This window comes from Eleutherodactylus coqui, chromosome 2 (assembly GCF_035609145.1).
Source record: "Eleutherodactylus coqui strain aEleCoq1 chromosome 2, aEleCoq1.hap1, whole genome shotgun sequence".
NCBI classification, from domain to species: Eukaryota; Metazoa; Chordata; class Amphibia; order Anura; family Eleutherodactylidae; genus Eleutherodactylus; species Eleutherodactylus coqui.
This window is the reverse complement of record NC_089838.1, coordinates 217,006,098-217,078,186: the sequence shown is the minus strand read 5'-3', so window position 1 is coordinate 217,078,186 and position 72,089 is coordinate 217,006,098. Positions and strand designations below refer to the sequence as shown.

General features: G+C 41.6%; 1 protein-coding gene and 1 pseudogene across 1 annotated transcript; one reads left to right on the top strand and one right to left on the bottom strand.

Annotated features, from left to right (window-relative positions):
• The first annotated feature begins 11,433 nt into the window (after positions 1-11,433).
• FOXB1 (forkhead box B1) lies at positions 11,434-13,243 on the top strand. Its single transcript, XM_066589955.1, has 2 exons — positions 11,434-11,833; positions 12,049-13,243. Exon 2 carries the CDS (start codon positions 12,071-12,073, stop codon positions 13,037-13,039), a length of 969 nt encoding a protein of 322 aa, XP_066446052.1. The 5' UTR covers positions 11,434-11,833; positions 12,049-12,070; the 3' UTR covers positions 13,040-13,243.
• Positions 13,244-28,118: 14,875 nt separating this feature from the next.
• LOC136610100 (ras-related protein Rab-7L1 pseudogene) lies at positions 28,119-66,083 on the bottom strand (annotated as a pseudogene).
• Between the last annotated feature and the right edge of the window lie 6,006 nt (positions 66,084-72,089).

The window sequence follows — 72,089 nt, the reverse complement described above, 5'->3', positions numbered from 1 at the left end:
TTGGCTCGGTAGTGTGAACTCACTGGAAACCACAGGGCCTCCATCAAAGGGGACCTACCACAGCCCTCCACCACTTTTGTAAGTAGTTTATCACTCTCAGGGTGCGAAAGATCCCACCAGTATCTAAGATGGGAAGCGCAATAATAATCATAGAGATTAGGGAGGTCTATACCTCCCTCAGTGCGCCTTCTGATCATTAAGCTGTGCGCCAGCCTTGGTCTCCTCTGCCTCCACACGAAAGCCGAAAAGACCGACCGTATCATTTTGAAGAACTTGGTAGGGAGGTGAATGGGAAGCATTCTGATCTTATACAATATAATAGGTAGGATATATGTTTTTATAATGTTTTTCCTCCCAAACCAAGACACACAAGGGATGTCGTATGATTTGAGAAGACGTTTGACCTGGTCGATGAGCGGAATGAAGTTAGAATTATATAAATCTTCGGCCTTTTTGGTTAGTCTAATACCGAGGTACTCCAGGTAGGAGGATGACCATGAGAAGGGTGAGTTGTTTCTCAATATGTCATATTGTTTTGAGGGTATGGAGATGTTCAGAGCCGTTGACTTTGCAAAGTTAATCTTGAAATTAGAGATCGCGCCAAACTCCTCAAGTAACTCTGAGAGTCTGGGTAGGCTCTTCTGGGGTTCGGTAATTAGGAATGCGATATCGTCCGCAAAAGCTGCGGCTGATAGCTGCTGGTCTCCAATACAGAGACCCCTCACTCCCGGGTCCTGCCTGACCCTCAGAAGCAGGGGCTCCAAGGACAAGATGAAGAGGGAGGGAGATAGGGGACACCCCTGCCGAGTGCCATTTCTTATGAGGAAGGGAGGAGAGAGGATCTCGTTTATTTTAAGTCTTGCATGGGGGCATGCGTAGAGAGAGAAAATTGCCTTCGTAAACTGCGCTGGTAGGTTAAAGTGGTGCAGTACTCTCTCCATGTAGAGCCAATTAACCCTATCAAAAGCCTTTTCGGCATCCGTACCTATTAAGGCAAGGGGTATCCTATGATTTTGTGCATACCTAGCCGCAAGGAGGAGTCTGAGGCAATTATCTCTCCCCTCCCTCCCTCTGATAAAGCCGGCCTGCTCCACATCAATCAAAGTGGGCATAAAGGGTTCTAATCTTTTCGCTAGCAGCTTGGCCCACAATTTCATATCTAGATTGATAAGAGATATAGGGCGGTAGCTCCCACACAATTCCGGATCCTTGTTATCCTTATGGATCAAGGTGATGTGGGCTTCCTGGGATTGCCTCGGCAGGGATGCCCCCCCCCATTAAGTCGTTAAACAAGGCTGTTAATTTAGGTTGTAGTATTGGGAGAAAGGCTTTATAATACTGTACCGGTAGACCATCTGGGCCCGGACTTTTGTTGGGGGGACTGGAGACTATCAGCGCCTCGACCTCATCTTGTGTGACCTGTGCGACCAGGGAGGAAGCCTCACTCGGGCCCAGGCGCGGCATATCAATCCGCCTGAGGAACTCGTCAATTTGCGCTGTGGGATTCCCCAAAGGGGACGGCTTCTGGGCGTTATGGAGGTTGTATAAGCCTGTATAAAACCTCTGAAACTCCTCCGCAATATCTTTCGAGGTGGTCAGAGTCTCACCCGTGGGGGATTTGATAGCCCTAATCTGTTTTTTTGCCTGAGCTTTTTTAATCAGTGCGGACATAAGCTTGCTGCCCCTGTTGCCCTGGGCGTATATCTTGTGCTTAAAATGGAGCTGTTTTTTTATTAAATCTAGAGTTGAGCAACAGCTTCAGCTCTGCTCTAGCTGATGAGAGTTTGGCAATGTTTTATTTTGCTTGTAAGAGTTTCACTGTTAGCTCTAATTTGGCAATCAGTGAAAGCTTCTCATCGATAGCTTTTTGTGTGCGTTTTTTAATGCGTGAACCCAGGGCTATCAGTAGGCCGCGCATAAATTTTTTTTTAGAATTCTAAGGCCATGATCACACAGGACGGATTTGCCATGGATTTCTGCACAAAATTTCTGCACAGAAAATCCACAGCATTTACAATAGCAACAATGTGGACAAGAATTTCAAAATCTCATGCACATGCTGCTAAAAAAATTCTGCACTAAGTCAGAGCAGAAGTTGACTTGTGGTGTGGCATTTAAATCCGCAGTAGATCAATTTTAGGACTTCGAGGGACGAATGTTTGCGCAAAAACGCTTACAGCAACAGAGCTTATTTGCACATAAACAAGGTTTGGAGATGGCAATTTTCAGGCAATTGCAATGCCAGTTCACACATGCATGATACTCCCTTTCCGTGGAATAGAATGGCTATTTAAAGTCAAATAAAATAGACTTCTATGATGGCTTTCTGCATAAAATGCAGAAAGATAGGGCAAGTCCTGTCTTTTCCCACACGCCAAGATTGCTAATGAGAAATGTGCTCATGAGAACTAATCAATTGAAATCAATGGGTTCTATTCGCCATTTTTTGAAAAAAACCTGCGCAAAGACATTCATCTGCTCAAAAGCTTAATAGCAGATTTGGTGTAGAAACGAGCAGATTTTTCCAAAAATTTCAATTGAGAGGTTGAAATCTGTACCAAAATCTGCAGCAAATCCACAACAGTAACGAATTTGGGGAAAGCAAATTACTGCAGCAGATTTTCCATACAGAAAATATGTAAATAATTTGCAGCAAAATATACAACAAATCTACCACAGTAGCCATGTATTTTTTACACAAGGAAATGCTACAAATTTTCGGCATGGAAAATCCACATAAAATGCACGGCAAATCCACCCTTTGTGAACATGGCCTAACACTATACCATAGCTTGTACTCTAGGGTGAGCTGGGGTTTGTAATGCAATACGTTCTTGCTGTGTGAAAGCTATTCTCTAATCTAGAATGTCTTTAATGTCTTGTATTTTTCCATTATTTCCTTAGAAATCATAAAAATAAGGCCTTTCATTTATCACCAACAAATATTACCTACCTACATTGAAAGATTGAAAGGAAAAGCTGGGGAAGCAACAAAGATTGTCCCTGGTAGTGTGACAAGTAATAATTCCATATACCAGTGCAGCTGCATGCAGTGGAAGGTACAGAATCATCTTTTCACTCTGTGTTGGTAATAATATTTATTATATCTTAAAAAAACATAAAATATGTGGGTGAATATGCAAGAATGTGTCAACGTGCAGAATGTTATAGCACAAAGCAAAATCTCTCATTTTAAATGAAAAATAAAATATAATAGGAGATACAATAAACAACATTTTGTCTCATTGAGGGTGCATTCACATGACCGTATATCGGCTGGGTTTTCACTCCCAGCCGATATATGGCGTCTTTCTCTGCAGGGGGATGAGGCTGGAAGAACCGGGAGCAGTGCTCTGAGCTCCCGCCCCCTCTCTGCCTCCTCTCCACCCCCCTGCACTATTTTCAATGAGGAGAGGTGGGACGAGGGTGGGGCTAATTCCCAGAATTTGGCCCCACTCCCGTTCCGCCTCTTCTCATTGCAAATAGTGCAGAGGGGCGGAGAGGGCATGGAGAGGAGGCAGAGAGGGGGCAGGAGCTCAGAGCACTGCTCCTGGCTCTTCCAGCCTCCTCCCCCTGCAGAGAGAGACGCCAAATATCGGCTGGGCGTGAAAACCCAGCCGATATACGGTCGTGTGAATGCACCCTTAGGGCTCATTCAGACGAGCGTGTTTTGGTGCGTGCATACGCACGCACCAAAACACGCTTGTATTTACAACACTGCATTCCCTATGGTGTGTGCACATGTCCGTACTTTGCAGGTGCGTGCCTGCAAAGATTGGACATGCGTGCACCATAGGGAATGCACACATTGTTTTCAATGGAGCCGCGGCTGTTGCCAGCGGATCCATTGAAAACAATGACCTGCTGGCTCCCTGCATTCCTTTTCAGGGAAGGACTTTACATATAAGCCCTTCCCTGAAAAAGAAAGATTTTAGTGTAAAAAAAAATAAAAATGCAGCCATTCTTTTCAATGGAGCCGCTTCTGCTGCCGGCGGCTCCATTGAAGACAATGGTCTGCTGGCACCACCAAATTGTTTTTCAGGGAAGAGCTTAACATATAGGCTCTTAACTGAAAAGGAAAAATTTTGGCGAAAAAAAAAAAATGCAGCCATTCACTTCAATGGAGCCGCTGCTGCTGGCGGCGGCTCCATTGAAGACAATGGTCTGTGGCACACCTGAATTGTTTTTCAGGGAAGGGCTTTACATATAACCCGTTCCCTGGAAATCAATTAAAAGTGATTTAAAAAACAAAAAAAATAGATACTCACCTCCCTTCAGCTGCCGGGGCACAGCCGCGTCTTCTCCCGCTGTCCCCTGCACTGTGGTGCTGAACCGCTGATCTATCTTTTTCACTATTTTAAAAGGCTTTTCAGGGAAGGGCTTATGAAGCCCTTCCCTGCAAAGCCACTAACAGCTGCCGGGGCTCAGCGGTGACTTCTGCCGCTGTCCCCGGCTCTGTAGCGCTGCTGAGGTATCAGCAGCTGGGGATTTAAAATCCCCTCCTGCTGGTAGCTCTGATTGTGATTGGCTGAAGCAATTCAGCCAACCACAATCAGAGCTACCAGCAGGCGGGGATTTTAAATCCCCGGCTGCTGATAGCTCAGAACTACAGAGCCGGGGACAGCGCTAGAAGTCGCGGCTGAGCCCCGGCAGCTGAAGGGAGGTGAGAATTGTTTTTCTTTTTCTTTTTTGCACTATTTTAAATGGCTTTTCAGGGAAGGGCTTATGAAGCCCTTACCTGAAAAGCCATTGACAGGATGCCAACAGCAGGATTCTCTACCGCAGTTGTCATGTGTGACAGCTGCGGTTGAGAATTGAAGAATTCCTTTTGCTACATCTGCCACAGATGTGGCAGATGTAGCAGAAGGGAATTCTTTTAACTAGCGGGGGTGAAGGATACATCTGCCGCATGCGGCAGATGTGTTCTTCATGCCCGCGGGGGTCACAGCAGCGGCGGAGAGGTAAGTTTTTTTTATTCTTTTTTTGTTTTGCACTAAAATGTTTCTTTTTCAGGGAAGGGCTAATATGTAAAGCCCTTCCCTGGAAAAGAATGCAGGGGACCGGCAGAGCATTGTTTTCAATGGAGCCGCCGGCAGCAGACGCGGCTCCACTGACAACAAGCACGCAGCTGTGTTCACGCGTGCTTTTGCTCGTACCTAGGTGCGGACATATGTACGCACCTAAGTACGCACCAAAACACGCTCGTCTGAATGAGCCCTTAGGCTTACAATGACATGGACCTTAAAGGGGTTGTTTTCTTATCTCCAAACATTGCTGCTATAGATCCAACTGTCTTAAAATAACAAATACAACAGTAATTACCTGTCCTCTGCCTCAGAGATCCAGCGCTGTTGCCCCCACTCCCGGTGATTGTTTTGGAAGATGATGTCAGCGGAAGTCACCTGACCACTGCAGCCAATCACAGGCTCCAGCATCACCATTCTGAACTCCTGGCATCATGGTACCCAGGATGCAAGCACTGACGCCAGGACAACATGCGGTGTTACTGCAGCTTCTGATTGGCTGCAGTTATCAGGTGACTTCCTCCAATGTCACCTTTCAAAACAATCCCCAGGAGGACAGCAGGGCAACTGCAGAAGATAGATAAATACTGCATTTTTTGGTACTTTAAGACAGTTGAAGCTATAGCAGCAATGTTATTCTGTAACTAGACAACCCTTTTAATGAGTAAAGCAGCACATTCCATTATGAAAAATGATACAAAAGAACATAAAATATACACATAAATGTTCATAAAATAATTGGTACGCACATTATGTATATTATATACAAATTGTTACTATGTATCTCTAGCAAGATATAACTTAATATAAATAAGCACAATCTACCCCAAAGTGATGTCTCTATCTATTCTTCAAGAAAAACTACGTTCATGAATACTTGCTGTTTTCCCTTAAATCTACTGTATTTACCTCACACAAGTACATTTCAAGAAATTTGCAGTATGGAAGAAACACTGGTCATTGATGGGACGTAGAGATTATGCTAAACAGCAAAGCTCCATTTAAATGAAAGATAAGTAGCTTCTCACAGCAGTGTGGTATATTTGTTAAATAGTGTTCTGCAACAAAGGGTTTGGTCCATGCTCTTAGTTCCCATAGGCAGTGAAATCACTTCGGTAAACTCAAAAACCTTCAAGTACAACAAAAGAAACCAGTCCCCAAACCCAATTCTATCAGCTCCCTTTTCAGTGTCAATAAGTAAACAGAGGGAGCACAAGTAAGTTCATAAAATATAATCTAGGACTTAACTGGAAATGCATGGGGGATACTTTCAAGTTGAGAAATCTGGTTTGGATCTGTGTATTGTTTGAAGCCTAGGAGACCCTAAGAAGCTGCTTAACATCTCCCCATTTCTATATTGTAAATATTAACATGTGTTTGAAAAGGATGGCTAGTCTATTTTAGTTTTCGCTGAAGTTAAAGGATAGATCCTGGGCTCACAATATGCTCACACCTGCATTGAAAACATACAGGATGAAAACCAATATTGTGTTAGCCACTTTTATGCCCCTCTCCCTTGGCCATCTGAACAGGCTGCATGCTACTGAAACAAATTGTGGATTTATTGAAGGGAAATTAGCATAAATTATTACCAAACCTGTAAACGTGTGGGGTCCTGCTTTTGGGGAAAACAGGAGTCTATTGCAGTCCTTTCAAGCAGAAAGCTGAGCTTTACACATCGTGATGGAAAGGCTGAATAGCTTTGGTTTGAAGAAGATTCCCATTTGCTTTGCACATTGATATAATTGACTTATGTGTATTTTATTCCATTTTCCCAACAACAGTTGGATCTCCTTATTTAAATGAGTCTCTAGAAAGCCCTTTTTTTTATTTGTGTTGCATTTCTTTACAAGGAGATAAGTTCACTTTTAAAAGACACCCAGTACACACATTTCACATCCTATTCATTCTATTATGGAGAGCAACGAGTTGCACTGAATTGTGGTTCCCAATGCACAGCCAGGCTTATATCATTAAAAGAATGAAATTAAAAGCTTAATATGTGCCTATTTACTATAGCATTTTAGATAGATATCCCATTATTATGTCTTATTCAAGAAAAAGGTTATAATTCTGCATTACTTTCAGCTGAAAACATTCCATGTAATTATTGTTATCGAATGAGACTTTTGAAAAAATGTTCATTATTGGATGTTAGTCATTACGGTATCACTGTCAACTTATAACTACTGTAAAGTGAATTTGTCACTTACCATATAAGTTAATTTTTTTGAAATTGCTAGGGATTTTATTTTCGTGCTTTAAGTAAACGTGCATGAGAAACGAAAACTGAATTATCTGTACTAGAGTGTTTGTGAAAAAAAAAGTAGATTCATCGATAATACTGAAATATTGCAACATATTTACAAATACAAAAATATACACATGCAATTTGCATTAGTTTTCTGTTTTTAGAAATATATAAAATATATTAAAACAACTTAAATCAGAAATAAAAAATATAAACGTGTTGAAAAGTCAATAAAAATCCCCTTAATTTATTATTAACAAGTATTAATAATATAAATAAATTAAAACATTCAATTAAACCCTCCCAGATGAAAAGTGATTGTAATTCTACGGCGAGTTAATATATTTTAATCCTTTAGTCTTATGATCTCCTTTTATCCATAGACATGGTAGTCACTGATCATTTCTGCGTATGTAATGCATTAACCCATTTCTACTAGAGGGTCTGCAGTGCAATTATATATATATATATATACCTGCTTGGGATTTTACTAGTTAATAACGTAAAGGGGAATTATTATTTTATAAAAATATAGGCTAGGCTTTCTGTAAATGAATTCTTTTTTAACTGAATTTAGAAGGTCATATTGTGTTAGTGCTCAAGTGCTTCTGTTAATATTGGGAAACGTGATTCTGCATTCCAAGTAACTAATCTGAATCACAGCAGCTATTTCAATATTAATGAAATTGTTTAATCTCCTAAATTCATCGTGTTTAAGTAACGATTTGGTGATTTATTGGTCAGCAAGGAAAACTGTCATTAATGTTTTGCTTGTCCCAACATATCTTTTGTTGAACTACATCTAATTGCGCAAAGCCCTCTGGGCTTAAAGATACCACATTTGAAAGATAATTTACACCCAGCAAACACACTAAAATGTTGCAAAAGGAAAAAAATAAGATGTGCAAAATGTTTAACGCTAATAATATAGTCCTATAAACCAGAAACAGTCCTGCTCCTAAGGAGGTATTGCGATAAAATACTATTATTGATGAGATTGTAGAGAGTTTATTCCAATGATAATCATATATGTACAACTCTGTCTTAAAACTTCTCGAAAAGTAGAGCGATGGCAAGAAGAAGCTTAGGAATTAAAATCATATAGGTATATTTTCCCGCAGAATCAATAATAATTCAGGGGAACAGGATTTTTTAAAATTGATATTCTAAATAATTACGAATGTTAGACTTTTGTAAATTACACAATTGTACTATAGATGGAAATGTAAAAAAATATTTTTTTTTTATGTATCAAATTTCATAGACTAGTATATGGCTTTATATTATAAGAGAAAAAAATATGGAATTCAATAATTCTGCTTAAAGTGCGCAATTTATTAATGTTATATGTTATGAATTAGACCACAGTTTTGTCATCTCATTGAGCACACTTAGCATTATTTACTTTTAATATTTAAGAAATTTTTGTTTGAGATGTCAACAATTTGCTATTTAAAACTTAATGAGTTGATTTTTTATCAATAATAGAAAAAATGTACTTGCTACTTTGTGTTACCAATATTCTAACATATAAAGTGTATAATGTATAAAACTGAAGAGTACTCATATAGTGAGCATGTGTGTATGTCTGTGTACATATATATCTATATCTATATATATCTATATATCTATATATATATAGATGGATATAGATGGATATATATATATATATATATATATATCTCTAGATATAGATATGTGTGTGTGTGTGTGTATATATGCATACATATGTATATATATGAGAACTCTTTTCAGTTGTGAAGAATATACATTTATACATTGTATATATTATATGTAGTATTGTATGCATAATATATATGTACATGTATATAAAACACATACATATATATAAAATTGAGGTGCGGATACTACAGGTTGGTTGTTTTTGTACTTTTCCCTAAATTTGCTATTTTTTAAATGAAAGAAAATTGCCTTAACAGATTATTAAATAACAAAATGAAGACCTGCAGATTACGTCGGATCAGGTTTGTCATTTTGCACTTTGTGATCCATATTTTCAACAAACAAAAAAGTGACCATAATTGTGTTAGCTATTACTTTACATAGGACTGCAGGCAAACCTACTACATTATAACCCCCCACAAAGTGTTAGTGATGCCTTAACAACGTAGTGTTGATATTTCAAAGTAATACAAAAAACATACTTATAAGGTAAAATGCGTTGTTGTTAATATTATTATCAATATTGGCCATTATTGCTGTTCATCATGTTCTTTCCTGGAGAATAGGGACAAATCACCTCCAACTGAAGTTCCTCAAGGCGGCCACAGACTAAACAATTTTCTTTGCATTCATCTAACTGTTAAAAACCACTTGTTACATCTATGGTATTAAAGTGAATGCTAATGATTGATCAAAGTCCTTTACATTCTTATATTACGTGCTGTTTCAGTTTGACAGATATTTTTGTGCTTTTGCCTTGAAGATAAGTAATGGTTTTTTAATGTAGGGAACATACTGTTCGTCAATGCTGCATGAACAGTTAAAAATTGAATGAAATATAATGAAAAATTATATAGTTTTTTTTGGACAATTGTTAGTTTATTGTTACAAAGTCTGAGCAATATTTCATATCTGATCTATTTTGAAACAAAATGATTATGTCTATTGTAAGTATTTCAACAAGCAACTCTTTTCAGCTGGAATAGCCAGAATGACAAGATACTTGTGATTAATATCATAGTAATCACCCTTTCTATCTCCGAGAAGCAGGAGATTCACAGAGTGTCACACTGTAAGGAGAGGGAGGGTGACACGAAGCAAGCAGCGGAGATGAAGCAGAGACAGTGATGAATTCTTCCCACACACATGCAGAAGCGTACAGGCACACACATACGAGGATTATCATTCTGTGATGTAATTGTTTTATGAAGATGTATATATATATATATATATTGTTGCTGTGGATATTTTTCTCTTTCAATGCATTTTCTCTTATGCTATCTTATCTATGACACTGAGTAACTAGATACATTCTTGCATTTGCATTAGAGATGTCATTAACACGTCTGTTGTTGTTAAGTTGTAATGTGTGTCTTAAAGCCCTCACATCTGGCTGCTTAGCAGCTGTTTAGTGTACAATGTTGTTATGAGCTTGAATGATTAGGGACTATCAATGGCATTCCTTGGGATTTAGAACGGGATTGCAGAGAAATCTAATCAATTGCTCTTACACCCCTCATAGACCACTGCTTTCTGTCTAACTGTCCTGTTTTATAACATATTAGCTTATGTTACATTAAATGCTACACTAGTATTAGAGCTGGATTTTGATCATTTGCATTACCATTCATTTCATATTAGTACACTATGTGTCTGCTATATGACTACCATAATTTGCATACATTTGGGTTAATACACACTTGTTGAAGTTTGACATGACATTTGAATTAACTAGTTAAAACAGTGTAACGAGTCATAAAAAAATTATTCTAACAAACTCACACGTGTTCCAAAAAGTTTATTTATCCAAATGTTCGATAATATTCATAATCCAATTTACACAGCTAGATATTATGCAAACAAACGGACAAAGATAAATGCAAAGTTCGCAACAATATTTGTCAATTTCATAGTTAAGAAAAAAATACAGCACATAATGCACATGAGAGCGATAATAACAACAAGATAATACTTACATATCAATGTCTCTGATTTTCCTATGGATGTATATCTATACGTTTTCTATAATAACACAAACACAACATCTAAAAAGTAAAATTAAGTAAAACTCAGTGAATTACTTTAGTTGGCCTCAGAATAAGTGCCCTCCCCCTCTTGTTAAAAAGTAAAAGCGCTGCCTTAAGTTAGCTAACAATACAAATCAGATAACAATATAGAACAAACAGAATACCACAGCCAAGCAATTTCCATGTCAAACATCCCACTGCTCAGTAGCTCCATTTGTAAGTGTGAATTGCAGACTAAGCTCCCTGCAATGCACACAGGAAGGTTTGTGCATACCTTCACACACACTGTTACTGGGTACCATCACACTTCAATTCCGGTTGCTGAGCCTTTTCACCCCTTGCCTTGTCTTCAAATGGAAATGATTTCTATTGGCCCAAGGTGTCCATGTAAATAGGTGTAAATGAAACCAGATTATTCCTTTCTCTCCCCCACGCCCCCTCCTCTCTACTCTCCCTCTCCTCTGCTCCCTCCCTCCTCCTCCTCCCAAGGCGATTGTCATATGATAGCAAAGAAGTGGCACATTAATGAAGCGCCTCTACAGGGGTCTTTTCTGTTCATGTCACCACATAAAACTATCAGATGGTTTGAGGAAGGACATGGACACAACTACTTAGCTTATCTCCCACCCAGCAAAGGAGAAATACTTTCCCGGCTTCCATTCAACTGCTGTTCAGAAAAGGAGCTTATTCCTGATGCTAAGAAGAGGATCAGAGTTTATCCAAGAAGGGTCCAGGCTGGATAGAAATTGAATTAAGACCTGAAATACTAGAAAGTCTTGTGGATTTTGTTTTTGTTTTGCTGCTACTTTCCGGATGCAGAGTGTCAACTTATAACAAGAAAGTTGAAGGTATGATGTTGATATTATATTTTCTCTGCTCTTTATAATGTATAGAAAAGTGATGTAAAGACTTACTAAACTCAACCTAAGGTAGAATATAGTCATGATTTAATACTGATAATGAATTATAGTTGCTTCAGTCATGTATATGATAATGGTTTACATCTGTAGTTGTTATATTATCTGAAAATCTGACTTGGTCACTTCTCCTTAATTACATATAGATTACCTGTGACCATACTGAAGATGCCTCGACCAGGAAGAAACACATACAGTGATCAAAAACCCCCCTACTCCTATATCTCCTTGACGGCTATGGCTATTCAAAGTTCCCAGGAGAAGATGCTGCCCCTGAGTGAAATCTACAAATTCATCATGGACAGATTTCCTTACTACAGAGAAAACACTCAAAGATGGCAGAACTCTCTGAGACATAACTTGTCCTTCAATGACTGTTTCATCAAGATCCCAAGGAGACCAGATCAGCCTGGCAAGGGGAGTTTCTGGGCACTTCATCCAAGTTGTGGTGACATGTTTGAAAATGGTAGTTTCCTAAGGCGTAGGAAGAGGTTCAAGGTAATGAAATCGGACCATCTTGCACCTACTAAGCCATCAGATGCTGCACAGTACCTGCAGCAACAAGCAAAGCTTAGGCTTAGTGCTTTGGCTGCCTCTGGTACCCATTTGCCACAGATGTCCACATATAACCTGGGGGTCTCACAAACATCCAGCTTTAAACATCCCTTTGCTATTGAGAATATTATTGCCAGAGAATATAAAATGCCAGGAGGACTTGCCTTTTCCACAATGCCACCAATGTCAGCTGCCTATCCTCTCCACAACCAATTGACTACAGTTGGCAGCTCTATTGGCACTGGTTGGCCTCACATGTACAGTTCTAGTATGATAGACACTACTACACCTATATCAATGGCTAACAGTGATTACAGTGTGAGTGCTTATGGAGTGCCCATCAAGCCACTTTGCCACGGAGGACAGACTTTGCCCGCTATCCCAGTTCCTATCAAACCTACACCAGCAGCTGTGCCAACACTTCCAGCACTCCCAACACATATCCCAGCAATTTTGTCGAACTCTTCTCCATCATTGAGTCCAACATCTCCCCAAACAGGAACCAGCCAAAGTAGCCCTGCAACACCTAGTGAAACTCTCACCAGCCCACCCACTGCCCTACTTTCAGTGGCTGTGCACTAGCTTGACAGACTTTGCAGCGCAAGTCATTTCTCCAAAGTTTACTCACTTTACCTTTCTTCTTCTCAAAGAAAAAGACTCATTCCAGCAAGGAGGTTAAAACTTTTTGTGAGCTTTGTTAGCTGTTCATCCAATATGATATTTTGTATTCTTGTTCATGAGTTCACACATTTGAAAATGTTTTTTCTGTATAGCAATGCCATTCTTAAAGACACTTTTGCACATCTTTTATTCAATGTATTTCAAAACTAAAGGGCAGGCATTTTCAGGTAACATATTTTAAGAGCACATGTCTATATTAGCAAAAATTATGAAAACAGACAAACGCATTTAAAGCATCTCGTAATGACTATAAGATGCCTAAAACATTACGAACCTGCATTGCAGTATTAGCCAGTCTTCTTTATTTAGAGACAAACTGCATGATTGTTTTGACCAGATTTAACATCTTGACATAGTTTGCTTACATTTGCTATGTATATGCACAGGTATGATATTAAATAATGCTAATTAGTTTCAACCGTAACTAACACTGAAAGCAAGCATACTATATTTAATCATGCAACCTGATAAGAAACAAAATGTTTACACTTATGCTGCCCTAATGTACATATAGAATTTAGGAAGCAAACCATTCACTGTACTTGTTGGCTGTCAATTGTGAGTATTAATCTCAAGGCACTAGAAAATGATCAGTTGATGTCACTGAATTGAAAATTGCTTATATATTTATTTTCAAGGGTAGAGGTCATATCCCTAGTTATGTTGGAAACACAGATTTTTCACCCCCACCCAAATCAGAGAAGTATTGTAAATGTTTGTGAATACGGATGAACATAAAATGTGTTTGATGCACTTTTATTTGACCTACTTTTAGTTATAATTTAGGCGATTTGCTAAAAAAAAAAATTATTTTTAAAAAAATCCAAAAAATGTACTGTTGCTGTGTGGTGAATTTCAGTTAATTACAAATGACCCTACTGTCATCTGAGCTGTAAAGAAATGACCACTCAGTCTCCTTGTTGTACAGAAGGCATGGCATTTGCTTATTGATGTTATTATTCACAGCATGTGTGTATGTCAGACTACAAAAAATAAGTGTCACTGTTAAATTATGAACCTAGTCGTCCAAATAATATTTTCTCATTAAAATGTTATTTCAAAATGATGGTCTGTGTTTATATTAGTTTTTTATAGGATAGGTTGAGTCGGTTTGTTTCCTCCTAGTTGTGTATGTGTGAGTACGTATCAATGTGTGCAATCTTTCGTTAGTTATTTTATCTAATTTGTGCTTATAGGTAGATAAGTGGCCACAAGTTGTACATTTCATCACCTTAATTAAATCAAATGTAGATAGCTATTGAGCTCAGAGTATTTGCATATTTAATAACTCAAGGGAGGATTGTACAGGGCAGAACTGAATGCAGTATAACTTGCTAGAGTCTTAACAGGTGTGTCTAGTAATACACTTCGTTAAGAACCAGTTCATGGCTATAAAACTCTTCTAGCTAGGCTTAATGGCCATAATTAAGTTAATAGAAGAGAACATTTACTGAGCAATACATCACTATAAATTGTATACAACTGTCTATAATTCCAAATGGATGTAAAATATGTTATTGTGTCAATGTCATCACAAAACAAGAAACAAATCAATGCAAACAACACTGCAAAGAATACACATATGCAAGTATGATGAAAGCATGAGACTGACACATATCCATTTTCAGTAAATAGAACACAGTTATATGACTGTCGATAACCGTATATCTCCAGAAATAAGTATCTGCTTCTTTTCAGTCACTTTCTTCTGAGGCAAATAAGAATTAGTGCACTTTTAATTCCCCCTTCATCTCTCTCATTAAGTTCAACCATAGATCAGTGAGATATAACATGAAACTATGTAACAGTAATAAGTATGACATCCTAAAGCGTCACTTGCGACACGTTGACAGAGTGCTCTATTGTAATACATAAGGTGTGGTTGTTTTTCTTTCACATAAGAATGTTTAGTTTCACTACGGGCTGAAACGGATAATTTTGGTCATTTTTAAAATCTAAAATATAGAAAAAAGTATTTAAAAAAAATATGTTTTGCACCTTTCTGGAAGTTTCTGTAACACGCTTGAGCTTTTACAACACATGTTATTGGATAAGCAATATACAAAACATGCTCGATGTACTTAATTGTAAAAGTAAGTGAAAACGTGAAAAAAATCAGTAACAAAACTGTTGTTCTGTTTAAAAAGACTTTCATTTCAAGCTTATCAACAAGTAAGTAGCTTGACGGTTGAATGAATCAACAGCTTTGTTTTTTTTTAATCCTCATCAGTGGCTCACGGCCAAAGTCAATAAACACTTTTAGGGTTTGTAAGAAAAAGATCCCAAACTTAGTAGGAGATAAATAATTACCATAAATAAAATAATCTTATAGTGCAAATGTAAAAGATATATTTAATGTTAACAGCTGTAAAAGTTTGCATGGGAGCAGTTTAACCATTTGATGGTATGAGAAACAGTAAATGGGCCTTATAATGCAATAATAAATCAAACAGCAAGAATAAAAAAGAAAAATCCCAGAACACCCCATGTCAGTCTTTTCTGAGTCCATTATTTGTTTTCACCCAACTAACAACAAATTACCTAATTAATATGTTTCAATTACAGCATGGAAAATAGACCCTCAGGACCTCCTGCAGTGCACTTACAATAGACTCAGATCTCACTATAGGAATTCACACTAACTTCACATCTGTTTCTTTATATCCAACTTTTGATTTGAAAAACCTTCTTAAATTCTGCTGAAAACAGTGGCAGTGTTATATGAAATATGTCCCTGTGCCAAGAGTAGATAACACATTCGAAGATCTGCGCTTTATTTGCAAGTTAGAAAGTGAAATCCTATTGAAGAGCATTAAACAAATATATTAGAATTCTGTCACTTTATGCAATTGAGTAGATCAAATAAAAGGTCCAGGCCACTTCATTCACATCAATAGAAACCCTAAAGAATGGCAAACCTAGACTGGGCCACCGATGTAGATTTAGCTTTTTCCCCCTCTTACAGACAAAAAGACTGAATTCCCACAAACACATTACTGACTGGTGCACTAGGAAACCAGCACAGGGACCCCTTTGGAATTTAAATTCATGTTATCTCGCCTTCTTTTAGGATTTGTTTGCACTACAGTGCAAGTTATATTGGCATCCTCTGTTAAAAAAGACAGTGTAAAGCTTTTACAGCCACCAATTGCCTGACAGATCCGTAAAGTTTTTCAGGAAAGAAAAAAACAATAAAAACTCTTTTTAATGTTCACATTTATACTATTCAGATCGGTCGAGTTCTAAATTATACTGTTTTTTTATTTGTTTTATTTACAAGTGTGTTCCTGGAATGAAAAATATGTATTTGCATTCGGTTAGCGTTGGCTAAAGATTAAAGAGCATCGCAAGTGCAGAATTAAATAAATGATAGAATGGAGGTACACTATTCTAAAATATAAACGATTATCTATCTCCTATCTATCTATCTATCTATCTATCTATCTATCTATCTATCTATCTATCTATCTATCTATCTATCTATCTATCTATCTATCTATCTTATCTATCTATCTTATCTATCTATTAGTAAATTGACTGACATACAACACTAAAAACACAGCATTTTGTCCAAAGTTCTTGCACTGACTTTGCATGTTCACGTCGGTCAACTGCATTGTATGTATGTATGTGTATATATATATATATATATATATATATATATAGTGTGTGTGTGTGTATGTATATATATATATATATATATATATATATCTATATCTATATCTATATATATATATATATAGTTTATTTATGTAGACTATTTACTCCAAATGCATTCATTTAATGCTTACATTGTATCAGGGTTAGTATGGTAGTAGAGGGAATAGTTTATAGTCACTTCCTGTTATTTATCAGAATGATATCTAGTGTAATATGTGCTTTTTCAAATTTAATTTAACCTCTTTCCTATGAAATGTAAAAGCTTGATATAAACAGGCGAGACACCATTATGTACACTTTGCAGTGTATCCTACAGAAATAATCACACCTACGGAACTTATAATTAATTTGTTTTTTCCCCTTACACAAACACTGGGACAATAACCTGTGTGACACATGAAATTGTTTAAATGGGAAAATAGAGAACATGGGAGAAATGACTGCATTTCCCTGATGTAGTTGGTGTCTGATTACATGACCGTGGATCTAGAACAGGCTGGAATGATTTTCGTCTTATATATAAAGGTGATTGTGCGGTGTGGCTTCTTTGTCAATTCTCTAATTAGTCTAGACTTGAACCAGTGCATTCTCCAGTTCATCATGAGCTGCAATAAATAGACTTACTACTATTTATGTTACTATTAGACCTATTCTCAAATACACAATATTTAACAACTATTTCCAAAAGTACATGTTATTTGGTAAACGTCTCCCCCTTGAAGTAACAATATCAGATGTGTAACTGGATCATTATTCTAACCCTTTATAGCCTGATAATCACACAGGTCTATGGTTGCTAGAGCATGCAGAATAAAGCAGCTGCGACGTGAATTTGCTCGTTTTGTGTAGAGACTAGTCTATGTATATAACCATGAGGATGATCCTGTAATGTTCTCAGTAACAAACACAAATAGGTCACTAAGCTGCTATAGCTTCTATGGAAGGATCATTGTTATAATCACATAGGAGGTGCTGCTTGAAAGTAGACATGCATGAATTAAACTTGTGGATGAAAATAGTAAAAATATGAAGTGCTGTGGTCAGAGAGAAATGTATCCAAAACAATAGAAAAGGATGAAGTACTGCGGTTGGGATGTGTTTCTGAAATTTCATGGAGCTTAGCAGCATTCATACTGGGAACTCTGGTATTTGCTATAATGAATACCAGTACACGGAATTCTGTATTCACAGGGAATTTGGCAAAAATCCTCCACAAAAAACGAAATAACCACCTGTGCATAGTATACAAGCTTAAGGCTACCTTCACACGAGAGTCTATACGCAGCTATTTACCTGCGTAAATACGCCGGGCATCAGAAAGAATGCATTGGATTCAATGCATTCATTCAGCTGGCTCGGTGTATTTACACGGATAATTGGCTGCATATAGACGCTCGTGTGAAGGTAGCCTTAATAATAAGGGGTGCTGCTGGTATTCATTGGACATATTACCTGCATCACATGGAAACTGCTAATGTGGATGAATATTGCCCCCAGCTGTGGTACCCATGTACATCATATTGGACCAAAAAGAAATGTTTTAGGGTAGTTTCATATGAGCGTAATTGCAATACACACACAATAGCGCATTGATTTTGAACATTACGCTATTGCACGTATATATGTGCATTTTACTGTACTTTTTGCACAGACCACGATCGTTGACATGGGTGTGGGACACAGCCAAGCCCCGTCTTAAAAGACTATTAGGCCAAATTGCCATTGTGTTGCGTCCCAGCAAAATTTATAGCGTATTGCGCAATTATGCAGGTATCGTGTGCGCTTTTGCATCTTCCCTAGAGGCTCCTATGGGACCTTTGGTGCGCAAATGTACACTAAGGTCTTATTTACACGAGCGTATATCGGCCGGCGTTTTCACGGCCGGCGAATATACGCTTCCATCTAAGCTCTTCCCTCCCCCTCACTGACTCTCTGCCTCTCTCCTCCACTCTGGAGCTTGCAATTGGAGGGAGCAGGGCTAAGATCCACTCTGTCCCGCCCACTCCCATTGCTGGCTATGGACAGGGGGCGGGGAGGGAGCTTAGCTCCCCCCCTGCCCCACCCACTCCCACTGCAAACCACTCAGAGGGGAGGAGAGAGGTGGTAAGGGGGAGGGAAGGGAAGCACTGCTCAGATGGAAGTGTATATCGTCCGGACGTGAAAACACTGGTCGATATACACGCTCATGTAAATAAGCCCTAAAGCAGAGCATGCTGTGTTTTCCTTTTTGTGAATGCAATAGTGAGAACGAACCCATTGCAAACAATGGTCTCTATTCTCTGTGTTTGCGTGCACAAATGCTAATACAAAGACGCCTGTGTGAAGCCGCCCCTAGGCTGTATTTACACAAGTGATCTTCACGTGTGAGTTCCGTGTGTTGTCCAGATGCACAGAACTTGCACGTCAATAGAACCCATTATTTGCAATGGATTAATTTACATGAGCGATTTTTTTGCTTACACCGATTGCGAGATTGAAAAATCGCAGTATGTCCTATTGTGGGTCTTGTACTGTAAGAAGCGCCCATTATTTCCTGTGGGAGCCCCCCAAAATTTACCGCACTTGCATGTGAATGTAATTTGCATGCGAGTGCAATGCATTTTTTTGCTTATTTTAACTATTGGAAGCACATACATTTTTTCACGTGCATGAAAAACGCATGTACAATGATGCAATGCTGAAACACGTCACAATCACATTAAAATGTCCGGATTATGAGTGCGATATCACACTCAACTGTATAAATACAGCCTTATAGTAAGAGATCAGAAGATACAAATGAAAAGACCTATAGCAGACTTTTTGGAGGTTGCATTAGGCCGTTTGGCAATCAAATCTCAACTATGGTTATAATTAACATCAGTAAATTTTTTGGTACAAGAAAAGACTTTTTTTATTTTCCTGAAAGTATTTTTTCTTAGCTAGTTCAATCTTAATTTGCAGTACTTAAACTAGACTTTTCACTATTTTGCCATTTAATAGATACATAGATTTTAGTCACATGGATGGAGAATCTTAGGCTTAGTTCTCATATATACGGAAGTCTGATTTTTTTCCCTCTGGTGTTGTAGTGAAGCACTGGGGGAAACTGATTCCAGAACTGATCCTATAGTTTTCTGTTCATGGCATTAGGCACATCAGTTTCAATGCTGGATGCTTCCCTTTGCCGAATGGAAAAACATTGCATGCCTAATTTTTCTATCAGGCTATGAACACTGTGCTGGTTTACAAAGTGCTCCAAAAGAAGTGTCCGGACACAGGTGATATATGGGAACCCAGCCTGGGATATTGCATCTTAGTTTACAAAGACATTGCTTAATATTTTCTGGATTTCACTCCTAGCCTGTGAAATGGATCACAGATATAAAATGCTTTTCAGTTTATCAAGCCTGTTCAGCTCTGGCCTGACAAGTCGGTATCTTGCATAGTACATAATTGGTTCGAAGCAAATAATATATCTTAGGGCTTAAACACATTGACGTGTCCCCCCCCCCCTTTTACGGCCATGATAATCACGCTTGTATAAGGGGACAAAACAAAACCACTGATTTCAATATGAGTTCAGTGGTTTAGTTTTCATTGCTGGGCTTTCTCGGCCATGAATACCACGGCCGAGAAAAGATAGGACCTGCCCCATGAATATATTATGTAGGGAAGATGGGGCAGCAGCTATCTTTCTGCTGTTATTTTCAAACTGTTGCTCTTTGACGTCGAGGGAGAAGAAATTTCTCTCATTCAGGCGCAACTACACTCTCTATTGCCTATCTTAACTGATAGAATAACTTTAAGATCTTTAACTCTTACAGAAAAAATGTAAAAAAGGCAGAATCTCATAATATGTTATAGAGAATACAATATACACAAAATGCAAATAGCTGAGATGTAACAATAAGGGTTAAAATAGACAGGCACATGCACAAAAATGTTTGCCGCTAAGGAGCGTATGAACCAGTCAATTTTTTTACCGTTCAAATTTTGCACTATTGCATGCGGGTAAAAAAAAATAGCAGGATCTTTTCTTGTAGGTAGAAAAACTAAGTGTGAGAAGGATAGGGCAAGTCCTATCTTTTCTAATGCGTAGTATTAACGTGTGACAATCCCGCTAGTCAAAATCAAACCATTGAAATCAATGGTTTCGTTTCGTCACACTTTCTGGCAATGATTTTCACTGCTGCAAAACGCTGCAAAATCATGGCCATCTGTAGAAGCCCTATGGCTCATACATATGCCAAAATGGTGTGCGTTGTATGGTGTCTCCTTCAAAATCCTGACAGCTGATGGAGCATACCATAATTACCATGTTTTCCCAAAAATAAGACCCTGTCTTATATAAATTTTTTGCCCCAAAAGAGGCACTAGGTCTTATTTTTGGGGGGAGGTCTTATAATACTTACCTAGCAGGCTCAGCCCAGGCCCCTTCCACTGCTCTCCACAGCTCTGACACGCTTCCTGCAGTCCTCAGCCACTAATAAAACATCACTTCCTGGTTAAGGGATTCATAAATCCTGCCTCCAGGATGTGATGGCTGTGATTGGTTCTTCGACCGTTGCTCAGCCAATCAATGCAGCGCTGGATGATCGAATGCAATGGCTGCGATTGGTTTATCCAGTGCTGCATTGATTGGCTGTGCAGCGGTGCAAGAACCAATCAACAGCTATCGTATTGTAGAGGCGTATTTATGAAGTGGCTGAGCCGCGGCCAATCACAGCCATTGTATTGGTTCATCCAGCGCTGCATTGACTGGTTGAGCAGCCGTCGAAGAACCAATCACAGCCATCACTTCCTGGAGGTAGGATTTATGAATCCTGTAACCAGGATTGATGTTGCACGAGTGGCTGAGGACTGCGGGAACTGTGTCGAACCTCTAGAGAGCAGTGGGAGGGACCTGGACAGTGCCTGCTAGGTAATGTATCCTTTTTTTTTCTTTTTTTCTTTTTCAATGTAGTTTAACTAGGGTTTATTTTCAGGGTATGGGTTATTTCTGAGGAAACGGTATTTTCTTTGAATGTCATATTGAAAAACTTCTGTATTCCTTCATATAAAATTGAAGACATACACGGGCACAACAGGGCAGCACAGACTTCCTTTATAACCTGAGAAAGAATTTTGCAATGTAAATGTTGAGAGATTTTTTGATTTTCTTTTTTTGCTTTTTTGTCCCAGTCTTACAAAAGCCACAAGAGTCCTAACTTTTTTATTTTTCCGTTGACATAACTTGCTTTGTACGGGGGCTTGTTTTTTGCAGGAAGATTTGTATACTTTAATGGTACCATTAAGTGCACCATGTGATGTACCGAAAAAAGTTTAGACTTTTTTAAAGTGGGATAAAGTGAAAAAAATGCAATTGTTTCCATTTGCTGGGGGGGGGGGGGGAATGTTAGTTTTTATGGTGTTCATTGTGCAGTAAAAATGGCATGTGCACTTTATGCTGCGGTCAGTACCGTTATGAAAATGGCAAATGTATGTGGTTTTTATGTTATCTAACCAAATGCACTTTAGCCACCCGGCCATACACTCAGTTGATGCTGCTGTCATATCTGTGTAGTTCTGTTATCGTGTCTATGTAGTAAGCTCAATTCTGGTACTGTATCTATGCAGTAAGCTTGCTTCTGCTATCATAATAATACTCTACTGCTCATTAACTTTACCCTCAGATTGGTTGATTTCTCCGTATTTTGCACAGAAATAAGTCCTCCTGCTGGTTTAATCACTTTCAGCACTTCTATACATCATATTTATGTAGTATTTATATAAATATCCATGAAAACTGTAGTTTTTGAAGAAACAGGGCTATGAAACCTGTATAAAAGAGAAACTGTTTTCGAGGCTCATAGCAACGAATCACAGCCCAGCTTTTATTCTTCATGAGCAGAACGTGAACGAAAGCTGTGCTGTGATTGGTTGCTATGGACAACAAAGACAGTTTCTCTTTTATACCGGTTTCTATTCACCACTGTACACAGTGAAAGAACTCTGGTGTTTGCCTTGTATTATGATACATGTAAAGTGGTCTTAAAAATGGCTCCAAAGAGGGGGTTATCGATCAAAAAGCAACCTACCATAGTCGCTCTGAGAAGTGCAAGCCTAGTTTGTGTGAAATAGCTTACCTAGAGAAGGTTTCTCTTGGTTACAGTGTAGCATCAAGATATATGCCAAACACAAGAGTGTATGTGATCAACCACAACCTGGACAACCTCAAGTGACCACAAAACAGAAAAACTAATTGGTACAGATTCAAATCAGTTTGTCAGATCTGTGCTATTTGATAGAAAGAAGGAAGAAAGGTGTGTCAGTTGCAATAGTCAAATACAGCCTTGTAGCCACTGGCTTGAATGGATGTGCTGCAGCCTGAAAGTCAAAGCTTAGACCCATTAACCCCTTAAGGACATGGCCTATTTTGGGCTTAAGGACGCAATGATTTTTGGCGGATTTTCATCTCCATTTTTCAAAAGCCATAACTTTTTTATTTTTCCGTCGACGCGGCCGTATGAGGGCTTGTTTTTTGCATGGCGAACTGTAGTTTTTGTTGGTGCCATTTTTGGGTACATAGACTATATTGTAAAACTTTTATTATTTATTTTATGATCGCTGGTAGAGAAAATGCATCAATTCTGCCATAGATTTTTTTTTTACAGAGTTAATCATGCAGCATAAATTACACAATCCTTTTTTTCTGTGGGCCGGTACGGTTACAACAATACCAAAATTCTTATTTTTTTTTTAGGTTTTTCCCCTTTTGTGCAATAAAACTCCTTTTTTGGAATTTTTTTTTTTTTTAAATCGCTGCATTCAAAGTCCTGTAACTTTTCTATTTTTCCATGGATGGAGCTCTGTAAGGGCTTACTTTTTGCGAGACGAGCTGTAGTTTTTATTGGTACCATCTTGGGGTACATACGGCTTTTTTAATCACTTTTATTGCGTTTTTAGGGAGGCAAAATGTTAAAAATTAGTATTTTGCCTCAGCTTTTTAGCGTTTTTTAAAACGCTTTTTTCCATCCAGAGGCAAAAGCATGTGCTACATATTGAACACATTATTATGGACGCGACAATGCCAAATATGTGGGATTTAATTTTTTTTTACCTTTTTTTATCCTAATATGACAAAAAGCACAAAAAAGGTTTTTTTTTACTTTTTTTTTTTACATTTTTCTTATTTGTACATTTTTTTTACACTGTTTGTGTCCCTCTGAGGGGAATTAAGGCACAGCACTGATGATCGCTGTGATAAGGCATGGCAAGACTTCTGTCCTGCCATGCCTTATCGCTTATACAGCGATCACAGGCTATGGCAATACAGGGCGCCGGTATCTTACATCCTGTTGCCATAGCAACCAGCCGGGCTCTCTGCGATTATATCTCGAGAGCCTGGCAACTTCACAGAGGGAGCTCGCTCCCTCTGTGAACCCCTTCCCTGCCACGATCTACGTAGATTGCGGCAGGGAAGGGGTTAACAGCGAGGGGCGTTGACAGCCGGCTCCCGCTGCAGGATAGCGCGAGATCTGCTATGATCTCGCACTATCCCTATGACGTAAGGGTACGTCATTTTGCGGGAAGTACCCCGCTCCTATGACGTACGCTTACGTCATGGGGAGGGAAGGGGTTAATACGAAGAGGAAGGTATTGTAGGCTGACTGTCTCAAGAGCTGGAATATTAGTCAGTGGGAGAAGGTGATTTTCATAGATGAATCAAAGTTTCAGGTCTTAGAGTCCAAGAGGCGAAAGTTCATTTGGCATGTGACAGCTGAGCACATGCTTCCTGCTTGCATTCAGGCTGTAGTCAGGAGGAGGTTTTATTATGGTCTGGGGATGTTGTGCGGTTGGTGACTTGCTTAAAATCTAAGTAATTATGTACACCAGAGGAACCATGCCATCCTTTCCGGCACCTGTTGTATTGGTCATGGTTTCAGACTACAGTAAGTTAAGGACTCAAAACATGCCTCCTGTCTTTGCAAAAGGTATGTTCAGTCTAAGCCAGCCTGCACACGAACAGATTTGAATTGCGGAATCTGCGATCAGCACCCGTGTGGACGATCCACTGTAATATTCGCCCATTGGAAGGCATTAAGTTCCACAGCTTCAATCAGACGTGCGGATGCGAATTGTGAATTGCGAATTTTCTAGTGGAAAAAAAGGTGCAGCATGCTCTATATTTTGAGCGGATTCCACGCGGATGGACTCCTTTGTTCACTTTGGGAACTATCGAATTGCAGTGCACCCGCAATTACATTGCAGATGGGTGCAGATTAGTAGGATAGTTCACAGGTTGCTAGGAGTCCACATAACAAAATGAATAAAAGGAAACATGAATGCAGGGAAAAGACAGAGAACACACCATTGTCCATTGCAGTAGCGGAGTATTCGATATGGGCAGATTCATTGCTCTCTCAAGCCAAGAGAGCACTATGCCGTTCTGAAGGCAGTTCTAAGCTCTCACCGCCACAAAAGCACAAGAGAATGTCGTCTGAGCATTAAACTTTTGTATAGAAGGGTTTTCCCAGGGGGTTGGGCAACTATCTGATGTAATCACCCGCTTGCGACCTTTTTTCCGCATTGATGATATGCTGTGCATCCGCGTACATCTGCACGGAAAAACGATTGCATCCACGATCGCAAACAATCACAATTCCGTGATGAATCAGAGGTCTTCCGCGGCGGAAATCTGTCTGCGGAATCCAATCCGTTCGTGTGCAGGTGGCCTTAAAATGACAACAGATGCTGAAGAACATGGGTTAGGCACCCAAGAGTTACAACTGAAATCCAATTGAATTCCTTCGGGATCATCTGGACAGGCGTGTTGGAATGTGTAAATTACAGTTGCTAATAGAGAAGTGGGCTACAATTGGAGCTGTAACTTTAGACAAGGTGACTGACAGAATGCCCTGCATTTGCATTGTTTCGATCACTGCTAAGGGCTTAGTCAGACGGGCGTTTTTTGCCGCGATTTGCGCATGCGCATGCGTCCGGCGATTTTTTAAAACCATTGCTTCGCAATGGTATCGGACACATGAGCGCTTTTTATGCGCTCGTCCGAAAAATTATAGAACAAAAAATCGCAGATCGCACCTATCTGCGATCTGCGATTCCTGTTTGCTTCTGTATATGCGCTCAATGGGGCCGGCGGCAGCAGCGCCGACCCCATTGAGAACATATAGAAGACAAATCATTCTTCTCTGCCACAGCTGTAACAGCTGTGGCAGAGAAGAACGATGTTTGCCCATTGAATTCAATGGAGCGGCAATACAGCTGCTCCATTGAAAGCAATGGGCTGCCGGCGTGCGCGGGGTTAATTGTCGGGAAGGGGTTAAATATATAAACCCTTCCCTGCAATTCATGCTAAAATGTGTTAAAATTAAAAAAAAATGTATACTCACCTTTCCGCTGCAGCCGGAGTCCAGCCGCGGCCGCTGTCAGTTCTCCTGAACTGCTTCTCGGCACTATTCAGCCGGCGGGGCTTTAAAATCCCCGCCTGCTGAATGATCTGCTCTGATTGGTCACAGCCTGACCAATCAGAGGCCGGTTTCACTCACACACCCATTCATGAATTCATGAATGGGTGAGTGACTGCTGCCTCTCAGCGCTGAGCCAATCAGGGGCAGGTCTGACTCACATCCATTCATGAATTCATGAATGGGTGTGAGTGAGGCATGCCTCTGATTGGCTCAGCGCTGAGCCAATCAGGGGGCAGGTCTGACTCACACCCCCTTCACACCCACTGCAGGACGGCTGCCCGGAGCTGCAGGCAGAAGGTGAGAATGCAATTTTTTTTTATTTTAACACATTTTAGGATGGATTGCAGGTAAGGGCTTATATATTTAAGCCCTTACCGACAATTCATCCCGGGCTCGCCCGCAGCGCATTGCTTTCAATGGAGACGGCTGTATTGCCGTCTCCATTGAATGCAATGCGCTGGACAGCTCCGGCCCGTTTCTAATGAAACGCGGCTAGGAGCAGATTTTCGGGCGATTTGCGGGCGACTTGCGCGCACCGGTCACGCGATTTGCGGATGCGCATCCGTCATGCGATCCGCAAATCGCGGCAAAAAACGCCCGTCTGACTAAGGCCTAAGGGTGTATACTTTGATGAGAAAAAAACTTAAAGCAAGACTCATTTGTAATCAGTGTGTATAGTACAAAACCTATTTATTTGCCTAAATAAATCCATATTCATCACAAACTACAATAGCTAATAATTTCTGTTCCATAATGGAACTGTTGATAATAGCATATAGTAAGCTTGGCTCTGGTTTTGCATCTATGCAGTAGGCTTGGTTTTGGTATCTTATCTATGTGGTAAGCTTGGCTCTGGTTTTGTATCTATGTAGTAGGCTTGGTTTTGGTATCTTATCTATATGGTAAGCTTGGCTCTGGTTTTGTATCTATGCAGTAGGCTTGGTTTTGGTATCATATCTATATGGTAAGCTTGGCTCTGGTTTTGTATCTATGTAGTAGGCTTGGTTTTGGTATCATATCTATATGGTAAGCTTGGTTCTTGTATTCCATCTTTATTTTAAAAATACAACTTTAAAAGAATTGTAATAGATCTAGTCCTTCTTACTACACAATATACGTATCCAATAGATAATTACTCGTTTCGAGTAATTACTCGGTCGAGCACCGCGATTTTCGAGTACTTCCGTACTCGGGTGAAAAGATTCGGGGGGTGCAGGGGGGCGGGGGGAGGCGTGGCAGAGCGGGGAGTAGCAGCAGGGAACAGGGGGAAGCCCTCTCTCTCTCCCTCTCCCCCCCACTCCCCGCTGCAACCCCCCACTCACCCACGGCACCCCCTGAATCTTTTCGCCCGAGTACGGAAGTACTCAAAAATCGCGGCGCTTGATCGAGTAATTACTCTGCTGCCGCCGTCCCCATTGAGCGCATATAGAGAAGAGAACAGGAATCGCAGATCGCAGATAGGTGCGATCTGCGATTTCTGTTCAATAATTTATCGGACGAGCACATAAAAAGCGCTCATGTGTCCGATACCATTGCAAAGCAATGGTTTTATAAAATCGGCCGACGCATGCGCAAGCGCAAATCGCGGCAAAAAACGCCCATGTGACTAAGGCCCAAGAGTGAAGACGCCTTCCAACACAACCACCACATCTTCAGTTCATCCAATACGCATACATTATTAAGGTTGAAATACAGAATACAAAAAAGGCTGTAAATTAACACCAGATTCCAACTGCAAGGAAGCAGCTGATTAATACCGAGGAACGAATGTAGAAGGCCACATCCAACGGACCAAGGATTCTGAGAACTAGGTTTGATCCAATTGGCAGATATCTTCCTGTAGTAGATCAGTCCAGTCCTGAGTGATCATATCAGCAGCAGCCCGATCCGGGCATGGAGATGTCATTTATGTTGATGTGTTCCCCCTGCGTTTGGTCAGAGGAATTGCCAGATTCTCTAGTCTCCATCATTCTCTCAATTAGCACTCTCATGGATTCATTGATGTTTTTATTTTCTTTAACCGAAGTCTCTGTCCAACCAATGAAATTATTTTCCTTACTGAATTTGTCTATCTGCTCTCTGACACTACCCATGGTCCCACTTGTTGGCCAATAGTATACATAGCACAAGATCACCATTTGGTAGGGTCACTTTATTGTCCAATACTTTTCCACATTTGACAATTCCTGAACAAGTCAGGACAGGTGAGGTCAAACTTAATTATACAAGCAGAAGCCTGTATATAATAGAGTCTGGTCATAGAAGTAAACCGCTCCTGACCTGCAATATCCCATGACTGAAGCCTGACCAGTTCTGTATCTGACCACTGCACGACCGTCAGTGCAAAATCCACTCCCATCGTCATTTTGTACTTCTTGCGAAACACGTCATCGATGTACCTATTTAACAGTGAGGTTTTCCCGACTCCTAGGTTCTTGTAATGTATCTATAAACCTTGTTCTGTAATCATATTTGTACAGTATCCTTGGTTCTGTTGTTATGTCTATGTTGTAAGGATCAGATTAAAACTTTAGACTGGTAGATGGTCCACAATCTCCATACAGCAAGGATTCATAGATATATATTAACAGATGTCTGTTCCTGCAGAGTAACAAAGAAGGCATGCAGAAATATACCTGCCAATGTTCATATATATATTTTATGTAGCTACTGTATATAAAATATGCCCATTATGGAACTGTGTTTAGTAGGCGTTGCAAACTGGCAGCAGTCTTTTAGCGTTGAAACTCTTTCCTCCAAAAATTGCCACCTGAGGTTATACGGGGGAAAAGAGAGACTTGGTTTTGGGGCCATGCCTTCATATGAGGTCTAGAGTATTAACTCCTTCCAGGGCGTAAGTTTATGTCCTGGCAGCGGGGTACTTCCCACAACAGTGTGTAAACTTCCGTCCTGGGGATAGCGCGAGATCACTTATGATCTCGCGCTATCCCACAGCGGGAGCCGGCCCCCTGCTGTTAACCCCTTCCCTGCCGCGATCTATGTAGATCGCGGCATCGAAGGGGGTTCACGCTAAAAAACTGAAGCAAAATGCTAATTTTTAGCATTTTGCCTCCCTAAAAACGCAATCAAAGTGATCAAAAAAGCCGTATGTACCCCAAAATGGTACCAATAAAAACTAAAGCTTGTCTCGCAAAAAATAAGCCCTCACAGAGCTCCGTACATTAAAAAATTAAAAAGTTACAGGACTACGAATGCAGCGATTTAGAAAAAAAAAGATTACCATAAAAGGGTTTTTATTGCAGAAAAGTGGAAAAACCTAAAAAAAATGTAAGAATTTTGGTATCGTTGTAACCATACCGACCCGCAGAAAAAATGGATTGTGTAATTTATGCTGCATGATTAACGCTGTAAAAAAAATAAAAATCTATGGCAGAATTGATGCGTTTTCTCTTCCTGCTATCATAAAAAAAATAATAAAAGTTTTACAATATAGTCAATGTACCCAAAAGTGCCACCCATAAAAACTACAGTTTGCCACTCAAAACACAAGCTCTAATACGGCCGCGTCGATGGAAAAATAAAAAAGTTATGAGTTTTGAAAAATGGAGATGAAAATCCGGCAAAAATCGTTGCGTCCTTAAGCCCAAAATAGGCCATGTCCTTAAGGGGTTAAAGAGATCAGTGCTAATATCTCTGGTTGTGTAAAGCAGTAAAAGATGTTAGAGGTTAAAGGGGTTTTCCAACCTTAATAAACCTGCATAAAAAATAATCATATACTCACCTTTAATAAAGCATCTCTGCCCCCATGGTCCCCGAGCATGGTCTTGCTCACTTGAACACATTGATAACATGTAATACTAGATAATTGACTGTGACAGCCAATCACTGACTACCCTGAAAATTAGACAGTCTTATATTAACTTTTGCTTCAAAAGATTTTACTTTGTTACATGTATAGCTGCCTGCACACTATTTAATTTGACTTTTTTTAAATGTTGTAACTAGGGCTTAGGTCTTATATTTCGAACATCCTCAAAAATCTTGAAAAATCATGTGATCGTGTTAGAAACATCATATATTGTGTTATGTTGCTGCGGCTCTCTGACTCACTGCAACACCATATGAATGTGACTTCAAAACAGGGCATCAGTACTATACCCAGGGAAGCATGAACTCTCAATATGGCCCTGGGTATACCTGAAAAATAACCCAACTTGCATATATATCAAAAAGCATTCCAAAAACATATAGATATGTTTAGATACACTCGTCGGGGCAGACCCCTTTTATACATTTGCTAAGTTCCCTTATAACTACTGTTTTAAATCCCTAGAGAGCAAAGCATATGACACATGTTTATTGGTTTATATTTCTTTATTTTACAGTCAACCAATCAAAATGATAATATAGACAAACTGTGAACTGCACACTGCATTATCCTGCAATTTCTCATTATTATGCAAAAATGTTATATTCACAGCTACTGTCTTATCTATTTATTGTTTGGTTACTCATCTGGAAATTTTAATACTTTCTTCAGGGGCAGGGTTGGCAATAAAAAATAGATCTATATATCAAACCTTTAACATCCAGCTATCATTGTGTGCCATAATACAGATGGAGTGGCTATCACATCTGTTTACTATATATGGTTTTTATCCAGTGCACTGTCAAAAAGAAGATGGCCTTCATCTCTTCATTGCATTAGATGTAAATTAAAAATATAAACAATTGGATGTTAAATTGTATCAATTCAAACAAGTTTTAGTTAACCTCTTGTTACCCATTGCATGTTTCCATGAGCCACCATATTATTATGGTGCAGTGGTGGGCTCAGGAGCTGTGAGCTGTACTCACGCCATCACTTACAGGTACAAGCTGCATTATATAGATTACAAGCTGTTCTAATGGCCAGGGTGGGAGATAACTCTGATGCGGGCCATTTAGCCCCTTAGATGCCACATTCAATGCCAACCACAGCATGTAAGTGGTAACAGAAGCAGAGGGATTTATTTGTTATCCCATTCTACCTGCAACATGTTACCTTTTCCTAAGTTTTAAACTATATACTACATGTAGAGATGAGCGAACCTACTCGTTTCGAGTAATTACTCGATCGAGCACCACGATTTTCGAGTACTTCAGTTCTCGGGTGAAAAGATTCAGGGGGCGCCGGGGGGCGGGGGGAGGCGTGGCGGAGCGGTGGGTAGCAGCGGGGAACAGGGGAGAGCCCTCTCTCTCTCCCTCTCCCCCCACTCCCCGCTGCAAGCCCCCACTCACCCACGGCGCCCCCCGAATCTTTTCGCCTGAGTACGGAAGTACTCGAAAATCGTGGCGCTCGGGCAAAAAAGGGGCGTGGCCGAGTAGGTTCGCTCATCTCTAACTACATGTTTCTTTCCTTTGTATGGGGTAGGAGTAGAGTTTATTCTACAATGACCTATTGCTCATGGGTAGAAATGACTGAACCGATCCTGTAGAACTTGAATTCAGGTTGTACTTTGACAAAAAAATTGATTTGGTAATAACCCGAACCTCAGGCAAATTATTTCTGCTGAATTGGCAGTTCAAAAAACCCTTAAAATAAGTACTAAACATTTTGGGGGTAGGGAAGGCGTGTGCATGTTTTTTCAATGGCTGTGGCTCAGTGGTTAGTACTGTTCCCTAGCAGTACTGAGGTCTTAGGTTCAAATCTAGAAAACTCCATGCAGATGTTGGCTTTGATCAGATTTGAACCTAGGACTCCATCACTGCAAGGCAACAGTGTAAACCATCATACTCCTTCTTCCTTCTCTGGAGGAGAAGAAATAAAATAAAGAGAACATACAAACTCCATGCAAATGTTGTCCTTAGTCAGTTTTGAACCTAGGACTCAAGCAGTGCAAAGCAAGTCACCATGCATGCAGTGAGTCACCATGCTTCTCTCTTCTTCTATGAAGTTTTTAGATCAGAATTTTCCAGTGAAGTGCATTAGGTGTCATGGCCCGGTGGAATGATCCCTAGGCTCACTGGATCTTACCCCTTTGGACTTCTGCCTGAGCAGTTGAAGGCCACGGTTTACGCAGTGAAAATCCAGAGTGTGGCGCACATGCAACAGCAGGTACCGGACACCTGTGGAAGCATTTCTGCTGAGGTGTTGCTCTCAGTGCATCCTGAATGAGAGGAAAGGGTAGCCTTCATGATTCAAAACAACGGGGAACACATTGAACATATCCTGTAGTGGATCGTTGTTGTGTTCCATCTCAGCAATAAAATTGTTAATAACTTTGGCAGGAAAAAAAGTAGATGGCATTTAAACACAGATTTGCATTACACATCAAATTTATTATCAGATGTATATGTCACATGCACCCCTTCCCATTTGGAAATGTCAACTTGGTTCCAAGATGAAGGCTTTATAAATGGCCACCATGTTGGACACTGCCCCTCTATGATTTGTTCCCTTTCCCTTAGCAACATGAACTGAATGGTATCCCCAACCACCATTTTCCATTTTTTCAGGAGTTTCAATACCATTGGACCAACCTATAGTTTACTTCTGGAACCATATTTATGCACTGAACTTGGTTCTTTATTAGAGATGAGCGAACGTACTCGGATAAGCACTACTCGTCCGAGTAATGTGCTTTATCCGAGTATCTCTCCGCTCGTCCTGAAAGATTCGGGGCGCTCCGCTGCTGACAGGTGAGTCGCAGCGGGGAGCGGGGCAGAGCGGGCGGGAGAGAAGGAGAGAAAGATCTCCCCTCCGTTCCTCCCCGCTCTCCCCTGCAGCTCCGCAGCGCGTCCCGAATCTTTCAGGACGAGCAGAGAGGTACTCGGATAAAGCACATTACTCGGACGAGTAGTGCTTATCCGAGTACGTTCGCTCATCTCTATTCTTTATCTCTGTATTGCGCTGGATGAAGAAAAGCCTAGCTATGCTTCTGCCTGTACCCACTACCTTAAACTCATCTGTTACCTATAGACCTGTATCTGACAATTTAGTACCATAGGCATGGACAGCCCATTTAATTGGGGTATACATAAGAAGAGGGAAGGTTGTGTGAAGAGATTTCCATACTTTTTTGTCACACTATATAGTATCAAATGCAACATTAACCCTTATAGATACAGTTTTAGGAGTTGGATGCCGTCTGAGTTCTCCAAATCTATTGCATGAGCTACTCTCATTCATAAATTGGCTTCTACACAATGTATAAAATGATTAGAGATGAGCGAGCACCAAAATGCTCGGGTGCTCGTTACTCAGGACGAAATTTTCGCAGTGCTCGAGGGTTCGTTTCGAGTAACGAACCCCATTGAAGTCAATGGGCGACCCGAGCATTTTTGTATTTCGCCGATGCTCGCTAAGGTTTTCGTTTGTGAAAATCTGGGCAATTCAACAAAGTGATGGGAACGACACAGCAACGGATAGGGCAGGCGAGGGGCTACATGGTGGGCTGCATCTCAAGTTCCCAGGTCCCACTATTAAGCCACAATAGCGGCAAGAGTGCCCCCCCCCCCGCACTGTCAGCGTAAAGATCGTTCTCCTCTGCCATAGCTGTAACAGCTGTGGCAGAGAAGAACGATGTTTGCCCATTGAATTCAATGGAGCCAGCAATACAGCAGGTTCCACTGAATGCAATGGGCTGCCGGCGATCGCAGGATGAATTGTCGGGAAGGGGTTAAATATATAAGCTGTTCCCTGCAATTCATCCAGAAATGTGTTACAATAAAAATATATACCGGCGTATAAGGCAACGGGGCGTATAAGACGACCCCCCAACTGTCACCTTATACGCCGGGAATACAGCGGAGCAAAGAATAAAAAGCATTACTTACTTCTTCTGACGTTCTGCGGCGCTCCTGCAGGCTGTCGCTCCCTCCTAGTTCCACGGCAGAGTATTGCTTTCTGGACGCAGGGCTTGAAATCCCCGCCTCCAGAAACACAGCCAATCACAGCCATTCAATGACATCATTGTCATTGGCTGTGATTGGCTGAAGGCACGTGTGTTTCTGGAGGCGGGGATTTAAAGCCCTTTGTAGAGAAATCAATGCTCTGCCGGGAACCAGGAGGGAGCAACAGCCTGCAGGAGCACCGCAGAACGTCAGAAGAAGTAAGTAATGATTTTTATTCTTTGCTCCACTGTATTGCCGGCGTATAAGGTGACAGTTGGGGGGTCGTCTTATACGCCCCGTCGCCTTATACGCCGGTATATATTTTTATTGTAACACATTTCTGGATGAATTGCAGGGAACGGCTTATATATTTAACCCCTTCCCGACAATTCATCCCCGCGCACGCCGGCAGACCATTGCTTTCAGTGGAACCTGCTGTATTGCTGGCTCCATTGAATTCAATGGGCAAACATCGTTCTTCTCTGCCACAGCTGTTACAGCCGCCAGCCCCATTGAGCGCATATAGAGAAGATTTATGGCCTTAAGAAGGACCGTTGGGGTTCTTGAAACCTAAAATACTCCTAACACTCTCCGTATAGCAGCTCCAACACGATACCACTTTCCCTGAACTAATCTCAGAATGCATCTGTGGCGAGCCGCGGGAGGGGCAGATTTCAATACTCGGGTGACACCTGATCTCGCCAGCCACTCACTGCAGGGGGGTGGTATAGGGCTTGAACGTTGCAGGGGGAAGTTGTAATGCCTTCCCTGTCTTTCTATTGGCCAGAAAAGCGCGCAAATTTCTCAGGGAAGAAAGTGAAAGTAACTCGAACATCACGTGGTACTCGTTACGAGTAACGAGCATCTCGAACACCCTGAGGGCGCCCACCCACTGGCGTTTGCGTTGTTAGTGCGTGAAAAACGCAGCGCTTTCGCATCTACGCGTTTGCGTTTTTCGCTGCGTTTTTTTTACGCAAAACGCGGAGAATGTCTCATCCTAAAACATTGCATAGCGTTTCTATACCAACACACCCTACAGCACCTGTGAAGAATGCCCGCCCTTCCACAGTCTTCAGTAATGTTGTCTGCAAAAACGCCACGCGGCGCGTGCGAATTGCGTTGCGTTGCGTTTTTTCCGGGAGCATTGAAAACCATGGGAGAAGTTAGATTAAAAAAAGGAGCCAGAGTGTAAGGACAGCTGCGATGCGATTTTGCGGGGCGGGGCGATTTTAAAAACGCCAGTGAACATGAGCACACTTTATCTCTATGCCTGTGCAGGAAAAACACAAAACGCAGGTAAAAAAACGCCAGTGGGTGGGCGCCCTGATACTCGAACGAGTATCAAGCTCGGACGAGTATGCTCGCTCATCTCTAAAAATGATCAACACAAGGCTATGTAGATTTACAAAGAAAATCATCAGTGCTCATCCAGAGAAGGTGCCATTTAATTGGATGAGTGCCAAAGACTTTTATTACATATCTAAATAACAACGTGTTGCTCATTTTACGCAAAGTGTAGTAGCAAGGGACTTTTCATGTATCTTTTTACAGGCGTGCTTTGGTGAATTTCTATGTATCCTTGCTTGCTCCATTTTTTTTCTATTAAATCCCCTTTCTAGTATGCATTTGTTGTGTTCCTTTTACTCAAAATTAAGCTAGAATAGCACATGCTGCATATTTTTGGTTTCACATTTACCACCAGTGTATGTATAAATAGACTAATTGACCATTATTAGTCTTATGCTGTCTGCATGAAGTTTGTTGGACACATGGACACCAGACAGACATCAAAACTGTAACACTGCAGTATAAATAACTCATGCTGAACACTGTCTGTGCAAGGAACTGCAGCGCAGCTCCATTCAAGTATATTGGGCAAGGCCGCAATTCATTGGACAACTGGTAGTTAGGTACGCCTCTGTACAGCGAACGCAGGGAAAAGCTTTAAATTGGCAAAGCCTTGTATGTATAACTTTTTTATTTTTTTGTTTACATAGCTCTTTGAGGGCTTGTTTTTTGTGGGATGAATTGTATTGTTCAATGGTAACATTTAATGTATCGATAATATTTTACGGGAAAACTTTTCAAAATTTCTCACTGGTGTGAAAAAGAATACAAACACAATGACACCATCTTTGGAGGCTTCTTGTTTCTATGGCGTATGTATTGTGGCAAGAATGGCATGATAACTTTATTCTGTAGGAAAATATGATTAAAGGGGTTGTCCCGCGCCGAAACGGGTTTTTGTTTTTTTTCAACCCCCCCCCCGTTCGGCGCGAGACAACCCCGATGCAGGGAAGTAAAGAAAGTTTACCGGAGCGCTTACCTTAATCCCCGCGCTCCGGTGACTTCAATACTTACCACTGAAGATGGCCGCCGGGATCCTCTGTCTTCGTGGACCGCAGCTCTTCTGTGCGGTCCACTGCCGATTCCAGCCTCCTGATTGGCTGGAATCGGCACGTGACGGGGCGGAGCTACACGGAGCCGCTCTCTGGCACGAGCGGCTCCATAGAAGACTGCTGAAGACCCGGACTGCGCAAGCGCGGCTAATTTGGCCATCGGGGGCCAAAAATTAGTCGGCACCATGGAGACGAGGACGCTAGCAACGGAGCAGGTAAGTAAAAAACTTTTTATAACTTCTGTATGGCTCATAATTAATGCACAATGTATATTACAAAGTGCATTATTATGGCCATACAGAAGTGTATAGACCCACTTGCTGCCTCGGGACAACCCCTTTAATACAATATCACATTTATGTAGTTTAGCTTTTGCTGTACTACATTTAGGGTGCAGTCACACGAGAGATTTTTAAACGCATGTATAGGCGCGATTTGAAATTGCCTCTACATAGAACCAATACTTTCCAATGGAAGCGGCCACATGTCTGATTTTTACATGCATGAAAAGAAAAAAATCGCACCTGTAAAAAAAGGACAGCGCTTATCACATATGTTAGAAACGCATGACCGAAGGTGAAAAATGTAAACCCCCTTGATGCTGTCACATTCAGGAGTTTCACCATGTTGTCAATGGGGCTGGTGCACAGCTGTGACAGCCGTGACAGAGGAGCGCTGCTGCCTCCCCATTGAAAGCAATGGATGGAGGCAACCCCTTTTCGGTGGAGGGGGCTTGAAATATGAGCCCTACCCCAAAAATCATCCCTAGCTGCAGAAAGGAAAAAAAATATGTTAACTCACCTAGAAGCGTAGTCTGGCTCTTCTCCCCATTGAAAAATCCCCGCCTCCAGAAAGAGCTGCCTCTGATTGGCTGAGCACTGTGACAAATCAGAGGCAGCACTCAGCTGTCATTCAATGAATGGCTAAGCGCTGCCTTTGATTGGTCACAGCACTCAGCCAATCAGAGGCAGTGCTTTCTGGAGGCAGGGATTTTTAAATTCCTGTCCACCAGAATACAGAGGAAGACTGACAGGGACAGGGAGAAGAGCTGGACAGCGCTTCTAGGTGAGTAAAAAATTTTTTCAACAGCTAGGGATGATTTTTGGGATAGGGCTTATATTTTAAGCCCCCATTCCATCTCGAAAATCATCACTGCAGGGGTTGACTTCAACCCATTGCTTTCAATAGGGCGGCAGCAGCGCCAGCCCCATTGAAAGCAATGGAATAGCATCTCAGTCCTACTGTCACAGTGTTCAGTGATGAGCGGACTCCCCATGGGGATTAACGGAACATCACACAATATCTTTATGTGCAGCATGGACCTTACCAGCGAACATTATAGACATGCATGTCCTATCTTTTCCAGATGCAAATATTTTGTGCCTCTAAAAAATAGACATGTAAACACTGCATAGGAAACTAATGGTTCTAATAGACACGATTTTTTTGCACACATATGCGCGCAAAAAGATAAATCGCTCATCTGACAGGCCCTTATGTGTGATTTTATGTGCTTTATTTGCTTCGGTCACACGATTTTTAACATATGCAATGTGCGTTTTTTTATGGCACGTATACATGTGTTAAATAATCGCTCATGTGACTGCACCCTTAGGCCTCGTTCAGACAAGCGTGTTTATGTGTACATATATGCACACACAAAACCGGTTGTCTATTAGAACCATTGGTTTTCTATGCAGTGTTTACATGTCTATTTTTTAGAGGCGCAAACTACTCGCAATAGGATCGCGATGTTCTCCCATTGCTTTCAATAGGGCCACGGTTGCTGCAGACAGCCCCATTGAAAGCAATGGGCTGCTGACAACCCTTGTAGTGATTTTCGGGGAAGGGCTTTAAATATAAGCCCTTCCGTGAAAATTATCCATAGCATGTATAAAAAAATTAAAAAGAATATATTCTAACTAGAGATGAGCGAGTATACTCGCTAAGGCACATTACTCGAGCGAGTAGTGCCTTAACCAAGTATTTCCCCGCTCGTCTCTAAGGATTCGGTGGCCGGCGGGGAGCGGCGGAGGAGAGCAGGGAGGAACAGAGGGGAGATTCTCCCCCCCCTGCTCCCCCCCGCTCCCCGCCACAACTCACCTGTCACCCGCACCGGCCCCCGAATCTTTACAGACGAGCGGGGAGATACTCGGCTAAGGCACTACTCACTCGAGTAATGTGCCTTAGCGAGTATACTCGCTCATCTCTAATACTAACCTCTCTACCGCCGTCAGGGGTCAGACGCACCTAGCCGCTTAGTCCCCCTGCACTGCTCTGAAGCACTTTCAGTAGACGGGGATTTAAAATCCCCACTTGCTGAAAGGGCTGCGTCTGATTGGCTGAGCAGTCAGCCAATCACAGGCAGTACTCAGCCATTCATTGGTATTGTCCATCAGCATCAGTTCACTAAAGCAGACTTTCTGTTAGTTTAAGATATTAGATGATGTTATAGCCATCCGGCACCCTCAAAGCAACCAAGTAAGCCGGACAGCATCATCAACTAATATCATAAAATGACTGTACGGCTAGGCTTCCCCTTCCTTTCCATCTTCACTGAGCCCTGGGCACATGTCCCGCTGGCCTTGTCCTTGTTACACTTTTCCATGGATTTCATGAAAGATTCCAAATTATTACAATACAAATTTAATACACTGCCTTGCAGATACATATAGCATTGTCACCCAACCAGCTTTTTCAAAGCCAGACTTAGCATATTTTGAACTATGATTTTATCCAAAAGTTCACTATTTGTCAACTGTACATTTTTTTATTAACCTACTGTATATTAGCTATTCTCTTTTCATATATGTTTACTGAACTTGCTATTATTTTACATGCAGAGGTAGTAAAATGTAAAAATGTCAGAATATCAAATATTTGATTTATATTCATACTATGATTAAAATAATTATGTTAATCATTAAAGTAATAGTCATTATAAAAGCATTACTACAATATGCTTCCGTATTGTTAACTCCAAATAATGGATATAAATAAACAAAACTGGAAATTGAAACAGTAGCTGCCTCACCAAGGGAACTAGGACACCGTCCATTCTAGTGACGCATTTAAAAAATGTGTTAAGTCTTTTGACAGTTTAGTGAATATAGTTGAGCAAAATCATTTATAGTTTAGGAATGAAGGTTTTTTTTTGGTAATGCACGTTTGACAGTTGGCACATCTAATATGGGTCTGCTGGGAATACAGACCAGATTGTATGTCAAAAAACATATGTTCCATGAAATAAGGCCTCCAGGCACTTTCCGTTTTTCCCGGTGGCAAAGTGTCATGCCATGGGCTGGGCTTTTCATGAGGAAAGAGCCAAACATAAGCCATGTATTCCTTACTACCAAAGTCTATTCTTCTGCTGTTGTATGGACATAGGTTTATATAATATAAAATCATATATTTATAACTTCCGTCCAACATAACATTATATACCCAGTGTGAAAAAAATTCAAGCACCTAGAAGGAGCTGTTAGAATCGAATGAAACTTTATATGTGTGATTGTAACGCTGATATACTGTAAGTTAGGGATTACAATATCAGAGCAAAAAGACAATTCATTGTGGAAAGCTGAACACTTGAAGGGAGGCTCTAGTACCCTGTTGGGCCGCCTCTAGCTTGGGCAGGCATGGAAGCATACAGGTTCTTTTTAGTATCCTACGGCATATTGGTTCACATTTGCTGTAGCTGAGCCTCTAAATCATGCAAACTCATAGGCTGTCAAAGCTGGCAGATGGTCCCATACATGCTTTATTGGTGATAAATCTAATGACTGGAAAATGCCTCTTGGAGCATTTGAAGCCGCCATTAGAGGAACACATGTAGCTGCACGATGTCCTGAACATATCGCTGAGCTGTCATTGTCCCTTTTCCGACTACTAGTAGTGATTGAGTGTTGTATGTGATCACCCTCCCAGACCATCACTCCAGCAGGATTGAGGTGCTCACTGAAACAGTTGGAGCTGCTCATGCTTGCCAGATGATCAGACAATCCTCTCTACTGATGGTCTGTTGAGAGCATCTTGAGCACAGTTGCCTTGTATGCGTGCCCCTTATGCATCCACTGGTCCCAACACCTCCTAACAGTCTAGTCAGAATGGCCCAGTTGGCAATTCATCAAAATGTCCATCCAGCTTTGCTTATTCCAATAATGTGCCTCTCAAACTCAGTAAACTGGGTGAAATCTCTTTAATTGTGTCGTAGAGGCGTCTAGTGGTCAATAAGCTCTACACAAGTGGAAAAAAGGTCACTACACACAATTAGCCTCTGAGAGTCTTTTTATAGGCCAAGGGTGGAACCACTTTTAGGGTCTCAGATGGCAAGACCTTTTTATCTAATCACACTACCACTCTAATTGTTTGTATATCTGCCTGGGATGTAATGGCATGCCAAGTTCTGCTGCAAAATGACAACTCCTTTTAGGTGCTTGCTTTTTTTGGCAGAGTGTATGAATGATCAAAAAAACCTTATTTTGCAGCCATTTCCTTATATATCAGTGTTATGAAGACCAAAGCACATTTTCCATTGCTTAGTGTCTATCTAGCACATTACTATAGTTAAAATTCGGACTTGCCTTTTTATTAAATCTTTAAAGCACTAACTTGCACATAAACTGCATTGCTTTCTGTGTAAGAAAGAGTCTTTTGTGTTCTCAGTGCTCAGATGCATTATTTTGTAATATTTAAAGGGGTTTTCTGGGATTGCAATATTGATCACCTATCCTCGGGATAGGCCATAAATTTCCTTGCCATTGGCCAAATCTGCCGTTTGAAGGAACTGTGCTTCTTGGTTAATAGTTCTAGCCCTTTCATTGTTTACATTGGTCCATGCACCTACACGCTGTACATTTGGTAATGGCTGGTCTGGTTATTGTAGTTTTATGCCAGTCACTTGAAAGCTTTTCAAGATCTGTTGCATAAAAGATACTAGTGCACCTGACAGACCCTATTGACTTATAATAGGCTTCTGTTGGATATTGCAGAAGTGTCCAAAGTTTTGATGGGACAAGTAATGGTGCACATAGAGGTATTTTACCTATTAAAAAAGAACACAAAAATCTTTGATGGAGGCCCCAAACACAGCCGCTAACACACATGTGAATAAAGACTTACATTATGGTCTGTAACCAGTTTCTATACACTGCTGTGATAATAAAACAAAAAGCTCAACACTATTTACTATACTGAAGAAAAATTTTTAAAAAGTTTCAGCCTGTGATAAGGCTTCATGTGTCGGTTGTAGCCTCAGCGCAAAGTTAGACGAGTGATCTTTTGCGCTCCTATGAGCCCCCCAAAAAAGTGCGTCTGGTAGAATCATTGGTTTGCTATGTAGTGTTCACATGTCCGTCTTTACAGGCACAAAATACTCGCACCTGCAAAATATAGGACATCTGTGCAGTGCCAAGGTCCATGCTGCGCATAAAATATCTCCTGCGGAAGTTCCTTCATCACTGAACACTGTGACAATACTGTGAATGAGAGCTGAGCGCTGCCTGTGATTGGTCATAGTGCTGTGACCAATCAAAGGTAGCACTCAGCTGTCATTCAATGAATTGCTCTGCACTGCCTGTGATTGGCTGAGTGCTCAGCCAATCAGATCAGCACTTTTTGGAGGCGGGGATTTTTAAATCTCTGGCCAGCAGAAAGTGCTTCAGAGCAGTCCCGGCATAGAAGAGAGAAGACGCGCCAAGGAAAGTGATGTATATATTTTTTTTACGCCAGCTAAAGATAATTTTCAGGGAAGGGCTTATATTTCAAGCCTTTCCCCGAAAAATACTGCGGGGGTTGCCTGCATCCTATTGCTTTCAATGGGCACAGAGCTTCGTTCACACACATTTTTACACACGCGGAGTGTTTTTTTTTGCGCACATAGATGTACAAAAAAAACCACTCATCTGACTGAGCCCTCAATGTGTATCTGTTTTATATTAATGTATATATGTCATATTGCAAGTGTTGTTATGTCATGTTAGTATTGTTATTTATTATCTAATTTGTATATAGTACCAACAACTAATTTTGGGGAAAAAAATCATTTATTGGGGGTTGCAATGTAATTTATTTTAATAATTTGTCATTTTGCATCTACATTGCTTTCCATGATAGTAAAGTGTTGCAGAATATTGTGTCACTATATTAATAATTTATTATTTTTCATTGTCCTAAACCTATATAATTTCATTAGTTCCAATTTAAAAATAAATTAATGTAATTATTATTTTAGAATGCTGCTATGGGGAACAGGAGCACCTAGAGAACACGTATGCAAGCATAACCCTTCATGCAAATGTGACCTAGTCTATGAGAAAGCGTTTCTCCTTCTATAGAGTGCTAGTATGATGTTTGGAGTCTTACAGGCCATGCAATACTCCATAGGACAAAAAGATATGCAGATTCAAGATGGAAAAGTGCCTCTATAGCGCCACTCACATTCTTATGCTCCTTTTACATGGGACAAGCTGTCGGGAAAATGATTTCAAGTCCCAGTGATTCCCGTCATCCTACGCTGCCAGAATGGAGGCAGAGTGGACCAGGGAGCTTTCTTCTTCTGTCTTCCTCAATTCAAAGTAAGCAGATAGTGGTTCAAAAGTGACCGACTGCTGTCTACACTGCACAGCACGTAGTTCAGTTTTCTGCATGCTGAAACTGAACAACTAAAGAGTTCTTGTTCAGTTGCTGTATGCATTAATATGGGACGATTATCGTCCAGATTCGCACTGAAGCGCGGCAATCTGAACGATTCTTAACGATAATCGCCATGTGTAAATGGGCCATTAGTCAACTTGCATGGCCTGGTAAAAGGCTGGACATTGACTTATCTGCCTTCTGATAGGCGTTTTCCATCCTCTATTTGTTGACCTTCTTTAGATAAAACCTAACTACTGCAGCTAGCAAGCAATGTTAGCAATAATGTTAATGAAGCACAAACAGTGATTTGATACAGGGTTGTAACTATAGGGCGTCCAGATCTTGCAGTCACACCCAGACCTTGGTGCCTAGTGCTAAAACTAGTATGTGACAGTTGAAGGGTCATGTAACACATATTGCATTGAAGCCCAGAACCTTCAAATTAGGAATCCTCCCTGATGATTGTCAATATTGTAGTTAATGGGGTTTTCCAGGGAGAATACTATAGAAAACCTATCCTCAGAATAGGTCCTCAGTAGTTGATCGTCTCGGGGCCGTTGCTCGGGACCCCAATCAATCAGCTGATTGTGTGCCCGCTCACAGTGCTGCAATTTCTCAGGGGTCAGGGTGAAAGCAGCGGAAGTTTCTGCTCTGACCTTTGTATAGCGGCTGGCGCTTGAAACTGCAAGAGCAGCTCTCATTGAAATCAGTAGGGACCATGCCAGTGGTTACAAGCACCGGCCACTTCACAGAGGTAGGAGCAGAGACTTCTTTGACTTCCACGCCAACCCCTTTGTATTTGCGGCACTGTCAGTGGCCGCACAATCAGCTGATCGGTCGGGGTCCCCAGCGACGACCCTAGACGATCAACTATTAATGACCTAACCAGAGGATAGGTCATCAATAGCATTCTCCCTGGAAAACCCCTTTAACCACCTAAAGAATAGGCTTTCTATCCTATATTAATACAATTCAGTAAAACAATATTTGTATAAAATGTGTTTAATGTGTACTGTGGTCAAAGCCTATTCAAAATGACAAGGCTCAAAAGGTATTTATATTAATGACCTAGTATAGTCATCTGAGTGAGTAGTAAAGAGAGCCTTGATGAAATGTTCCCCCTACCCTGATCCGCAATGAACTAGAACTCAATAGTATACCAGGCTGCTGGATAGGGCAATAAGAAGGCACTTGTAAACAGTTCTATTGGGTGACCTCAAGGTTTAGCACCTTTTTTTATGAGCAAGAATTGAACATTTTGTTTATTCGGCCTACAATACAATGCATGATAGGTCAATGTGAGTTTGCATTGCTAAACCTGTAAAGGACCTGATCTCAAACACCTCTTAAACATGTGTGTGATTTTCACAGACAAAGATGAAGGTTAACGTAGTTTAAAGATGAAATATAGACCTTCCTGTGTAAAATTACAGTGTTGCAGTTTAATTAAAAGAATTCATTAAATAGCTGCCCCATCCATGGTAATTAGTATGCATAATTTATGCTTTGCTTAATACACAAGGGCAGTAGCCTGAATAATAAACTCAAATTAACCTTAAGTGAAAAAGATTGAATGGTCACATATTTATTTAGCTTAGGTTTGCTACCGATGAAAGGGTAAAGAGGTGAAATTCTGTTTTTGTCTATTAATTTTCTTGAACGAGTTGGTGTCCTTAGAGGACAAATACAACATAGTCTACATGTGTCTGCTGACATAGGAGGTCATTTAGTTATTAGGAATAGCAATAGAGGAGTGAGTTTATACAGTATATACGACTTTGATACTATTTTTGTTTGTCACATATATTTCTATTGAATATATTTACTATAATGACCACAATGAAAACTTACCAGTCAGTTCATTATTTTGGGTTAAAATCTGTCTTATCTTTGACAACCTTTTGAGATAGTGTTATTGACGATATGGCCAGATGTGAGCCACTGCAAGCCTACATAATTCAATATACCTGGTATTGACTAACATTAAAAAAGAGCCAAAAGAAAAAAAAGCTGTTAAGTGCATTGTATAGTTTTTTTTTTAACTCCTTAGGCCTCATGTCGACTACAAAAATACAATCTGCGCAGAATCTGCCGTGGGTTTTCGCGGCGGATTCCGCGCGAATTTGCTTTAAATGTTTTTTTTTTGCATGCAGATATCTGCACACATTGCTATCAATGTGATAGCAATGTTGCCGATCCGCGCGGAATCCGTGGCAGAATGGAGCATGCTGCGTTTTTTCTCCCACGCGTGAAAAACGCAATTCTTTTAAAATGCCATCTGCGGGTGCAAAAATCAATTTAAAGGGGTTGTCCCGTGCCGAAACGGGTTTTTTTTTTTTCAATAGCCCCCCCGTTCGGCGCGAGACAAACCCGATGCAGGCATAAAAAAAACAAACGGTCCAGTAGTTACCCGAATCCCCGCGCTCCGGCGACTTCTTACTTACCTAAGTAAGATGGCCGCCGGGATCTTCACCCACGGTGCACCATGCGGTGCACCGTGCGGTCCATTGCCGATTCCAGCCTCCTGATTGGCTGGAATCGGCACACGTGACGGGGCGGAGCTACGAGGAGCGGCTCTCCGGCACGAGCGGCCCCATTCAGAAAGGAAGAAGACCGGACTGCGCAAGCGCGTCTAATCGGGCTTTGCCATGCCTTATGACAGCGATCATAGGCACAGTGATGTAAGTCCCTCAGAGGGACTCAAATAGTATAAAAAAAAGAAAAGAAAAGTGTAAAAAAAAGAAAAATGTAAAAAAAAAAATGTAAAAAACCCCTTTTTTATGCTTTTTCTAATATTAGCATAAAAAAAGGGAAAAAAAACTAAAACCCCACATATTGGATATTGACGCGTCCGTAACGACGTGTACAAAAAGTTGAACACGCTTTTTATTTTGTACGACAAAAAGCGTAAAAAAACCGCTAAAAAACAGAGGCAAAATGCTAATTTTTAGCATTTTGCCTCACAAAAAATGCAATAAAAGTGATCAAAAAAGCCGTACATTTCCCAAAATGGTACCCATAAAAACTACAGCTCGTCTCGCAAAAAATAAGCCCTTAAAGAGCTCCGTACATAGAAAAATAAAAAAATAAAAGTTACATGACTTTGAATGCAGCTATAGAGAAAAAAAAAAGATTTCCAAAAAAAGGGGGTTTTATTGCAAAAAAGTGTAAAAACCTAAAAAAAATATAACAATTTTGGTATCGTTGTTACCATACCGACCCGCAGAAAAAATTTAGTGTGTCATTTATGCTGCATGATTAATGCTGTAAAAAAAAAATAAAATCTATGGCAGAATTGATGCGTTTTCTCTCCCTGTTATCATTAAAAAAAAATAAAAATTTTTTACGATATTGTCTATATACCCAAAAGTGGCACCGATAAAAACTACAGATCGCCACGCAAAAAACAAGCCCTTATACGGCCGCGTCCACGGAAAAATAAAAAAGTTATGGCTTTTGAAAAATGGAGATGGAAAAATACCAAAAAATCGCTTGGTCCTCAACGCCAAAATAGGCCGTGTCATTAAGGGGTTAATGGACCGCGGATGGCCAATGATTCCCTATGGGCAAAATCCGCTGCGGAATCCGCAATTCCATTTAGCTAGTGGACATGAGGCCTTAGTGACAGGCCCATTTAACGCCCTAATGAGCAACCCATTTTTCAGGTTTTTTATTGTTGCATTCCTAGCGCCATAACTATTTCATTTTTCCATCAACATAGATATATGAGGGGTTGATTTTTGCAAGACATTTGTATTTTTTAATGCCATCCTCTTTGGGTACATATAATGTATTGTATAACTTTTATTCATTTTTTCTGGTGGGGGGATTGGGAAAAAAGAAATTCCTTCATTACTTTTTTAATTTCATTTTTTATGGTGTTCAGCATGGGGAATAAATAATGTGATGACATTATTCACTGGGTCGGCATGATTCCGGCGATACCAAGTTTATACAGTTTTGTTATATTTATTGGTATCATTTGGTGATCTATATGATTTTTTAACTTACTTTTTCCCCCTTATTTCTGGGAGGTGAGACATACAAAATTAGCTGTTTATAAAATAGTGTTTTTTTTTCTTCTTTCGGCATGCACCACATGGGTTAAATTACGTACTAACTTTTTTCCATAGGTCATTACAAACATGGTGATACCAGATTTGTAATTTTTTTTTATAGTAAAGGACAAAAGGTAGGCTTTTGACACTTTTATTTTCATTTGTTTTACTCTTTTTCAACTTTTTATTTTTGCCCCCCTAGGGGACTGTAAAATCTCAACCTTTTATTGTTCCTATAATACACTGCTATACTTTAGCATAGGAGTGTATTTTATTGCCCATGAAACTCAGCTGAGCCTTATAGGCTACTGTATATGGCAGACCTGGAGGCCATCTTCAAGCCTCTGAGTGCCTTAGCACCCATTGCAACCCTGTGATCACATCATGGGGGTCTGATAGGTTACAGAGGGAGCCCCCTCCCTCTATCAGCCTTTTACACACCGCATTTGCATTAAATATGACATATAAAGGCTTAAAAAGTGAGGATTGGTGGTTTCTTTGATCCTTGCTGTTAGAACAGGTGCAAGGCTAAAAGGTACAGCCTCAGAATAAAGCCTATTAATGACCGCCGTAAAAAGTCATTTGGGTGGTCACTGAAAAGTTAACAGTTGTATCAAAAACTGTAGTTTACTTCCATTTTCAATACAATTAATGCATCAGGATATCAATGTATACCAGCTGAATGTATAAAAGTAATTCTGAAAGAAATTTTTAATAAAAATCAATCTTCATATTAGAGGTAGACATCAGCAGAAGTTCTCAGTGTGCATGGGACATGGAGGATAATTTACTTAGATTGGTGCTTTATATGTTGGTCTAAGTAAAGAGTGCCTTGGAGTAAGGTGAACCAAATGTATTAGGAAGTGCATGTTTAATTGCCTGACAAAAGGTCTATTTGATTGTACCGCCAATCACACGATGAACAAGCCAACTCTCGTCTGTTGGCTGATCACATCTTTTGTATGACAAAAAAATCATTTTTGGCAGCAGCACATTTCCACGTGTAAATGGCGGATGCATTGCCAAGAACAATGAAACTCTATGGGGATAAATGATCATATGAATAATTCTTCATTCCTTAATAGAATCAGACCATTTAAACACCAATAGATGAATGCTGATCTCATTGAATTGTGAAGAAAATGTTTAAATGTTTAGGATGTGCTTTCATTTAATAAATACAACAAATGACTCAAGATCAGTTAACTATAAAGATTCAATAATATTAGGAATAATTATATATTCATAAGCTATTCAAACATGATTAAAAAAAAGCTTAGTTCAGGGCAGGGTCCCATACAGCCCCATACATGTCTGAGATGCAGCCAAAAGCTTCAACTGCAGCTTTACAAATGATTTCACGAAAAAGGCAGTCCCACCAAAACAAGCTATCCTTGATCTACAGGAAAAGGGCTAACCATCTTATTGGTGGGTTTCTCACCACTGGGATCCCCACCAGTCATGAGAAGAAGGATCCTGAAGCTCACCAAATGCATGGAGCAGTGCTCATGCATGCGCATAACCTCTCAATTCATTTTAATTGAACTGCTAGACATAGTGAAGTACAAGTGCAATCTCTTGCAGTCCTACTGAAAAGAATGAAAGGGTAATGTGCATGCGTGACCACCATTTCAATCATTAGGCCCCCTGTCCACGGGGTGGAGGGGGGAATATCGCTAGCAATATTCTGTTGCCCGAGAGCAGGGGAGAGAACTGTCAGTTCTCTGCAGTGAGCCTATCTGACAGATAGGCTCACCACAAAGAATCGTGGCATGCCGCGATTTGAGTCCCGTGAGTGGAGAATCGCTGTGGTTCTCCACTTGTTCATTGTTTTACCTGCTGCCGGATTATCATCACGAGTAGCTCAATGCACAATTGCCTATGGACAGGAGCCCTTAGGGACCTTCGGAACCCATGAAGGTGAAGTCTAAGCCTGTTACATATAGAGTGTAGAAACAGTAAAATAGTGAAAATGATACTATTAGTGCAAATAAATACAAACACATTTGGGACACATATACCAATGTGATTGTGCCTAGACCTTGTCATAAAATGCTGCTAGAATTTGCCTCATTTCTGGTATATAATATCCCAATAAGTTTTAGAACTGTTTATGAATCAATTGTGCAAGAAAGAATAAAGCCACTCTCACACATGCGTTCTGAAAATGCAGCTCACAACCGCGACATTTTACCGCGATTTCGAGCTGCATTTTTGAATGCATGTCACAGAGTTTGGCAGCTTTAACACACCTGATCATTATAATGGATGATGACTACGTTAAAAAACACGAAAACACACAAAAAATAGAACAGAAAGCGCTTGAAAATCGCAACGTTATAAAAGCTTCATTCGAGCACCCGTCTGGGAGGCCGTATTGAAATAAATGGCGGCAATCTACCACGGTTAGCGGGGGGCTTGGGACGCCACTTTAATTGCGGTAAAAAACTGAGTGTGAGAGTGGCCTAAATCCATTGTTCCTTGCCATTGTAGCAAGGGGGTGGCAGTTGAAAAACACTTTGTGCAGTATGCAGATGGCCTAAATACACTAATATACAGCAAAAGTTTGAAACATACTAATACTGCATTATACCGTAGCTCGGGGACTATATGAAGTTTACCTATGGTGTCCAACTCCTTCCTTATTACTGAAGTTCATTTATGGTAAACAGAACATTTTTTATTTGAGTCTGATGTTTTGTATAAACTGCCAACAAAAAGCACAATTGTTGTTATTACTTATTTCCAAGAGACACATCTGCTTGGCATCTCCTAGATAAACAATGCACTTTTTGAACTTTGCTTCTTCACACTTTATTAGTTGAACCAAGTTAAATAAATTGTCCTAATGACTGTTCTTTGTACAACCCAAACTCCCTCAGGTAAGGGTCCACATTTCTTCACCTTTGCTATAGCTCTAGGTCAGACAAGCCTCTTATTATTCCATGGTAAGCATTCACAAATCAAACAGAACTTTTCACACTGTCGTAAATTGCACAGTGATTAGAGGTGTTGTGCATAACAGGTTGAAACCAACTTCCAAAGACAAGATACAATTATACAAAATTCTAAGATATGAAAAATCATAGACAGTATATTGTTCAGGAAAAAGTCCCAAAAAGAAAAATTCTGCAAAAATTTTGTTAAAAAAAAACACCGTGAATCCACAGCAGAAAGACTACTAAAACGTTATAATTAGAGATGAGCGAGCACCAAAATGCTCGGGTGCTCGTTACTCGGGACGAAATTATCGCGATGCTCGAGGGTTCGTTTCGAGTAACGAACCCCATTGAAGTCAATGGGCGACCCGAGCATTTTTGTATTTCGCCGATGCTCGCTAAGGTTTTCATTTGTGAAAATCTGGGCAATTCAAGAAAGTGATGGGAACGACACAGCAACAGATAGGGCAGGCGAGGGGCTACATGTTGGGCTGCATCTCAAGTTCCCAGGTCCCACTATTAAGCCACAATAGCGGCAAGAGTGGGCCCCCCCCCCTCCCAACAATTTTTACTTCTGAAAAGCCCTCATTAGCAATGCATACCTTAGCTAAGCACCACACTACCTCCAACAAAGCACAATCACTGCCTGCATGACACTCCGCTGCCACTTCTCCTGGGTTACATGCTGACCAACCCCCCCCCCCCCGCACGACCCAGTGTCCACAGCGCACACCAAACTGTCCCTGCCCAGCCTTCAGCTGCCCTCATGCCACGCCACCCTCATGTCTATTTATAAATGCGTCTGCCATGAGGAGCAACCGCAGGCACACACTGCAGAGGGTTGGCACGGCTAGGCAGCGACCCTCTTTAAAAGGGGCGGGGCGATAGCCCACAATGCTGTACAGAAGCAATGAGAAATCCAATCCTGTGCCACCTCCATCTGGAGCTGCACACGTGAGCATAGCAATGGGGAACCTATGTGCCACACACTATTCATTCTGTCAAGGTGTCTGCATGCCCCAGTCAGACCGCGTTTTTTTATAAATAGTCACAGGCAGGTACAACTCCGCAATGGGAATTCCGTGTGCACCCACAGCATGGGTGGCTCCCTGGAACCCACCGGCGGTACATAAATATATCCCATTGCATTGCCCATCACAGCTGAGGTAATGTCGTGCTTACTGCAGGTGGGCTTCGGCCCACACTGCATGCCCCAGTCAGACTGGGATTCTTTAGAAGTGGACACATGCAGTTACAACTCCGTGTGGACCCACAGCATGGGTGGGTGCCAGGAAGCCACCGGCGGTACATAAATATATCCCATTGCAGTGCCCAACACAGCTGATATAACGTCAGCTGTAATGCAGGTGGGCTAAAAATTAATTTGATTACACTGTAGGCGAGGGCCCCCAAAAATTGGTGTACCAACAGTACTAATGTACCTCAGAAAAATTGCCCATGCCCAACCAAGAGGGCAGGTGGAACCCATTAATCGCTTTGGTTAATGTGACTTAATTGGTAACTAGGCCTGGAGGCAGCCCAGTTAAAATAAAAATTGGTTGAGGTGAAAGTTTCAACGCTTTAATGAGCATTGAAACGTATAAAAATTGTTTACAAAAATTATATGACTGAGCCTTGTGGGCCTAAGAAAAATTGCCCGTTCGGCGTGATTATGTCAGGTTTCAGGAGGAGGAGCAGGAGGAGGAGGATGAATATTATACACAGATTGATGAAGCTAAAAGGTCCACGTTTTTGATGGTGATAGAGAACAATGCTTCCATCCGCGGGTGCAGCCTACGTATTGTTTAGGTATCGCTGCTGTCCGCTGGTGGAGAAGAGAAGTCTGGGGAAATCCAGGCTTTGTTCATCTTGATGAGTGTAAGCCTGTCGGCACTGTCGGTTGACAGACGGGTACGCTTATCTGTGATGATTTCCCCAGCCGCACTAAACACCCTCTCTGACAAGACGCTAGCCGCAGGACAAGCAAGCACCTCCAGGGCATACAGCGCGAGTTCAGGCCACGTGTCCAGCTTCGACACCCAGTAGTTGTAGGGGGCAGATGTGTCACGGAGGGCGGTCGTGCGATCAGCTACGTACTCCCTCACCATCCTTTTACAGTGCTCCAGCCGACTCAGCCTTGACTGGGGAACGGTGACACAGTCTTGCTGGGGAGCCAGAAAGCTGTCAAAGGCCTTAGAGAGTGTTCCCCTGCCTGTGCTGTACATGCTGCTTGATCTCTGCACCTCCCCTGCTACCTGGCCCTCGGAACTGCGCCTTCGGCCACTAGCGCTGTCGGATGGGAATTTTACCATCAGTTTGTCCGCCAGGGTCCTGTGGTATAGCATCACTCTCGAACCCCTTTCCTCTTTGGGTATGAGAGTGGAAAGGTTCTCCTTATACCGTGGGTCGAGCAGTGTGTACACCCAGTAATCCGTAGTGGCCAGAATGCGTGTAACGCGAGGGTCACGAGAAAGGCATCCTAACATGAAGTCAGCCATGTGTGCCAGGGTACCTGTACGCAACACATGGCTGTCCTCACTAGGAAGATCACTTTCAGGATCCTCCTCCTCCTCCTCCTCAGGCCATACACGCTGAAAGGATGACAGGCAAGCAGCATGTGTACCCTCAGCAGTGGGCCAAGCTGTCTCTTCCCCCTCCTCCTCATCCTCCTCATGCTCCTCCTCCTCAACGCGCTGAGATATAGACAGGAGGGTGCTCTGACTATCCAGCGACATACTGTCTTCCCCCGGCTCTGTTTCCGAGCGCAAAGCGTCTGCCTTTATGCTTTGCAGGGAACTTCTCAAGAGGCATAGCAGAGGAATGGTGACGCTAATGATTGCAGCATCGCCGCTCACCATCTGGGTAGACTCCTCAAAGTTTCCAAGGACCTGGCAGATGTCTGCCAACCAGGCCCACTCTTCTGTAAAGAATTGAGGAGGCTGACTCCCACTGCGCCGCCCATGTTGGAGTTGGTATTCCACTATAGCTCTACGCTGCTCATGGAGCCTGGCCAACATGTGGAGCGTAGAGTTCCACCGTGTGGGCACGTCGCACAGCAGTCGGTGCACTGGCAGATGAAACCGATGTTGCAGGGTGCGCAGGGTGGCAGCGTCCGTGTGGGACTTGCGGAAATGTGCGCAGAGCCAGCGCACTTTTCCGAGCAGGTCTGACAAGCGTGGGTAGCTTTTCAGAAAGCACTGAACCACCAAATTAAAGACGTGGGCCAGGCATGGCACGTGCGTGAGGCTGCCGAGCTGCAGAGCCGCCACCAGGTTACTGCCGTTGTCACACACGACCATGCCCGGTTGGAGGCTCAGCGGCGCAAGCCAGCGGTCAGTCTGCTCTGTCAGACCCTGCAGCAGTTCGTGGGCCGTGTGCCTCTTCTCTCCTAAGCTGAGTAGTTTCAGCACGGCCTGCTGACGCTTGCCCACCGCTGTGCTGCCGTGTCGCGCGACACCGACTGCTGGCGACTTGCTGCTGCTGACACATCTTGATTGCGAGACAGAGGTTGCGTAGGAGGAGGAGGAGGAGGGTGGTTTAGTGGAGGAAGCATACACCACCGCAGATACCACCACCGAGCTGGGGCCCGCAATTCTGGGGGTGGGTAGCACATGAGCGGTCCCAGGCTCTGACTCTGTCCCAGCCTCCACTAAATTCACCCAATGTGCCGTCAGGGAGATGTAGTGGCCCTGCCCGCCTGTGCTTGTCCACGTGTCCGTTGTTAAGTGGACCTTGCCAGTAACCGCATTGGTGAGGGCGCGTACAATGTTGCGGGAGACGTGGTCGTGCAGGGCTGGGACAGCACACTTCGGGAAAAGTAGTGGCGACTGGGAACTGAGTAGCGCGGGGCCGCCGCCGCCATCTTACTTTTGAAAGACTCCGTTTCCACAACCCTATACGGCAGCATCTCCAGGCTGATAAATTTGGCTATGTGCACGTTTAACGCTTGAGTGTGCGGGCGCGTGGCGGCGTACTTGCGCTTGCGCTCCAACACTTGCGCTAGTGACGACTGGACGGTGTGCTGACAGACATTGGTGGATGGGGCCGAGGACAGCGGAGGTGAGGGTGTGGGTGCAGGCCAGGAGACGGTAGTGCCTGTGTCCTGAGAGGGGGGTTGGATCTCAGTGGCAGGTTGGGGCACAGGGGGAGAGGCAGCGGTGCAAACCGGAGGCGGTGAACGGCCTTCGTCCGACCTTGTGGGGTGCTTGGCCATCAAATGTCTGCGCATGCTGGTGGTGGTGAGGCTGGTGGTGGTGGCTCCCCGGCTGATCTTGGCGCGACAAAGGTTGCACACCACTGTTCGTCGGTCGTCTGCACTCTCAGTGAAAAACTGCCAGACTTTTGAGCACCTCGGCCTCTGCCGGGTGGCATGGCGCGAGGGGGCACTGTGGGAAACAGTTGGTGGATTCTTCGGTCTACCGCGTGGACCCATTAATTGTGAGATGAATGTGGGGATGCCAGAAACGTGCCTCTCTCCTAATCCCGCAGCAGTCTGCTGCGATACACCTAAATCAGGAGCTCGGCCTGTGCCCACACCCTGACTTGGGCCTCCGCGTCCTTGCCCGCGACCACGTCTTCTAGGCCTACCCCTACCCCTCAGCCTGCTGTATTACCAGTAATGCAGAAACAGAACGCTGTAATTAAATGTGCCGCTTATTGGCCTGTGGTTGGAGGCTGACTTCGCTTACGGAATGCCAGGAAATAATTTTGCGCAAGCCTGCTGTAACACTTAGCTGGCTGCGTATGAATTAGGAGGACAACTACACCCAGCACAGACCCAGAACACTGAGGACAGTCACAGGCAGCCCAAATAGATTTTTTTTCCCCAAATGTTTTTGCAAAGGCCCACTGCCTATATTCAATAAATATATCTCTTCTCTCTCTGCGTCATCGCTACTGGCCCTGGAGTATGTCAAATAACTGCAGACTGTTGCACTGTGGACTGGAATACAGCAGTGATGTAACAGCCAACACAGAGCCAGGAAATAATTTTGCGCAAGCCTGCTGTAACACTTAGCTGGCTGCGTATGAATTAGGAGGACTACTACACCCAGCACAGACCCAGAACACTGAGGACAGTCACAGGCAGCCCAAATAGATTTTTTTCCCCAAATGTTTTTGCAAAGGCCCACTGCCTATATTCAATAAATATGTCTTCTGTCCCTGCCTCACAATATATGTGTTCTATCCCTGCCTCACAATATATGTGTTCTATCCCTGCCTCACAATATATGTCTTCTGTCCCTGCCTAACCACCACTTCTGGCCCTGGAGTATTACTGCAGGGCGCAATGCTCTGCACGGCCGATATACCAAAAAAAAAAAAATGTGCAACACTGCAAAAAAGCAGCCTCCACAGTACTGCACGCGGTTAGATGTGGCCCTAAGAAGGACCGTTGGGGTTCTTGAAGCCTAACATACTGCTAACACTCTCCCTATAGCAGCTCCGGCACCAACAGCACTTTCCCTAAAGTATGTCAGAACGCATCTGTGGCGAGACACGGGAGGGGCCGATTTTTATACTCGGGTGACACCTGATCTCGCCAGCCCCTCACTGCAGGGGGGTGGTATAGGGCTTGAACGTCGCAGGGGGAAGTTGTAATGCCTTCCCTGTTTTTCTATTGGCCAGAAAAGCGCGCTAACGTCTCAGAGATGAAAGTGAAAGTAACTCGAACATCGCGTGGTACTCGTCACGAGCAACGAGCATCTCGAACACGCTAATACTCGAATGAGTATCAAGCTCGGACGAGTACGTTCGCTCATCTCTAGTTATAATGGATCGATTCCATCCTTAAATTTACATTGCAGATTATTTCTTTAAAGGGGTTGTACCACTTCTAGGTGTTTTGCTGCAGAAAGCAAGCAGCTCTGTACATTGTGCAATGGCCTGAGTTGGTTCTGCAGCCCATTCACTTCAATAGGACTCAGCCTGAAGTACCAACCCAGGCCTCTGCACAATGTACGGAGCTGTTTGCTTCCTGCAGCAAAGCAGCTAGAAGTAGGACGAGTTTTGAATGGAACACTGATGGACTTGTTATTCCTGAGATTGCATTCTTGATGCACAAGTAAACATTTATTCTACTTGTCAAAGTAGTTGCATTGACTGGCTGGGGTGATAATTGCAGTCACTTACAATGACTGCAATTTGGTGCACTTTGAGAACTGATCCAACGTCCATAGCATGGCATAGCCAGATGTTAAAATCCTACATGCAACTTTTTTTTTTGTCTAGCACAGAGAGGCATCTGGCGTCAAAACTGATATACTGGAAACCATGACTGGTCTCATAGAAAACCATGGGATCAGTTCTGGCATCAGTTTCCCTTCAACGTTTCAGTATAACACCAGAGGGAAGAAAGCTGTAGGGTATATAGGAAACAATACTTAGTGGCTGCTTCATAATTGTGTAGTTGCTTGGGGACATGGGAATCTCATGGATTTACAAACTGTGGTCTAGATTGTATTTTTTATGGAAAATTAACTATAAAATAAATTGTCAAATCTCAGATAATTTATACAATATATACATATAACAGATTATGTGATTATGAGCAGTTTAATGTGTTGTATGTATGTACTTTTTGTGCAGAAATTACTATAGTTATTTTGGTCTGGGCATCATGATACTTGAGAAAGAGTTATCAAAGGAATCATGAATATTTATGAAACAACTGATATAAGTTAAAGTGAACATATACTCCTTAAAGCTGTAGATAGAGAAATAGAAATGTTATATTTAATCTGTTATATTGGATCTCTTCCTTCGGGTAAGATATACTTTTTTCTCTCTGCAACATCACATACACACTAAGGCTGGCCTCTCACAGGGTGGATTCTCGGCGGAAATCTCACGGTTTGGCCGCAGCGAAAAACCGCAAGATTTCCGCTGGGAGAACCGCTGCTGCAAAACCCGCGGCGGCTTTGAAGCGGCCTGGCCGCTCGCTCTTCCGCTGCGGCCGGTGCTCCCATAGAGGAGAGTGCGGCCGCAGAGGGAAAAAAAAATGGACATGCTGCGGTCGGCAAATCCACGTCGCAGCGGCGGCTTCTGCCGGCTTAGCCGCATCGGATTTGCCGTCCCGTGTGGACGAGATTTCTGAGAAATCTCGTCCACATGGCTGGTTAATCCCGAAATTAGCGTCCGCATGCGGATTTGCCGCGGCGAAATTCCGCACGGAATTTCCGCGGCAAATCTGCCCCGTGTGAACCCAGCCTTAGACCTCAGATACCACTGTGTAAAATTCTATGATATAATATAACAACTAACACCAACACATGATACATAGAATCATAGAATGGTAGAGTTGGAAGGAACCTCCAGGGTCATCGGGTCCAACTCCCTGCCTAATGTAGGATTCACTAAATCAACCCAGACAGATATTTGTCCAGCCTTTGTTTGAAAACTTCCATTGAAGCAGAACTCATCACCTCCTGTGGTAACCTGTTCCACTCATTGATCACCCTCACTGTCAGAAAGTTTTTTCTAATATCTAATTTGTGTCTCCTCCCTTTCAGTTTCATTCCATTGCTTCTAGTCTTTCCTTGTGCAAATGAGGATAGGGCTCATTCTGTATGTGTTTTCTTCATTTTACTTGCCCAGATGTAGGAGTTTGCATTTTTATTTGTTAAATACCATTCTGTAAATCGCTGCCCACTGTTCAAGCTTTTCTAGATCTTTTTGAATACTCTCTCTTTCCTAGTGTTAGGTCTCCCTCCTAGCTTTGTGTCATCTACAAATTTGATCAGTTTCCCATCAATTCCCTCCTCCAGATCATTTATAAAAATGTTGAGGAACACTGGGCTTAGGACAGAGCCTTGTGGTACCCCACTGGATTTATTCTTCCATTTAGATGTGCAGCCGTTTATGACCACTTTTTTAGTACAATCACTCAGCCAGTTGTGAATCCACCTAACTGTTGCCTTGTCAATCCCATATTTAGTCAATAAGTATGGTATGAGATACTTTATCAAATGCTTTACTAAAGTCAAGATATACTTTATCCACTGCATTTCCCTGATCAACCCAGTTGGTGATTCTGTCATAGAAAAAGAATTAGATTTGTCTGGCATGACTTGTTTGTTACAAAGCCATGCTTGCTATGGTTAATGACTAGAGATGAGTGAATCTACTCGTTTCGAGTATTTACTCGATCGAGCACCGCGATTTTCGAGTACTTCAGTACTCGGGTGAAAAGATTCGGGGGGCGCCGGGGGGCGGGGGGAGGCGTGGCGGCACAGTGGGTAGCAGCGGGGAACAGGGGTGAGCCCTCTCTCTCTCTCCCCTCCACTCCCCGCTGCAACCCCCCACTCACCCACGGCGCCCCCGAATCTTTTCGCCCGAGTACGGAAGTACTCGAAAATTGCGGTGCTCGGGCGAAAAAGGGGCATGGCCGAGTAGGTTCGCTCATCTCTATTAATGACTCCATTTTTATCCAAGTACTTGCATACAAGCTGTTTAATAATTTGTTCAAACTCTTTCCCAGTATAGAAGTCAGGCTCACAGGCCTGTGGTTTCCTGCATCCGCCCTCTTCCCTTTTTTGAAGATAGGGACAACATTTGTCCTTTTCCAATCTTCTGGGACTTCTGTTCTCCAGGAATTTTCAAAGATTGTGGCAAGTGGTTCAGCAATTACCCCAGCTCCTTCCTTTAGCATCTTAGGATGTAATTCATTTGGACATTGAGACTTGAATTCATTTAAGTTAGCTAAGTGTTTCCTCACCATCTCTCTGCTTATAGATAGCCTACATTATTTTATACCTCCAATAGCACAGGGAAGATCAATTGATGTTCCATCTACTTTCTGAGAGAAAACAGTTACAAAATAACAATTTACAAGTTCAGCTTTCTTAACATCATTCTTAACCAATTCCCTAGTTTCATCTTGTAAGCATCCAGTAGCATCTTTGACTTTACTTTTGCTTTTGACATACCCTCCAAATCCTTTTTTTATTGCTTTTGGCCTCTGTTGCAAGCCTCAATTCATTAGCTTTAGCTTTTCTGACACTTGCCCTACAGTTCCTGCAGATGGCATTATATTCTTCTTTAGATACTCCCCCTCTTTCCATTTGATAAACAAATTTTTCTTAGTTTTTAACATGTGTTCAAGTTTTGTGTTCATCCATCCTGGTCTTTTTAAATGCTTCCCATTCTTCCTTCTTTTAGGGATTGTTAGCAATTGTGCTTTGAGAATCTCACAAAACACAAGGATAGTACAGTATGTCTTTATTTAAAAACCAGTTTCATAAAACCCATGCTCCTTAGGCAAAGCATAGTCATAATGAAAACCAACTGAGCAATGGAATAAATGTGTGTCTATTGCAAATAAGTGGCAGTCAAATAAACCCCCAGAAAGTGCCATAACAATTGTAAAGGTATTACCTCTAAGGAATATGAAATGAATTTGGAAAGTCCTCAGACAATTTAACTTTTTTATATTTTGTTATGTTCTGGCCTTGTGCAAATTTAAAAATAAAGTTCAGTTTTTCCCCCATCATTCTACACTCATTACCCCATAATGAAAGGGGAAAACAGAATGTTAGAAATCTTTGTAATTAAAAACAAAAATAAAAAACTAACATTTTGCTGCATTGACATAAGTATTCAGACCCTTTGATATGACACTTGAAATTTAACTCTGAGGGCCACCTATTTCTCTTGATCATCTTTGAGATGTTTTTACACCTTGATTGGAGTCACCTGTGGTGAATTCAGTTGATAAGACATAATTATAAAAGACCCACCGCTGTCTATATAAGGTCTCACAGCTCACAATACATATCAGAGCCTAAAGCAAGCAATGAGGAGGAAAGAACTTCTTGTAGAGCTCAGATCTGGAGAAGGCTACAGAAAAAATTTTGTGAAAAGAACTGGTATGGAGGCGCAACACTCTAAGCTACTAGAAGATGTAGATCAAAGTCCAATGTGTGATGGTGAAAGCACTTCTTTTTTATTATTATTTTTTCAGAAATTAAAAACCAGCAATAGAATACGCGTTTCGGGGAAGAACCCCTTCGTCAGTTCGGCTGGATAGGACAACAGGATGCCTAGGGGTGACACGATTACAAAGATGTATCGGATGTGTCGGAGGTCCTGTGTGCAGGAGGACAGGGGAGAAATAAATGTGCTTTAACTTTTTTTTTTTTTTTTTGATGGTCAAAGCACTTCTTTTTTATTATTATTTTTTCAGAAATTAAAAACCAGCAATGGAATACGCGTTTCGGGGAAGAACCCCTTCGTCAGTTCGGCTGGATAGGACTGTGTGATAAGTACAAATAGATAATGGAGGAGTGATTAACAAAGAAAGGGGAGGAGAGGGGAGAGGAAAAAAAAAATTCATATACATAATGAAGTCTCACAAATGTATCAATAAGAACAATAAATATATGATGAAAACATCGATCTGAACAGTGATAAAATATATACTGTATGAGACAAAAAACATAAAAGAATATGAGCATCCGTACATGTAAATTAACATAAAATTTATACAAAACAAATATCTGTTAAAATAGGATGAAGACAATAAGATGTCCTCCTGCACACAGGACCTCCGACACATCCGATACATCTTTGTAATCGTGTCACCCCTAGGCATCCTGTTGTCCTATCCAGCCGAACTGACGAAGGGGTTCTTCCCCAAAACGCGTATTCCATTGCTGGTTTTTAATTTCTGAAAAAATAATAATAAAAAAGAAGTGCTTTCACCATCACACATTGGACTTTGATCTACATCTTCCAGTAGCTTAGAGTGTTGCGCCTCCATACCAGTTCTTTTCACATCCTTTTTGCTACACTTATGCCCACACTGGTGGAGCGTTATCTGGTTGGCAGCACCTCCACCATTTAAAATACTCAATCATTGAAAACTCTTTGTACTCCATAAATATTCCACTACCCTCACTGGGTCTTGCTCCACCCTCCTTTTTCATTTCTTTTACTCACAGAAAAAATTTTGGCTGCACAGAAAGTTCCCAGGAACACAGGGGCCTCCATAATTCTTAAATGGAAAAAGTTTAGAGTAACAAAGACTCTTCCTAGAGCTGGCTTACTCACCAAACTAACTAATTAGGTGAGAATGGCCTTTGTAAGAGAGCTGACCAAGAACCCAGTGGTCACTCTGGCTAAGCTCCAAAGATACTGTGTGCAGATTAGAGAAACTTCCAGAAGGTCAACATCGCTGCAGCACTCCACCAAAGTGGACAGTGTAGCCAGAAGACACCTTTCCTTAGTAAAAGCCCACCTGGAGTTTGCCAAAAAAAGGAACTAAAGGACTCTCAGACTATGAGAAACAATGTCATAAATTTTACAAGGAGAAATTCTGACATGTGAAAATAACACTTAAGCATGGGCCTGCTCCAAAGTACACCTGTAGAACTACTAAACATTTTGCTATGCAAGACCGCAGGTGGCCTGCTTGTTTTAAATACATTGTCATACATTTTATAGGAAGAAATTCTGTAAGATGAACACAACACTCAAGCATAGGTTTACTCCAAGAAACAGTTGCAGAGCTACCAAACAATTTTTGCTACGCAGGACAGTAGGTGTGCTGCATGTTTTGAAAGTAATGTCATAAATTTTGCAAGGAATAATTTTGCCAGGAGAAGACAACACCCAAGCACAAGTCTGCTCCAAGGAGCAGCTGTAGAGTTCAAAATAATTTTGCTACATGAGACAGCAGATATGCTGCTTGCTTTAAAAGCAATGTCGTAACATTTGCAAAGGAAGGCACGGGCCTTCTCCAAGAAATTGCTATAGCTGTGTCTCGTGCTTTAGGAAATTTTTGCAAAAAGGAGGAAGAGAACAAAACATGGCGGAAGCAGGAGAAGGAGAGCAGCAGCAGCAGTTCCACCACTACGACTAGCAGAACAGCACGTTGAAACACGAGAGCTTTAGCTCCGTAATTCCATATCGACATACTTTTCAATCGGGGGAAAGGAGGAAGCTGACTCTTTGTCATCCGGCTGAGGTGGACTCTCGAAGGCAGCAGGTGGTGGGTGTTCATATGACTGTTCATACACATTGTGTCAAAGTTGTTTACGTTCTTGCTGCATTTTAGCTACTTGTTGCAAATCTTACGGAAGACCACTCTTCTGTCATCATGTGTGGTTTCAAAGAATGCACAAGCTGCACAAGCCCTATTAGCAGACCTTGCTGTGGATCTGATGTTTCTGCTACTGTGACTAATAGTAGCTGAGGGTAGTGGCACTGCCCTTTGGTTTTTCTTCGACACCCTACCTGCTGCTTTGGCAGTGTGCTGCCCCACAATGTCTGTCTCTTCATCCCCTCCTTCAAGCTACTGTCATGACTCTCCCTGTTTGTCCATGTTAGCTCAAGCACCTCATCATCTTACACCTCATCTTCCTCTTCATCGTCCTTTTCCTGAGAGGACCTTATGTCACAGTAAGAAACTGTGGGGGCGGATACTTATGGCTGAATGGTGCAGACTGACTGCTGTTTGCCTGCAACTGGGAGGAAGAGGAGGTGATGGTACTTGAGGCATGCTTTGTCATCCACTCTACAACCATTTCTGCATGCTGCGAATGTAACACACAGGCAGAACCACTTCTCAGGAATGGCAGTGAGATTGCCTTGCCTCTTGAAAAATGTGGAGTTGTTGCTTCAGTGGGAGCCACTTGAAGTGCCAACTTTGCCTGTCCTGTACCATCTTCACCACCACCACCGACACGTAGTCTACCTCTTGTTTTCTTTATGTTTCCTTATTTTTTTATTTATTTTTTTTGTTCACTTTTTAGTGTAGTTTTATTTAACTTATCAGCTAACTTTGTAGTTTGCAGAAAAGCACTGCTAGCTGCATGCAACCTTCAAATAATTCATAGTGGTCGGACTAGTGACTTTGAACGACATCTGAGGCTGCTGACATGCACTGTATGTATTTGCTGTTTCCCTGTTTGGTTTTCTTTTTTGTTTTATACTACCAAAAAAGCACCATCAACTAAATAAGCCACAATCTTGGGAGGCACGATATGTGAGAAAAGTGGGCCACAGAGTATAGGTTGTATCTTTGTAAGCTATCCCTGTTTGGTGAAGCATGATTGAATTCCCCAAACGCCACTGCTAGCTTGATTTGGATAGATGTCATATTTTGATAAACTGACCTGATGGTGAAAAATTAATACATTTTCTAAATCTATGACCCAAAAATACCCCCAAAAGGTTCTCAGTTACCAAAAATTGTGTTCACCAGTGTTATCACTATAGATAGTTGTAGGAATGTGCTGCAATTCAGTGCAGGCTTATTTCAGAAATAAATTAATATATTCCCGCTCATTTGCTGAAAAAGTGTTTTTCCATAGCATGCTATGGACAGTATTTGCTGCAGAACCCAGGTGGACCCCCGCTACAGACTCCGCAATGCAAATCCCGTCATGTGCAGCCGGCCTAAATCCTTTACACTTGTGCAGCCATCAAAGTTAAAAATGAGTGAAAAGGATAATCCAAAGGTTAAAATTTCAAGCTGGGGAGCAGTTAGTGCAATATCAGATAAATTAATTATCTTAAGTGCCAAATTACCACATGTAACATGATTGGTGTCAGTAGACATTGCATTTAGGTTGCGGTGTTCTGCAAGGTTTAAATTTCCTTTTGGAATTCTGGATAAGAAACCATTCACTTAGAGCACCAGAAGTGTTGGATTCTCCACCTACAGAGATGACGGATGATGATGAGGTGGCTCTCTAATTGGTAATTGGTTAATTTGCTTCCACTTATACACTCGATTAGATTGTGCATCAGAAAGATCACGCAGTATTTTTGCTTTGTTTTTCCCATATCTTAAATAATTCATCGACATCAGTATTCCACATCTCCTTATTCTGCAGGGATAACATGTAGTTTAACTGGTAACTGCTTTTCATTACACAAACTTCTGTAAAGATGCAAGAAAATATTGCAATAAAACCAACCATGTCTCTTTGCAAGATGCAAATAAGGAAGATGAAATAATACCTCCCCAGTGCCACCTATTGGAAGGCAACATTCCTTCAAGTCAAAGTTAGACTCTTTATACAGGTCTTGTAACAATGACCGGGAATTGAAAGCAAAGCCAGACTCCATGCACAGACAGCTGTTTCAGGGTATTTGCCCTTCATCAGTGTGAAACAGGATTCTGGCTTTGATAGAGAGGCCTGTGACATGGGTCATGTATAATGATCCCCTCTCCTGCTGCAGACACAGAGGTAGAGATTCTACTGCAGCATCCCTATTCCTTCTTCCCAGTCTTCTACTTACTGTTTTACATTAACAGAGATTTCTTGTGACTCAGGAAGGTTTTGAACATTTCCAATGAGCCTGCAGACAAGGAACAGAGAACTACATGCTGCTGGAAGCTGAGGAAGATGCCAACTTCCCATAATAAGATATCTCATAAAGTTTCATATATTCACATGTGCTACTGTTTTATTGAATTACACTGATACTGATAGGTCTTATAACATGTACAGACCTATCAGTAGTTTCTTCCCCAAACCAGAAAGCTCAAATTAAACTGATCATTTACTATAGCCACTGACATTAATTGGCTCTGGTAAAAAAAAAATAGACAACCACAAAATCGGAAGAGCCTGCCCCTCAAGATAAATCAGTGACTTGCAAGTCTAAATTCTATAAAGTGCAGTAAAAGTAAAGCGCAGAATATCATCTGTTAATACTACTGAGATGAATAAAGGATCACAAATATTGACAATTTGCAGCACAAGATTATTAATCTCTTTCAAAACGTGCCAGCATATTAAATATTCTTGCCGTTATATATTCACAATATTCCACTGAGAAAATTAGATTTTTACCTAACTCAGGCTTGTTACAAATCCAAAGTGTCAGTTTCATATATCAGGCAATTAATTATAGTGTTTATTTTTGGGAGGATGAAACATTTTACATATATTTACTTAGAAAGCTGCATGGTTCCTCTAGAATAAATAAGGGCTATAATTCTAGAGCAGAAAACCCACAGTTTGCAAGTGCTGCTCATCAATTTCCAACTGTATTAATGAGCAAAAGAGCTGAGACAGTCATTCATACTGTCTTTATGATAAGACTAACCTACAGGGCAAATCAAGATTAAGGACAAAGGGAAGACAAATTTCTGTTTAAACTCTTCCAGCTCTACAATCAATCATGCACGCGTGCGTGTGCGCTGCGGCTGGAAAGTAGAACAGAAATGGGAGTCAAATTTATTCAAAATGAGAACATGACTTTTGAGTTATTTTATGCAGGATCTAGTAAAAGGATATATTCAATGCAACCCCACTGGGTTTATACATTTGTTGATTTCATAAATCCTCCAATAGTGTCAAAAAATATAGAACTTGAGTCTGAACACGGAGCAAAGTGCTGGATTCTTCTGTTAAAGCATATGAAAGAGTCCGGAGGATAAGATGTTACAGGTATCTGTCCGTTTTCTTCTCCTGCTGATTTCAACAGGTTTAGTAAGGAATGTAGAGACAAATATGTATCAGAGCTCTCAAGAAAAAAAGAATAACAATTTTTATACCCGTGATACCTCAAGTTACAATATTAATTCATTCCAGGGCAACCATTATAGATTGAAAATATTGAAACTTGATACCAATATAGCACATATATCTCTATACTGTAGTGGGGTGCCACTAGAATGCTAAGTAGTGGAAGAATTTTAGTAAAGCATTGCCCACTGACTTGCCCAATGTGATGTAATGCATTGGTTTAATCTCTATGTTGCTTTACATCTCAGGCTGGATTACCCATGTGGAAACATAGGCACATACCTATGGGCAGCCATCCTTGTGCATAAATTTAACTGAAAGAAACTATATCTTTCCGAACCCATGTCATATGTCTTTGACCCGGCCAGCCAGCAAACTTACTGTACATCGATCAGGGACAAAACCTCCAAAAGAGCCTGTCTGTACATAGTTATCATATCCTTCTGGAGAAGACTTTGGTTTGTCTTGGTTTATATTCCCAGTCATGTTACAAGGTTTGTTAGAAGGTCTGACACTGCTTTCGAATAAATTGCACTGCAGTTATTGCATCATCTCCCATTTGCATACTAAATTTCTCAGAGCCTTATATGTCTGCTCAAAGCTTTTAGGTACTCTCCACAAGGAGAAACTATAGCCTTCCCGACAGAGTCGTAACTTGAAGCTTCTGGACCCCAGTGCAAAACCTGTAACAGGGCCCCCAACTATAATGCTTTATTCATAGTACTGGGCTTCCTATGTGGAGAAGAGAGGCCTTATGGGCCCCCTAAGGCTCCTGGGCCCGGGTGCAACCGCATCCCCTGCACCCTCTATAGTTACGCCAGTGCTTCCCAACATTAGAAGACAGACTACTTTTGCCAGGCAAAAAAGGAGATCACAGTGGGTTAATATCATGTGATATCACATGATAATAAAGTTAGAGGGGGGGACAAGGCTGTGATTGTTATAACGCACAGGGGGCAGATACTGCTGTGCAGGTTTGTGCTACACTGTGCTTACTGTTTAGTTGGGTAAACATATATCAGCTGTTAAGGGACAGTAAGGCTATGCTTTGCCTACTGATGGGAATATCTGTAAATAATGTATAATGGTCCTCTTACACGGATGAGCTGTCAGGCAAACAATGCCCGACAGCTCATCCCAGTGATTTTCGGTCCTGTGCTGTTACACAAGAGCGAGTATCGTTGGCATTACCCACAGCTCTGCCAGCATGGAGGTGGGGTGGCCAGGGAGCGTTCTCCTCCTGCCTGCCTCCATTCACAGTAAGCAGACATTCGTTGAAAAGTGACTGACTGCTGTTTACATTGAACGACCAGTTGTTCAGTCTTCTGCATGCAGAAACTGAACAACTGAACAATTCTCATTCAGTCGCTGCCTGCTTTTACACTGGATGATTATCGTTCAGATTCTCATGTGAGCACGGGAATCTGAACAATTCTGAATAATAATCGTCCGGTGTAAAGTTTGGTTACAATGGGTTTTGTCTCTTTACAGATCAGTTTCCTAAAGCATTTTTTTTTCTTTAAATAAAAAGTGTTATGGGCAAAAAATTAAGCACTGTTTGCCTATCTGCTTATCTTGGTTAGACTATGAGGGAAATGTAATAACCGCCGGTTCTAGTATAATTACCACAGCGCACAATGTACCTAATACATAAAGGGAAAAAAGGTTTTTTTTTGTATATTAAGTAGTTGCATGAAATATTATACTAATATTATAAATGCGAAAGTAACTCTGTCTGTTACCGTTTTGTGGCTAAACCGCTGAAGCAATTTTGATTAAATTTGGCAGGGAGATAGCTTGCATCTTGAGGAAGGACATGGGCTATGTTTTATCCCAAAAAATGTATAAAGTTCTCTAGGGAGCGCGACAAGACAGATTTGGTGATGCGCTGGCGCTCCCCCGCCGGCGCCGTGCCATGTGATGAGGCATGAGTGCACATTACAAGCTATGCCTACACAAACTGGCAGACATGTGAGCGCAGACATCATTGCCGCACGAATGCAATTATTAAATGCAGCAGAGCAGAGGGGAAGGGGGTGCACATCATAAGCTAGGCTTCCCCAAACAGGCAGACACGTGAGGGCAGACAATGTTGCGATTATTAAGCTAGCAAGGATACCCGGCATTGCCCAGGATTAAAACTTGAACGAAAGACAGATTAAGATAGATTTTAAAGAAAATCTGTGTTGCCCATAGCAACCAATCACATTGCAGCTTTCATTTTACCTCAGCAGTATAATAAATGAAAGCTGGGCTGTATGACACAGACAGATCCCACATTCCGAGAATACAGACGGATTTGCCTTTTCAATTCGAAAGGCTTTAAAGGGGTTGTCCCGCGGAAGCAAGTGGGTCTGTACACTTCTGTATGGCCATATTAATGCACTTTGTAATGTACATTGTGCATTAATTATGAGCCATACAGAAGTTATAAGAAGTTTTTCACTTACCTGCTCCGTTGCTGGCGTCCTCGTTCCCATGGAGCCGACTAATTTTCGCCGTCTAATGGCCAAATTAGCCGCACTTGCGCAGTCCCGGTCTTCTTCTTTTTTCAATGGGGCTGCTCGTGCTGGATGCCGGCTCCGTGTAGCTCCGCCCCGTCACGTGCCGATTCCAGCCAATCAGGAGGCTGGAATCGGCAATGGACCGCACAGAAGCCCTGCGGTCCACCGAGTGAGAAGATCCCCGCGGCCATCTTCATCAGGTAAGTAAGAAGTCACCGGAGCGCGGGGATTCAGGTAAGCACTCTCCGGTGATCTTTTTTAACCCCTGCATCGGGGTTGTCTCGCGCCGAACGGGGGGGGGGAGGGTGAAAAAAAAAAAAAAACGTTTCGGCGCGGGACAACCCCTTTAATTCCCTCTAAAAATAGCATTTGCAGTGATGATTAGTAAGGCTCAAGGGCAAACACTTAAGGTAGCAGGTGTACATTTAGAAAAAGCTTACATAGCATATTGTAGTTACATCTCTTTCACTATTTCAACTTTTTACGTTTCAATGTACAGCAAAACACAAATTACCTTAAAAAAATACAAATTTCATGTGGACAAAGTCACAGGTAACAAGCTAGTAAGTTTTTATATGACACATTTCTGCCACTGGGAGACAATTGCCATTAGAGTCTGTTATGTAGATTAAACATGGTAGTGGTGCATTATGTCTCCATCGGATGTATAGGTGGAAACACGGATTGACCGCTGTCAGTTACAGGGAACTCCCAGCCCACGCCCCTCTCAGCTGTCATAGATCCATGGATCCTTTGGTCTCAGTGAGCCCACAGGGAGAAGGTGGGGTGAGCAACAAGATGCAGGGTGAAAGTAGTGTTTGAGCCAGCGGCAGTGCAGAAGGTGGGGTGAGTGGTGCAATTCAGGGTGAGAGCAGTCTTTGCGCCAGCCGCACAGCGAGGACACTGATAGTGCCACTGGGGGAACATGGCCAGAGAGAGCGATGTTTGACATGGCGGCATGCAGGGTGACAGCGGAGAAGTGGAGAGTGGCACCAGGGGTACATGGACAGACACAGTGCGGTTTGCCAGTGCCAGCATTGACTATGACAGCGGGGAGGAGAGTGACAATAGCCAAGGCAGCAGTGGCCGCAGGGGGAATGGTAGCAGAGGAGACATACAAGCATGGCAGCTGGGGGACACCAGCGCAGATGGGACTCCAGCGGGGACATGTGTCAGCTGCCACGGCCATGTGGGTATGAGCACGGCACCAGGGAGAAACATGAGCGAGCTGCCACGGACATTTCAGGAGGATACAGCAGAGGGGGCGTGCCCTGGAAGTTCCCTGTCAGTGACACCGGCCAACCCACGTGGCCTGGGAGTTCCCTGTCACTGACAGCAGCCAACCCATGTCTCCACCCATACATCCAGTGGAGACATAATGCACCAGTACCATTAAACACTATAAAATAATTATACAGGACTGTGAAATGGTTCCCACTAGTTGCTATATACAGCTAATATATATCGTAAGAGTTATGTTTACACCGTAGGATAGTGGGCCTCAACTTGTGGCTCTCCAGATGTTGCCAAATTAAAATTGAAAGCATGCCGACAGCCTGCAGTTCGGGGTTGTAGTTTTGCAACAGCTGAAGGGCCACAGATTGAGGCTCACTGTCATATGATATAAACTAATACAATTGTTTCCTCTGTTTACATGGGAAATACCACATACAGTAAGAACAATGGCATTTTCACCTTAAGCTGGGTTTCCTCTGCGTTATAGTGTGTGCCCAGCTTTTTTGTCCTGGGGATTTGTCTGAATAACTGAAAATAACATTCAAACAGAGCCCTGTAAGCAAACATAGTCTTTAATTAGTCGAACAAAGTCAGATGAAGACTAAAGTTTGCATTTGTGGCATCCGTTTGACTAATTAAAGTCTATAGCTCTGTCCAGGGTTATATCTGAATGCCATTTCTGGCGCTTCAGATGGAGTTCCGTGATTGAAAGGCTGGATGCATACGATGCACAATGTGAACTATGCCTTATTCTGCCTTTGCTTGATTTGCATTTATGGCATGTTAGCATATAGCCGTTCATGAGCTTAGTCTACCAGGGTGCCAATAAATGTGTCGGAATTAGAACCCAGAGGAGGATGCAAATGTATTGGTTCTAAATGCTTTGATCCTTTGTATACACTTCAGTGACACACTTGGGTGATTGTTCATAAAGCATATGAAGCTAATAAACATTGGATCTGGTCGTGATTCAGAGTTTCATCTCGTGGCCCCATTTTTACTTCCACTAAAATGCACTTTGTGCTATAAGTCTTGAAAAAAGAATCTTGCTGCTAATGACTCTGGTTGTAGTTTGTTGTTTCCTTGCCAGGATTATGGATAGAACAGCAGTTTGTCAACTAATGCGAATTGTAGATGTCTCTGAGAGCCCTCTAGCCTAATAATCTGCTGTGCCAGGTTCTCATTAAGAAAAACCTTCTTCCTTCCAGCCCTCTTTATCTTCTGGACCAACCAGATGGCAAAGATGAAAGAAAACATGAAGAGTTGAAATCTAACCATAAGGTTCACTTTGTTTTTGCTTATCAAAATGTTGACCAAATTTGCTAATCTTAGAAAGCTTTCGCTGTGGAAAGTCTTCAATGTTAGAACATATTGAAAGTTTGCTTAGCAGTAAGTCAACTTTAGGTTTACTAAATATGTATTTAGACTGAAGATAGAAGCCTGGGCTTCCTTACAGGAAGGTTTGAGGAATTTTATGCATTATAAAAATATTTTTAGAAAGACATTAATTGTTTTAGCCAACAAAACTGCCTGCTGTGGATGATGGCAACATATGCTTTATAGTATCTGTGCAATACATAACTGTGTAGCATCTTATGTTATCTTGCTGTAGATCAAAAAATGGACTTGTGTGTCTTGTATCAGGTTTTTCTTTAAATTGGACCTAACAAATCTGGTTCAGTAAATAGTTACATTCCCCATAAATTACCAAAGTAGAACATCTTTTCTTAGAACTCTGCATTGTATGGTCCCTCTGCTCTCACTCCTGGAAATGAATAAAGTAGTAACAACTGGGTGCTATTTTTTTCCTTATTAATGAAGTATGTCCCTACAATTTCTGGGGTCAGAAACGCTATCTTTTCTTATTAGGGAGAGCAACTATAAACTAAGTAAGGAGACTCAAATGGCCATGCACGCTCCTCTGGGTAATATGCAAATAAGGGAGATGGAATAAATCCTCTACAGTGCCACCTATTGAAAGGTAGCATTCCTTCAAGCCAAAGTCAGACTTTTTATACAAGACTTGTTACAACAGTCATTGTAACAAGGCTTGTATAAAAAGTCTGACTTTGGCTTGAAGGAATGCTGCCTTTCAATAGGTGGCACTGTGAAGGATTTATTCCACCTACAATTTCTGACGCTGTCAAAGCAGTGCTGATAGCGTCCGACTGTATAGGAACTTACTCTATAAACAAGGGGATATTTCTTAACAAACATGCATTTTATAAATATGGCTAAAAGTAACTCTACCCATATCCATGCTCACTTGGCTAACATGGATCACAGGGAGGTTGAGTAATTCTTCTTGGCTAAAATACTTACCATAATTGCAGTATACCATAAATTATTTACACCATAAATGAAATTCCAGCAGAGCTTATTTAAATGGAATGTATCCCACATTAAGACAGTGAAAAACATTCCTTTTTTCTAATCTATTTTTATTCTCTGACTGTATGTGTTTTTATTCTATTGGCTGTATATAACTGTGGAGGGTTGCCGTCTTGTTTAAGTTGTAGTTAACAGCATTAAGAAATATGCTTAACATCAGCCTCATGGGCCACGTGATATATTAAGAGGTGATTGTGCAGTGAGAGGGAGGAGGTGAGCTGTGACATGGTGGATCCTGTGTTATCCATATATTGATGTCACAATAATTGCACTTCTCCCTATGATGATAAGGAGATAACAGTTGAAAAGTTGTTCCTAGTCTCACAGTATTGTTATGCTTAGTGGTCAATATGGAAAGTGT

What these genes read in the sequence shown, in the direction of transcription:
- FOXB1 (XM_066589955.1), top strand. Translation starts at nt 12,071, where the DNA reads ATGCCTCGACCAGGAAGAAACACATACAGTGATCAAAAACCCCCCTAC.